General features: G+C 40.8%; 1 protein-coding gene across 1 annotated transcript; it reads right to left on the bottom strand.

Annotated features, from left to right (window-relative positions):
• Positions 1-21,332: 21,332 nt before the first annotated feature.
• Positions 21,333-63,843, bottom strand: LOC147054516 (ephrin type-A receptor 4-like). The gene is made up of 18 exons (XM_085915886.1): positions 63,567-63,843; positions 62,274-62,341; positions 59,585-60,248; positions 44,330-44,485; positions 38,971-39,306; positions 34,263-34,387; positions 34,021-34,180; positions 33,046-33,157; positions 31,766-31,824; positions 31,511-31,624; positions 30,882-31,067; positions 27,544-27,605; positions 26,946-27,155; positions 26,674-26,823; positions 26,327-26,523; positions 25,273-25,431; positions 23,963-25,078; positions 21,333-22,660 (listed from the first exon to the last, which is right to left on the bottom strand). The coding sequence occupies exons 1-17, from the start codon at positions 63,661-63,663 to the stop codon at positions 24,964-24,966; spliced, it is 2,970 nt and encodes a 989-aa protein (XP_085772012.1). The 5' UTR covers positions 63,664-63,843; the 3' UTR covers positions 21,333-22,660; positions 23,963-24,963.
• Between the last annotated feature and the right edge of the window lie 8,246 nt (positions 63,844-72,089).

Here is a 72,089-nt window from a genome sequence, read left to right as displayed (position 1 = left end):
ACATGTACACACCAAACAAGGAGAGTGGGACCACTTGAACAGGAGGTCTCTGTCCACTTGGAAGAAAACTCAATCAGCTTACTTGAACTCATTTACAGCATGAGCATTACGGATGAACTGCCAGTGCTTTATAAATTATATTTTAGAAGCTTTTCATGGCATTGTTGACATCATGTTTTTTTATCGCCACATTTTAGCACAGGAATATCAGATTACTGCCAAGCCTGCTCACATACATGCTTCAAGTCACTTCAGCCCACCTTAATTATCTGACAGTCTTTAGCATGCACAGCTGCACCCGCACAGCATGGGGGATGAAGCAAGAGATCAGTAGATTTTTCAATCAGCAGCAGCGAGATTCTTTGACTGCATTATTTTGTCAAATGTTTCCCTCCCAGCAGTGCGCCATCTGTCCGCCTCCAAAAGGTAAAAGTGCCACGCCGACCACTTGCCGTCACTCCATATCGTTCACCTACGCCACTCTCCCTGCATGCCAGCATGAGGTCCTACTGAAGTGACATAGTGATTAATTAATCCATTTTTGTCTTGTTACCGAAGTTACTGCTTTAGAGTCTTTATTACCCTTTACCTTCCCACTCTTGGTACCTTTTCACACCCTGGGATGCCCTTGGCCACAAGTCTTATGATTTGGAGAGATTTAAGAAGCAGCGGGTCTTAAACGATCAGCTCATGGCTGGTGTAGTCTCGTCAGACTTCTGATTAAAGCGACTCAATCAGACATCTGCTAGTTGGATTGTTTTTCTTGGAGTGTGTAATCCACGCAAATACAAACTCGGAAGATTGTTTTAGTATATTCATGTTAGCATGTTTTTTCTTTTGCAGATGAAGTGCATACAGCATCATGCATAAACAAAATGTTTTAACCCTTTTGACAGAAATGAACGTGACTGCGTGGACTTTGAGCCTTGATTTCAGTCTCTAATGCACCATTGTTGTGTGAAAAGAAAAATAACAGCCCAAAGTCAACTGGTGTGGCTTCCCCTGGACTCCCCTGTTTTTTTTTCTATCCAGTATTGTCTTTTAGTACAAATGTTTTGATATTCTTAAGATTAACTCCTCCTCCTCCATATACTATCAATTAGGTACTGTATGGTTCTCTGTAGCTTAATTGGATTTAATCCTATACGACCCCAGATATAGAATTATGGTCAGTTTCCTCTCATGAATGTTTATATTTATCTGCTTCAATTCCTGCATACGGAAAAGACACAGGGATTTTATTTATATGGTTGGCAGGGATCTATTTAATTTACCATTGTTTATTTTTTCATTTATTCAAACACTTAATCAATAAATGCCACAGTTAAATATATGCAGATATTATTATTGTATTATTAGTAATAAATTTAGCACAAAGTTTCAGCTAAACATGTCAAGTTAACAGTTTATGCACGGATGCATAGACACAACACACACACAAACACATACACGCACAGGGATAGACACACAACCACACTCCCCCCCTCCCCACACACACACACACACACACATGCACACTCGGAAGATGGGCAATTGTTGCCATGGCAACCAGCTGCCAAATCCCAAGTGAGTTGTATTTAAATGTAAATCTCCAACCCCCTCCCATCAACCCCTAACAGAAATCCAGATTCATTTTAGGCACTAGTGAGGCTACTCCTCACTCCCCCTCATCTCAGCCCATGGTTGGTCACACCGCAAAGACAGACCAGAGATTTTAAGAGATTACTGATGGTTGATGGTGAGACATTTTAGGAGAAAAGGAGATTTACTGACTTCGTAATGAACAAAATCACATTTTTTATGAGAGTCCCCTATCTTAATGCTAACACACTATGTAAAATGACATTGGACAGGGCATAAAACATTACTTATTGGGATATATTCTTTATCCTCTGTAAAAAGAATAACGACTATAATTTGCGACTGATTTCTGTTTCATCATCAAATCTATATGTATGTCTGTATTCATGATGCTGCTTCTGGTGGCCAAGGTGCACACACCTGAATGAGCAGCACAATGCCCATTGAATCAGCATGCCAAACTCTTTAAATCATATTCAATTTGTTATTGTTTTGACTTTATGCTTTGCAATAAAATGCAATACTATATAGGGCTACTTTTCTTATTGAACACACATTACAAAAAAAAATGCTTATATTTTTGGAGCACTGGAATAGATGAACGGCATTGTCATTCATTTCAACTGGGAATGATGATTTGAAATATGAATGATTTGAGTTAAAATTACGGAATGTGTGCGTGCGTGTGTATACACTGCATGTGAACAGATCACCACCATCTGCCTGCTTTATAATTCCCTCAATAGTAGCAGTGAAAGCAGCAGTAGACACTGATAACTTGTCCCATTAACGTGAGGGAGCACTCAGTATTGACGATGAGTCCTCTTGTTTTAAAAGCTCCACCACCCACATTCTCGCTTTTTAGTGTTTATCTATATGTTCCACTCTGACAGGAAGGAGAAATTAATCAGCAGGCGCTCTGTTGCATTGCACAAAGTGTGCTGCTTGTAAATAATGGTCGTTTCAGCTGAAGTTGTACATGTACAATGTTTCTCCGAAGGAAAAAAAGTGTGTGCGTGCGTTTGTGTGTGCGTGTGTGCGTGTTTGTGTGTGCATGTGTGTGTATGTGTGTGCGTGTGCGTGTGCGCACTGATGCAGACATTCATACACATTTATATTGAATTTACTGCACTCCCATGAGCTAAGGAAACTGCTGTTCCTATGACACTATTAATAGATCACTCTACTAGCGGTTACAGCTACTTTAGCCCATATTAATAGTCCGGCATGTTTTGAAATTTTAATATGCATCATTTAGATTGCCTATACTCCTGCACACACTGCGGTTTGAGAAAAGTAGTGGACTGTAGATTGTAGCCATGTTTTTATATAAGAAATGTAAAACTAAGCTAATACATTCGATCTAGCTGCCCTCTTGGTTCTGTCAAAGCATGAGATCGCAACTTCTCCTTGAAACATATTGGTAGAGCAATTTGCATTTTGTACTGGATTTATGGCAACAGATACTGTCACCTAGTGTGACACATTGCAGAGCTCATTATACAGGAAACCTGCTTTCAAATAAGAATAAATCTGCATATATTCAAAGACCATGTTGTATGACCGCATCATTGCACCTTTCTTAAATTACATTAAGTCAGATTAATGGCGTGATTGCAAAAGTGATTACGTTATGTGTCAGCAAAAGTTTATACGTTCAACGGACAAGGCTTGACTGACTGATTTTTCTGAGTTAACATAGTTAGGGTATGACTTATATCCGGGATGGGAAAAGTTTTCAAGGAATGGGAAAAGTTTTCAAAAGTTTGACCTTGACATTCGTTGAACAAGAAAAATCTGTCTTTGATGGTTGTGATTTTCGCACTGGTTTTGACGGAGGAATTTCTGCACTATCACTGTCGTCGCTTGACGGCTGTGTGGTGCTTGTGTTTTTTGTGCCTGCATTTTTGATAGCCCCATTTTGTTCAGATGAGATGTCGGCGCTGTTGGACAGTCTGCGTTGATGCAACTGGATGGATGGCTGGACGAACTGATGATGAGGAGACAGGAACGCTGGAGTGACGCGCAGCTGTGTATTTGGAAATGAGAGTTTGGGATTGAATTTAAACGGGACAGGAAAATTGTCTCTACACAATATTCATCAAGGGAAACTGCAGCTGCTTCTTTACTTTCAAGCTTAGCTTGTAGCAGATGTGTGTGACATCATGCAGGCTGTGATTGTATTATTGTCAATATTGTCAAGATTCTCTTTTCTTTGCCAATGTCATTGTTGCATCAAACGAACAAGCTTTGAATGAAAATGCTGTCAACTTCCTGTCATGCTGGTCACATATGTTACAAAGATTTAGGGTGACCTACTTATAAGATATCATTTTGTGTAAGGGAGACTGAAAGGTTGTGCAGACACAAACCATGGAATAAACATGAATTATCAAAATAAAATGCACACTGCAGTATGCATGAATAAATTATATATTAGATATAAAATATACCCCTTTGCTTGAATGCAGGACTTCGTCTGCACGTCCTGAAAGACTGTCAGCTGTCAGTCCCATAGCACCTGACAATAGATGTGTACACTGTGAGAAAATTCAGCCACAAAAAAAAATAAAATAAAACTTGTATTTGTCCTCCAGGCTTACTTTGCACTCTAATCCCTGAGCCAGTATGCAGTTGGATGGATTTCAGGATAGAGACCAGCCTACAATGTGTTTTTCTTCCATGCCAGAAAATTTTAAGAAAGTTGTCTTGTTTGACTTTTTTTCACTTACTCCAGAGCCGCATGAGGCTTTTAGCACGCCCCTAGCGGCTCCCTGGAATTTTTGCAAAAATGCATGAACATGGAAAAATACGTTTTGTTGTTGTTGTTGTTGTTGTTGGTGGTGGAGGTGGTTTTTAAATATGGTTTTTAGATGGTTATCATGACACAAAAATTCTTATGCTTAAAAAATGTATGTAGTTGTAAATATATTAAAAATACCGAATTTAAGAATGACGCCAAATAGGTAAATTGCGTCATCGCCTGCGACACAGCACAGGTGAGTGGGAGACAGGTGTGTGAGTGACGGGCCATGGATTCAAAAGGCAAAAAGAGAAAGATTGCCGATGAGAACAGAGGCATGGATTGAACTATTTGCTTTCATTGGCAATGCTGAAGCATTGCCTGCATGTTTGATTTGCAATGAGAAGTTGTCAAATAACAAGAAGAGCAATTTGGAGCGACATTTTCAGCTAAAGCATGCAAACGTTGCTGCCGATCACCCAGTTGCAACTGACAGGAAAGGTGCAATTGCATTGCTGGTGCACCGACAAAACAGTTTCAAAAAGTGGATTGCATCTCCAAACTCTACTGCTCCTGCAAGTTACGTTGCAGCCCGGGAGATAATAAAGCGCGGAAAACCATTCACCGATGGCGAGTTCATGAAGGATTCATTCATGAAAATATCAGCGTGCCTATTTTCGGACTTCAAAAACAAAACCGAGATCATTCTGAAAATTAAAGACATGCCTCTCTGCACAAACAATATCACCGATCAGAAGATCAAGGACATCAATTCAATTGCTTGTGATGGATGAGTCGTGTGACGTGGCCGATATCGAACTGACAGCTCTGCTATGCAGGTACGTGAACTCTAATGGGCCGCAAGAAGAACTGATCAAATTGATACCACTATTTTTTTTTATATTTTAATAGTAGGCATGCAATTTATGTATTGACATTCTATGTTGCATTATAAAAGGCTTTTAGATTAGTATGTGTTTTTTTTGGTGGGGGGGGGGGGGCAATATGGCTTTTTGAACATTTTGGGTTGCCCAATAGTTAATTTTTCTACATCTACACAGCGCATTCACAGGCCTACGTCATTGGATGACTCACTGTGTTAGTTTGATTCGTGATTGGATGGTGAAGAAAACCTGTTTGACATCTTCTGCATAATAAATAACAGCATAGTGTCCAATTAATTTAAGTAACACCAAAGTGCTGCAGTATTGCAGAGGTCAGTACTGACACCTCAAAGCAACACGCTGCAGGGCTAAAACTGAATCTTTCAACAGACTGTTAGATTGTCTCTCCATCGTTTGACCCATCCTCCAAATGCGTGTCTATTAGGTTCAATCAAGCAGTGATTGTTTGTCTATTTGCGCGTGTGACTTGTTAATGACAGCCGACAGCCCAAAATAGCTGAGATAAGTACCAACTTACCTGTGACCCTCCATAAGACATACAAATTGGATGGATGTCATGTCAGGTAACCTGTGCAGAGTTTGAGAGCAGATCACAATTTGCAACTTGTACAAAAATATTACATGTAGATAATTAGTCTCCAATTTGCTATACCCAAAGGTTGGATGTCATCAGCTGCAAGGCAAAATTCATTTGAGTGTAAATACCTGTTTTAAACTCACATATTTTAATAATACTAAATAGTTTGTAAATGATTGACTTTTCTCTTGGGATATGCTGATACAATGAGCTCAGTTCGATTGTTGTAGTACCATTATTCGTGTAACTAGCCAAATCATGTAATATAGATTTTATGAATGCAAATGACTATATTTCTGCTTTGCGTCTAAATTCTTTAGAGAGGCGCGCAAGCTCAGCACAATAGGGAGCAATAATAATGAATCAAGGGACATGTAGGCTCTGAGGTGTATGTCGGGCTGATGGTGGCATTTTTAGGATGTCATATGAATTGTAGCAGCACGAGGTGACAGCAAAGCTTTCAGAACAGGACCTTGAATGCCAGGATGAGCTATTGTCAAGGCATCCGACTTTTGTATTAAGATTAAGAAAAAATATTGTCCATCTGGGATTTTGCTTGACCCTGGCGAGCATTCTGCGATGTGTTCTTGTAGGTGTCTTTACAGGAAGGCCACTTGGTAGGGAGTGCAGGACAGTGCTGAAATTTCTCAATCTACACAGATCTGTCTTAACATGGTGTGGTGAACATCAAGGCTCTTATACTCCTTTTCAGATCCATGCGAGTTAAGAATCACTAATTAAAGGTCTTTTGAGGGCTCATTGAGGAATGGTTCAAATATAGCAGTAAGTCTTAAGAATCAAATGAACTGATTATTTAATATGGCAATGCAGCTTTGACCAACATCTCCAGTCTCATCACATTGATTGGACTCTTAAGTTGCCTTAGGGTTCTTATACATTTTCCATCCTGTACTGTGAATGTTTACATGGTGTGTCCCGTATAAACATTCCCATATGCAATCGCTCATGTGGAATTAGTTAAAGCAGAGTCCGTGTGTCCGTTGTTGTGACTTAGATGAAGATTAGATCACATTTTATGACCAATGTATGCAAACAAAATACATCATAGCATGGGAAGGAAGCAAACTCTCCCCGGTAACCAATCTCATGTTACATGATACTGGTTAATAATGTTTCTTTAACTTTTTGCTATGTCAACATAAAAATGCATAGTTAGTTCTGAATAGTAACATTCACCAAGTTAAATTTTAAAGGAAACATAAAACAAAATAAAATATCACATAGCAACTAGCATCAAAACGACTTTTTGACAAATTATCTTTCTCAGAACAGTAAACAATAATCCTCCAAAAAGAAATGAAATCTCCAGAGGTGTTTACTTGCTGTTCACTTAAACTACTGTCTGCAATCTGTGTTGAAAACATCAAGTGCTCTAGTTTCATTTGGTTTGAGTGCCCGAAGCCTCAACAGACCTCAGAGGTATTCCAGAAAGCAGATTATGTAAAAACTCAAAAGTTATGGAATATAAAATGATGGGTAACCATGGTAACAGACTGTGAACCTAACCTGCCTACACATTGGTTTTGTAAAAGACATACTAACTTTCCAGACTCCAGTCTGAACCAAACAAGGATTGTTCATTTTGCGACAATCTAGAGACACAGACATCTAAAATGATATGCTGACATGTTCGGATGAATTTCTGGTATTGATCATTAATGGTATTAATCATTAATCTGCCATAGCACCAATCACAGTCTTGTTTTGAAATTACTTGTCACAGCTGAGATTGTCTGTTAAAGTCCATCCATCCATCCATCCATCCATCCATCCATCCATCCATCCATCCATCCATCCATCCATCCATCCATCCATCCATCCATCCATCCATCCATCCATCCATCCATCCATCTAATATTCAAATCATTTACAACTATTCCAGTCGTATAGTGTGTTGCACTTAAGTACATGTCCTCACATCCCTAATGTCCGCTTTTCTGTTTTTTTTTTCTCGTTTGCTTCTTTTGTTTGACCTTATTGATTTGCAGTTGTGTTTCAATTTTGTAATGTTTTTGTTTTTTTATTTGCAATTTGTTTTTCTTATTTGTGTTTGTGATCTGCTCTTTAAGGCCACCTTAAATAGCTCCCTTTCATCTGTTAACATCTACCCAAACAACAGAGTACGGCTATGTGCTCTCCACATTCCCTAACAGTTGTTTACGCTTTTCAGCGTACTTAAAATGATGAAAAAGGCTGATATTTTGGAGGCAAAGAAACTTCATACTTGACTGGAGTGTAAGGGGTTAGGTGAGCTTTTTTGCACAACGTATGGCATTAGTTGTAAGATCATTATATTGTAGAGAGGAAGGGAAGAGGTGGTTGAGTGATTACAGCAGGGAATGCTGCTTCACTGTCTTTATGGAAAATGGAAAAGTGTCAGGACATTCTTGGAAGAAAATGTACACCTTGTCTTTTCAATCAGGCCGACGGCAAGCCCGTAAACGAACTGGCAGCCTTCCACGGTTTCATTGTAAAGCGGAAAAGAGCACAACATAAGCATAAAACGTTTCAGTTAGCAGCATGAAACACAGCCTTGTGCATTCAGTCATGTAATAAGTGTCCAGGCTCAAAAGTCTCCCTGCTCCCTTATAACCTAGTCACCTTGCGTGCCGACACAACTGGTTGTCATTGGCTCTGATCAGGACGTTAATGTGTGCCTCTTTGCCACACTGAACCAATCAGGATCAAAAGTTGTAAAACGATGAAGGACATGGCTTGTGAAAGTCTATCAAACATGAAAGCTGGCCTGGGATTGATGCTGACACTTGGGGAGAAAAGTGCTGGTCAAAGTCTTGCTTGGATTTCTGTAGAAAATATAGAGTTGAAGAACAGCAAATGAATTAAAAACATGTTAATTGCATGCGGAATGGAGGAACACTGGTTAGCACGTCCACCTCGCAGTTCAGAGGTGCAGGGTTCGATTCCAGCTCTGAGCTTCCTGTGTGGAGTTTGCATGTTCACCTGTGCCAACGTGGTTTACTTCAGGTGCTCCGGTTTCCTCCCACATTCCAAAAGAAAATGCACGGTAGGCCGATTGACCGCTTGATATTGTCCCTAGGTCTGATTTTGAGCGTGAATGGTTTGTCTTTGTGTGCCCTGCGATTGGCTGGCAACCAATTCAGGATGACCCCCACCTATGAAGTCAGCTGGGAGAGGCTCCAGCTCACCCACGACCCCTCGTGAATATCAATCAATTCAGAAAATGGATTGATAGATGTTAACTGCATTGCATATAATAATACTTTCCAGATTACTGTATTTACATTTTAGTGCATTTCAAAATGTGCTGGTCTCTTTCTGTTCTTTTTTTCTGTGGACAGAAAATTTTGGAGAGTTTATGAAATCTAAACACACAGGAATGCATCATTATCATATTTTAGTGGACCCACACATCTACATAAACATAATTATACACCAATGCATAGTTACAGTAGAGGACAATGCAGGAGAAACCATCCGATGTCACAGAGTTCTGGTTCTTTTCTTCCTCCTCCTTCTCCTCCCTGTTGTCAATCCTCCCACTTATGACAGGTTCATGGTGAGGGCAGATGAGACATGTAGAGGATCGGGAGGTAGCGAAGGAAATATAGCAATAGTGGCAGTTGTCTGCAAATGATCGTCCCAACTCCCTACAGACAGACCACCAACGTGTTTGCACCAAGGACCTTGCACTGTTGGCTGCAATATGTTAGAGAAAGTTGTCATATTCTCATGTAATGTCATCATGAAAGCTCAAGTGACCTTCATGCACTGTCCATAAAAAACTAAAGAGCCACTCAATGAATGTTTGCCTACCACCGCAACTTCCTATCACTAGGAGAGTTTCCATTTACCTAAAACATTTAAGAGACCACATTGTTTGTTTCAATTTGTTGTTTATTTGAATGTCTGGCATCACAAGAAGTATATCAAATGACTATCTGACTCAACGTTTGGTGAAACAATAACAGACAATGGCTTTTTGTCCTGATCTATGTCTAAAATCTGAAAAAATAGCCTATAAATCTCATATTTTCATTTTTAAAACCTGCTAAAACATGTTTGCAATGATTTACGAACCTGTTGGAGGGAATAAAAACCAATCTGCTGTAAGAGTATCAGGAAGACAACAGATAAAGGAAATGATCTAACTGAAGTTTTTCTATTCTAGTTAAAGTTAGAGGTTCATGTAAATATTTGGACATTTGATTTTTCTTAGAGGATCTCTGCATGCCCTCCACAGTGGACTTGTGATTTAAGAGATAGGACAAATAAAACTTTTTTCAGGTGTGCCCAAATTAAGTCGATTAATTTTCCCAGGCCTGTTTCGGATTAAAAAAATGGAAGAAAACTCTCATCTGAGACAGAAAATATAAAAATACCTAATTTAATTTGAAGTTTCTACTCAAGTTATGTTTTCAAAACAGTTCCAAGGAAAGAGGTCAGATTCCCCTCACTGTGTAAACCTGAAAGAATTCTAGTCTTCTCCAAAGAGCTGAAAAGAAAATAAATATTAAAAAGATCATCTGCTCCACTATAAATTAAAAGCAACACAGGAGCTGATTCTGTACATTTTGTTGTCAAAAAGTGAAGAAAGTGTTGGACGCAAAGGGAAAGTAATGGAAGGTGTTGATGGGACTGGGGAGTATGAAACTCACATCGCCAAAAGCCACGTTTCTTTTATTGTGCAAGCTTTTCAGGGTTAAGGAATTTTAGAATCATTAAAGCTGTTTGTGAGCAAAAGCGTGTATCAACAAGAGACAAAGATAGTGTTTTCCAACTCTTGTAATTAGTCATTTCAATGAGGACTCTCTGTCTGACTGCCATCGTCTTATCAACAAAACAAACCTTTATGTACTTTATATTGAGAACATAATGCCCATATAAATCACGCCTCCAGAGCAAAAGTACAGTTTGTTCTGAAGGTCGAAACCCCTGGAGGTGATTTAGACAATAGAAAACCGAAAGACAGATAACGATAAGAGTTGAAAGAGTAAGTAGCACCATTATCTATATGGGCCTTGACTCTTCTGTAAATGAAAATAATCCTGTGAAGACAAAGGAAAAAAAACATAACCATATGGATACTGTAAATGTGCAATGTGAAGAATATTTACTGAGCATGTTTTGTTGTGAAAAAACGGCCACCCGATAATAGGCATGCAGCACAACTGTGAGGAAAAAAAGGCATTTCCTGTATCTGGAATTTTATTGCACGGTAAACATTGAGTCACCGCAGTGTTTTATGTCACAAATTCATTACATCTTATCACATACTCAAGTTTCGGGTCAGTAATAGAGCCATCGCATGCTCACTCTGTGTTTATTATTTTGCTCCTACACATCATTGCATTCTATTGTTTTCATAGCTCACATATTGAGAAAAAGGCTCACACAGGAATTCAGTGTTCCCAATATTATCATTACATTATGTATAGGTATGAAAGACTATGAAAATATGCATTGGATTGGGTGCCGATCACATCGTGGTGAGTTTTACCCAGACACACTGCAGCTGCCAGATTGGCCAAAAGGGCAGCCACAGAAATGCAAGAACATCAAATGCCTTGAACTGTCAATGTATGCATTCCACTTTTTGTGCACCATTATGGAAACTGCACTGAATAAAAATGTAGTGGAGACAAAGCTTAATCAAATAGGATTAAAATCATAACTAAGCCAAAGAAGCTGTTGGAACTTTTTAAAACACAGCAGATACAGTACGACAGTTACATGACTCCACAAATGTGCCACAGATGCTTGTAAATGTTTGTAATCCGGTGCTTGGTGTGAAGGTCTGGTGACTGATGCCCCGTCCTTCCACTCTCCTGATGTGGATAGATGAGCACGACTGCGCCACACTCAAGGCCAATGCTATCATCAATCTATCCTCCCTTAGCTCTCTTTTACCCAGCCCCACACTCCCCATAACTTCCTCTACCAACCCCCATCGCAAACCCTGGCTGCCCTGCGTCTACTTGGCTTGGCTTTTGTAAACTCATCTACTCATTGTTTCCTGTCTTACTACAACAGAGAGGGATGTTAGATGTTCAGTCAAAATAGGAGCCACAGCCTTGAAGCCAAAAACCTATTCAAGCCCCACTTTAACTGTCAGAAAGTCCATTGCTCCTACTTCATGCTAAATTCTAAACATTATCTAGTGCTCATTGGTGTTTTATTGGAGAGACAAAACTATAATATACTTTGATAAATATTTGCACCTTTTCTCAACTTGATGGGGACCAATGAAAATGATTTAGTTGAGTGTGCAGAGGCCAACTTTCTCTTGATAAACGGAGTGACGTGTATGTGAAATTCATGAGAGAGCACCAGTCTCACCACCCTAAAGGTGAACAGATTGTGTATTGTGTTAAAAGGGGAGTCATCGTTTCACATTTCAGTCTGATATAATAAAGACACATGGACCGCCTTAGTGCAGTTTCACTTACCTCCTCTTGTCACACTCCAATGGAATTGATTTAAGCTCTAATATTTGATGCATTAGCACATGTTGCTTTGACTCAATTTATTCCCATATTTAATTGGACATAATGACTTCAAAACCACACATACATTCATCACATAAACTCACAAGTTATCCCTGCAGATTCTTTCATGAACACCAACACAAGCGAGCAAAGAAACCCTCTTTGCTGTATCTGACATGGCTGTATAGCATTTTTATTTTTCTTCTGTCCACCCCAAAAAAATAAACATAATTCAAGCAGCCTTTCCACTCCAGGTCGTAAAGTCGGAGGTGGAAAGAAAGAAAGGCGAGTGGCTGTTTTATGACTGGATGTGGGAAGTAAATTTTCATAGGCAGTCAAGCTGGAACGCTTGGCTATCGAAGGCCTCCGAGGTGTGGGGGTGGAGATACCTTCAAACAAAAGAAAGGCTGCACACATATGCTCATAAACACATAAATATACATCAATGCCATTGCACAAATGTAGTTTTCAACTATATACATGCTTTTCTTGGGAATGGATTCATGTCTAACTCACTTTGCTGGAGGACAGAGATGAGAGATTATGCCGCTTGCTGACGAGTGAAACGTTGGTATTTATGGATCTGTCATAGGTTCCGATGAATAATACATGAGCCTTCATTGTTGTACAGGAGTCGTGAATGTAAATCGATAGGTGTTCACAAGAATATCTCTTCTAAGCACTCCCTCGTCTTCTCCTCACACTTTTTATGTTGTACCACCATCCCCGATAATAATGTTTAATGATAGGGATGCAAAGGAAACTGTCACGGTTGGAATGGAGCAGGGCGACCAAGTGCAGCTTGGACCAGGGTTTATTGGGTCGGGGGTCGCTGACAGGAGCCGATGGTGGAGTGAGGTCCAAGCGCTGGTCGCTATGATGGTCGGATCATTGTCTTTTTGTTGCGGTTGCTGTTGTTTTGTTGTCGTGTCGTCTTCATGTCTTTTTTGGTCCCTGTCGTTTTCAAGTCTGTTTTCGGTTAGTCAGTCATGTTATCGTTTTGTTAAGTCATGTCAGTTTGCAGAGTCTGTCTTTGGTTCCTCCAATAAACCCTGGTCCAAGCTGCACTTGGTCGCCCTGCTCCATTCCAACCGTGACAGAAACCACGTGAATGCATTCATGTATCTCACTAAACTTGATAAGTATGAATAAACAACTCTCTTTTCTAACTTGAATGAATAGAAGACGACGCCCCGCAACTTGAAATATTGTTTCTCTCTTATTTATCGAACAATAAAAACAGAAAATAACTGTACAAATGTGTAGTTACGCATTTGGCGGTGCGCTGCAGTTGCGCGATCTGACAAATGCGCAAAATAATTTTTGCTTGGAACGGATTACATTTTTATTTCCATTATTTGTAATGGGAAAACATGATTCTGAATTGGAATGATTCACTTCTCGAACAGCCTTCTGGAACGGATTGTGTTCAAAAACCGAGGCTCCACTGTCTTAGTATTTTATTGCTAGTTAATTTTAATGGCCCCTTCTCCTGCAGATTGACACTCAAAGCAAGTCACATCCCTGGATTACATAACTCTTGTGTTCCTATCTCCTATCCCACACCTGTTTCCAGAGAACACTCCTTTCGACCTATCAGTAAATGGAATGCCACCTTATTGCACTTTACCTGCTTGTCAGTGTTTCTCGTAAGAGTAGTAGGCATCATTTCTTCCCAACACAAAGGGTTTTTATAAAAGGACTACCTGACAAACCTCTTTTTAGAGGTCACAAAGGTCATGACCTCTGAAAATGCCTCGAAACTATACCTTTAGCATTTGTTCACATGTTTTTTGGCGGAGTTCCATTTGCTCACAATGAATGGGTTTACTTTCTACACGTTTCTGGAGGTTTATTTATTCCTCCTTTGTTTAAGCCTTTTTTCATGACTTTCTTTTGGCAAGGATTTCTCCATTGCACAAACGCACACATTTTCTTATTCTGGTGGGGATATTCTTTTATCCCCTCTGACCCTCTCAATTACATGTCAAAATGCTGGATCTAATTTAAAAGCTGTACAATTGCGTCTTTCAGAGACCCACGGAATACACAAATAAAAACACATGCACTCTGCCTTACACCTACTTTCAACATTTTGAAGTTTTAATTTATCGTAATCCACCTGGCTTTGGGCAAACATTTACACGAGAGTTTGTCATAACCGGGCACGCATACATACACATCAGACAGCAAGGTTACTTCAGGAGCTCTGTTAGAGGAGAAATTGGATAAAGAATCTAAGTACTGAATTGAATTCGATTTAAGGTTCACCTTGGTCCAATAGTGGAATGTGAGCCAAAGACAGCAAAGCCTCACAGTAACCACCTCTTACTACTAATATAACAATTTATTGCATGACATATAGGGATGAAAAACGTAGGGATGAAATATAGACAAATGTCTATGGAAGCATAATCAAGTGATAATTAATTTATCACAATTTACCTTCTTATTGGTATGGAATAACTCAAATGTATTAGGTTTTGGAGCACAGTATTTACAATACACATAATGGAGAGGCATCTCTATATAAATCATATCAATGCAACAAATGACAACTACGGTAATGCATATATTGCCAAAAGTTCTCTGACAAAAGTTGACATTATAAAAGAAAAAACTAGTTGTATTGTGAAATGAATACCTCTCCAACGTTAGCTCAAAGCGATTATTATAACTCAATTTGACTTTAACCACATTTGCCAAAAATGGGCTTCTGCCTGGCTCTGACATTGCAATTGGATTTGCATTGCCAAGTGGAGGATGGCGCGTCGGTAGCTTTTCTTTGACTCAGTTCTAACTGTACACGGATGCTTGATTAATATTTTAAACATCTGCCTGAGCTTCTTCAGTTGGATTAAAGTCTGGTAGCTGTTGAGCATGAAACATCCTCTGAAGTGGAGCTCCTCCAGACATAAGTGGTGCTTTTTTTTGGCTCCCAGTAATCATGACCATCCTGTAGTTGATCTTTCAGTAATGAGTGAGCTCATGCAGCTGTCTTTATGCACGTTATGCTTCCAAAGGTATCTCGAAGACCAGATCAGTCCTACCTTTCCAACTCTGTAGAAAGAGTTGTGGGAAGACTTTTTCTGAAATCCAGGATAATTGCACCCAAATGACCTCCAATCTTGGATACACCTACAACACTTGAATGATTTGGATGTGGAAGAATTGAGTGGACAGACTCATAGGCCATTTGTGCATTCAAAGGCAGTTTAGTGAAGCTGTTGTTATAGCTCAATTCTGACAGTTCATTGGATGATCTGCATACCTCCTTGCACCGTGGCCCAGTTTTGCACTATAGGCTGTTTGTTACCACATGCAATAAATTCACATGATGGGCTACCACACCTGCATGGTCCCCCTTTACAAGTACTCTGCCCTGCACCATATGTTAGCCAGCATTGCTACCTCCTCTCATTGATCCTGCATTGACTCTAAGACCGATCCCTGTTCTGTCTCCTGTGCTTTAACTATTTCCCAGAGTACTGCGTTCCTTCTTCACTTAATTTAATTATAAGGTAAAGGTAAATTGCTTATTCTTCAAACAGAGTAACAGGACCCCCTGGTAGGCGAGTTGAACCAGACTTCTTGGCTTCTGCAAACTCCTGGTGTCGATAGATGTACTCCTGAATTCATGCCGTGCGAGATATATTAGGCTGACTTTTAAAATTTGAGTATAATGCATTAATGCATCTTACTCCAATGGTTTATATCGTGTATAGGCATTGTCGTCCACCTGTAAGTTTTAAAAACAGTAAAATAAACATGGGGGGGGTGGAGGATCCCTAATATACAGAACTAGTACTTGCCTCACATGCAAATGCTGTACTTTTTACAAGCACACAGACATACTTTGTTCCTGCGTTTTATCGTGTCTCCTGGGCTGATTGTATATGCACACACAAACATGATGCAACCCACCGGCCAGTCAGCCTCGCTTCTGTTTGTGCTCCAGAGGCTAGTTAGCAAAGGCTAGCATCAATCATTTACCCGTGGAGAGAGGCTCAGTCAATGAGGTCGTGCATAGGTGAAGAGTACGGATCAGCACCACAATCCTTCACTCCAAGGGGAGGAGAAGGAGCCAGGAAGACTGTGCAGGCCAGATCCCAGAGCGTGAATGATGTCTTGTACAGGATGGAAGGAAGCAAGCTCAGCAAGCTTGACTCGTGAGACTACAAATAAATAAGAATGTAAATAGAAATTCTTCTAACAGGCTTATTACAGAGCTTTACTGAGAACTCAAAGTTTACCACCTCGAAATCTGGGCTGAACTTTTGTTTCAGAGGCGCACACCCCTGCTTTATGTTTGAGCACACAAATTCATATGCTCTTTCTAGTTCATTATACTCCCATTGTAATAAACTGAGTAGAATAAGATAAACCATGATGAGCTTTGCTATACTTTCTTTGGAGTAATTTTTATGTCACTGTTTTTAATAATATTATTGCGACATTTACTAACAATTGTCGAGCAAACTATTTATTGACTGGCAAGTGCACAGCTGATGTTCCTGCAGTCTCTTTACATACCAAAGGCTTCATTTAAATGTCATATTAGTACATATTACAGCATCATCTGGACAGATTTGCAGTCTTTAGTCTTGCAAAAGACTCATTAACAATTACCGGTACGCATATTAGTGGATTATGAATGGTTTCCATATGCAAATGGGGATCATTTAACTGTATGCAAAACAATACAAACACAAATAGCAACTTCGGTTGTTGTCAGAAACATTGGATATTCCTATCCATAACAATTTCTATATACAATAGCCAACATACTAAAAAATCTGGATTAAAATGGTTGGGAATGTGAGCCCGTGTACACATCTAATTGTAACTGCATGTGAATGTGTGTGTTTGCGTGTGTGTGTTTGTGTGTGTTCAAGTGGGTGTGTCATAGCCCACGCAAGCACGGCGATTGGAATCTTATTGCTGTCATCGGTCTGAAAGCTGCACTGAACAGAAAATCCCTTAACGTGACCCGCACAGCGACAATAACCAGCTCTATGTCTTCTTTAATCTTCCCCCTTTTTTTCTCGCCATCTCAAGCCAACAAATGATGAATGACCCTTGTGATGCCTACCTCTTTCATTTCTTTTGGAACAAAACATAAAGCTGGTCTTTTTTTTTTTCCTTATCCAATTGTGTTCCTTGACTTTCTATATTTAGGCTACTGTACATATCTGTTGGTCTGTCAGGATTTTCATCTTATCTTTCTTTGGGATAACCAGGGTTCTGCTTGCGCTGATAGCCTACTGGACCTTCATCAAGCAGCTGTCAAGAAATAGTGGGGGAGGAGGAGTCAGCAATGGTGGTTGAAGGATTGACTTGATTAACAATCTTACCACCATGGAAGCCAATCCACATCACCCAATTACTTTCCCTTGAGACATTTTGGAGCTTAGGATTCATAACAAGGGCCTTGGAGACTTGCATGCATGTTTTCTCTTGAGATTAACATGTTTATGCAGGTATTTATCTATATGTTCATACTTCAGCAAGGTCACAGGTCAGCCTCTCCAGTAGGGCTGACAGTGTGACCAGGGGATTTTGATGAGAAGCAATTGAGTGGTCAAGTAGGTGACCTCCCGTGGCCTTCATTTGGGGAAAGGCCACCCGCTGGCGCTCTTCAGCCCCGAGGTGAGATTAGTCTGGTGAAGCTGATAAAGCTCCGCGTTCTTCCAACAGGGAAACACTCAAGGAAGGATTATGCTCCTGGAGAGAGGCGCTTCTTACACAAAGCAGGTGGGGAGACGGGAAAACATCTTTACTTTGAGGCTCCTTGTAGTGTTACTTAGGTGTCTGTCGCCTGGAGCTTAAACATACCAATTTAGATGTGCTACAAACAATAGATGGGATTTTGACAGGCAAAAAGCTGGGAAAGTCATTGAGTGTTTGGCTGCTCAGCAATAATCACATAGTTTGGCTACTAATTCCTGTTTTTCTCTCAGTATTGTGTTTTTGAACTTTAGACAGATGTTCAAGGTCATCAACTATTTGGAAACAGAAATGTTTTATAAGGTGCGGAGTAGACAGTTCATAAACTGAGCGGAAGAAATGTCCGCTCTGCTCCCAGATCCCCCATCACATTCTTTTATTTTTCCTTGGTGTCCTATCATGACCAGAATCACAACATTCACCGTTCATCCATACAATACAATCATTGAATACTTCATTAAAAACTGCCCCCAAAACATAATAGGACCCAGTACAAGACTGTTGTTGATCCCTGTTGACAAAAGGTGGTGAACACCAGTACAACCAGTCACAGTAACACTTAAGAGCAATTTAGCCTTTAATTAACCTAACATGCTTGCTTTTGGAATGTAGGAGGAACCCAGAGTTTGCCAAAAAAAAAAAAAACACTAGCACACAGAGAATATGCAATTCCCACAAAGGAAGAGTGGAGCTGAGATTTAAAACTGAATCTCACAACTGTGAGGATGATAACCAGCAGGACAGTGTAAATCTCTTATCTGCCAATTTCTGAAAATGTGTCTCTGAGCTTGCCGCTCTCCAGTTCTCTGCTGTCCCGCTGTTATGTATTGCACTGGTTTACATAATAACGGCCCCCATAGTGCTTCTCTGTCTATGACTTCAGATCCATATCCAAAAGTATAAAAAGTCGTGAAATAAGTCAAATAGTTTTTTATGAACAAAAAAAAAAATAGATATACAATCTGTGTAAAAGAACAATAACAAACTGAAAGGTTTGTCAAATGCGGGAATTAAACTCACGGTGTCAACACACAAGACAGGCAAGTGTACCCCAACACCATCAGCGACTCCCAACAATCTGAAAGTAAACATTTAGTTTCTGGAAATATCTATAATTATTGCAAAAATCTCCTTTGTTTTCATCTTTTGGTCAGTTAATACCATACATTATCTTTTGGTGTTATGTAAATATACTTTTTTCGGTATTATAAGCCCGTACAGAATAAAGAAGGTGAGTATTAGTATTAATGAAAAAAAAAGACTAAAAAAAACTAACAAACTTGCTCTCTAAATGTAATAAACAGAATCTGAAAACCAAAAGTAAAAAATAAATAAACATGAACTATAATGAAAACTGCTAAATTCTTTTCCCCTTAACCAGAACAAATTTTAAGTGTCAAACTCCAGTCCTCAGGGGCCGCATTCCTGCATGTTTTCGAAGTTTCCCTCGTTCAACACACTTGACTCAAATGATCAGTTCACCCTCACGTTCTGCAGGAGCCTGATAATGATCCCGATTAATTGAATCAGGCGTGTTTAACTACAAAAACATGTAGGAATGCGGCCCCCGAGGACTGGAGTTTGACATATTGACAACATTAGCTCAATCAGCTTCATCGTTGTCACTCATGCTCGACTTAACGCTTCATTTTTTTCTTGCTCCATTTCAGAACTCAGTTTTCCCGTGTTTGTTTGGTTCACTGAGAGCCATGCGCCTCCTGTTCTCCTCTTCCATTACTCAGTTGAGAAAAGACATACCTTCACGCTGTGTAGCCACTATGGAGCAAAACCTCTATGTCCGCTTTCATCACTGGGTGTTTTCAACCATACTTTCTGCCTTTAATGTTTGACAACAAGCTCTGAGCTGAGAGATTTTAAATGCATTCCATACATTCCTTTTTCTTTTGACAATAAGCAGGTCTTTTTAATACCTAAAGTTAGAACAAATACACATGGTTCAGCAGTCTTTTTATATTTATGTTACATGACTGTGGAAGACCCTTCTCGAGCAGCTGCTCGTGTGGACATCTTCAAATCCAAATTTAAGACTCAATATTTTAGCCTGACTTTTTGACTGAATTAAAATTATGGGTTTTATCAATTTCTCCTCTTACGTACATATTCCTTTTTTGTGTTTAGGGTTAGCCTTTTGTTAGATTATTTTTAAATTGTATTTTGTTCATAAAATGCATTTCTATCAACGATATTAAATTAATGTTGATTTTGGCTCACATTCAGAAAACTGGTGAGCCCTGATTGGTTGTGTCCAGAGACAACTGTGATGTCATTTTCAATTTCCAGCAAGTGGCCAAATGATTGCCCCCTGCGATTGATTAAAAAAAGGTGGATTTTGCCTGTATAATTCATATTCCTCAAACGAAACATTAATGAGAACACTTTGTTCCGACTATTTGAACTGCAGAGAACATATTACAAAATGTTTTTTATGTTTTATTTCCTCTTCAAATATGCTAGTGTTGTACTATACCCATCACAGTCACATAAACTTCATTGCCATCTAAGATTACCTGATGACTGCGAAAGACAGACGTTTCCTGTTAACTATCTATCACTGCAAACTTTTAATTATTAATTGATGCGTGCTTATGCTGGTGTTTTTGCAATACATTTGCAAAACACAATTTGGCACTTGCATTCACCTCATTTTGTTCTCAGTCATTTCCCCATCGACCCCGTTCTCCGTGTTTCGCGTCTGTTCTTATCAAATCAAAGACTGCACAATCAGTGGTTTACCCCTGCTGGAAATGAGCACGGGAAGCAGATGTTATTTTGATTAAAACACACACATGTGTACAAAGTGGAGCTTAGCGACAAATCACCACCACTGGAGTCATGAAAACATACTAAACTTCCAAAAACAAATCCTTATGGTCCCTTATTTTATTCCAATGGCTAAGAAACTGCCTGCAGTGATACTTTGACGTACGTACTTTTTTATTACATGGACCCTCCCTAATTTTTTGTTTGATGCAATAAGGCACAGGTTTCAAACTCAAGGTGCGGGGACCAAATTCTGCCCACCGCATCATTTTGTGTGGTCTGCTGAAGCAAATTGTGTAGATCTACTTCATTTTTTAATCACAACCAAATAGCAAACTCTCCTCTGTGTATACGCTATGATGATACATTTTATATTATTATTTAGATTATTTTCACTGGTATAAATGGCTCTAACTAACAAAACCTGAAAAAGTAGCCCACCAAAAACTGTCACCCCTGCAGTGAAGCAGTCATATATATGTGGATTTGTGTGCATGATTAAGACTCAGAGGGGACATCATCTGGTTTCTACTGTATTAAGTGCCCTTTGGCACCGCTTTATTTTCTTCACTTGAGGCTATTATTTTACAAACTAGATATAAAAGGACATAAATAAATGTCATAACTTACATGTACCTATATCTCCTTGACAAACATAAACAAAACATATGATCATGTTGAAAAAAAGAGGAAAAAAAAAAAAAGAACATCAATGTTAGATCTACATGACTAGATCTTATGGCATTGGTAGATATACAATTTCCAACATAAACGTCTGTGGTTCGTTATTTTTGTTCATTTTGTTTTTTTTCTTCAAATCATCAGACATTGAAGTAAAGGAAAAACATATTTTACAGTACATTCTAGTTTCCTTCCCAACATGTCTTGCATATTTCCAAACAGGTCCCTTTTTTTGATCACTAAACCTCAAAAGTTACACATTACCAAGAGGAAAGAGCCGTAACACTGTATTAAGGACGGTGGTGTTTTTGTGAAGTGTCACTTATATAAGTTGAAAACATTCACATAAGTATAGTTTCAAGAGATCAAGGAACAGAGCAAATCAAGTCCTCTGGGTTATATCAATATATGTATGACATGTTTTGGAATAAAAATGAAAACTATCAGTCTTTCCTTCTTTGACACCTTGTCCTATAACTCATTGTTGTGCACTGCATGGGGCACCCCTTTCCCATATCCAGGGACTGTTTTATCATCACAAGCTTGACAAGTCCAACTTTTACTCAGAGGCTTTTAGTCACACTTGTCAGTGATCCTGTATCCAAATGTAACCCGTGAATCACGGCCAAAGCACAAACAGGTTGCTTTCCAGGAAACTTATAGAGTCCAGCTCACGAAGACAAGAGCAACATATTGTACAACATGTTTTCTTTAGCAAACAAGTGTATGTTGGCTTTTCACAGGTTTCACAGTGGCCTGTGAATGGACATGGTTAGTGTTTTTCAGGTATGCAAACAATACAACACAACATTCACACTTTAGCATTCGTTCACACACCCAAATCAGACTCCTCTTATTTTACATGCAAGCAAAGAAGAAACCAATAAGAAATCCTGAAACAACAACAAAAACAAAACAAAAAAAAACAGCCCTGCATCCATTGGAGCAGGGCTTTCTAGATTATATTACATTCTTCATATAGTCTTTTCCGATGCTCTTGCTCATTCAAATAACTCCAGTGGAGTGCTGGATGGTGGGAAGGAAGAACATCGTCTCAGTGTCAGGAGAGGCTGCAGTAAGAAGAAGAGGGTGTTGGAAGAGGAGGAAGACGATGAGGAAGGAAAGGAATTCTGGGGGTGGTGAGTGGAGGCAGGATCCTAAGGATGGACGACAGTAGCTGGGGAGCAAAAGAGATATGACGCATCAGTCATTGTGTTTGTCAATATCAGTGATTTCTGCTGGCCAGCCAGTCCCAGGCGGATTTATAAAACATTCAACTCGTATGAAACCAAAACTGGAGCATACAGGGACAGAGAGCGACACACAGCACTAGATAGCTAAGATAACTAAGTAAATAAATAATAATTAGATAAGTGTGCTTCCTGAAGTCTTTGAATGTATTGACACATCCGATGAACTCTTAACATCTAAAATAAATGTGACTACTGTACACCCATATTTTTTTTCCCTTGTACAGGGTTTCTAATCACATCGTTAGATGAATCAAGCCACTGCTTGAAAATATTTTCTGATTAGGGTAAAAACTTCAAACATTACAGACTAAACTATTCATATGTACATTCAAACCCTCATCATTTGAGTTATGGACAGTTCTTTGTTATGACATGAATACAGTGTCCTCCATGATTATTGGCACCACTGGTTAAGATATACTCAAAGCTTTGAAATAAATTACATTTTTATCGCCGAAGCATACTTTTATACTGAAACTTGTAGACATGGTTCACCACCAGACACCAGCTCCTCCTATGGCCATATCAGTCCTTAGACCTCAACCCTGCATGTAGGGGCTCATTTGATCACTTTGCCAAAGTAGAGAAGCAGGAGGAGGGAGACATATTTTGGGGAAATGAGGCGACACTTTTCAATCTCGTCATTGCTGCGTGTAATGAATGGACCGTCTGCGTGGCTGAATTACGACTGTTACCACAAATGGCCACTTTATGCGCCATGTTTTGGATTGAATTAAAGTCAAAAGTCAAAGTCAAAGTCCGCTTTATTGTCACTTTCTTCACAAGTCAAATGTAAAGACAACTGTTACTGAAAACAACTTTGCAGATCCATGGATAATGTCAGTCATCTCTTGAGCACTCAACCCCCACCCATGCTGAATGCATGTGACATATAAAATCGGATGTGTGTGGATGAGCGTTCACAACTTTCTTAATGTAAGATTTTATTCCATTAAATAAATGCACTAGAATTAAATATTGCATTTTCTTTTTCTCCCTTTCTTTTGGTCCTGTGTTATTTAGAGTAACACATTAATTTATTAGAAGCTATAGCGCATCTTAAGCAGGGTTACCAATACTTAAGAAAGGCGGTGTATATAATCAAAAGTGGTGCAAACTCTGTTATCGTCTATTTTCTCTTGTGTAAGGTGTCATAATACATTTTTCCACATGTGATAGCACAATATCACAATGCAAAGGGAAGAAAAACAAATACCAGTTCTCACCTTGATAACAGCTTGAGTAATCCTCAGTGGAGTTTGATGATTGTGATTCACTCCGTATCCATATTGCGGTTGTTGCATACATCCTTTTGATTAAATCCTGCCATGTGGTCCTTTGTCTTGCTGCAGGAATAAACCCTATTAAATCCAGTAAAACAATTGTCCACTGAGGAAGTCCTGTAGCAAGATGTGGAGGCCACCAGGGCTCTGATTGTGCGGGATGCATAGGGACGATCCGCGCAGTTTGTTTGTCAGAGGGGAGATAGGACATTTTTGGGAAGACAGGCCATTTGCTCCGGAAGATCAAAAACATTCTCGGCAATGTCCTGAGGGCAACAACAACAGAGAACTGCTACCAAAAAAAAAAAAGCCATGAGGGAGCAAACATGCATGGCCGCAAAATGAACACCCCCGCATCACCATCTTCCTGACAAAGCTAACATTGGATTTGTCTGAGAGCCGAGCTCCTAAATTTTGCGTGTGAGCTATCAAACAGATCCAGGTGAGTCAGAACAATGGCAGCTGGGGCAGCCCGCGAGTCCCACTGAGACAATGCATGTACGATAAACACGGTCACAAGAAGAAAGAAGATCTGCTCTGTGTATCAATCCACTAAGAAAGTTCCAAAAATAACACTTTGCCAATCAGAAGGACAAGCGGTTTCCCATTTGTCTTCCTTTTCCTTTCCATCCAATAAAGGCACTCCAGATTGGCCTATCAGAAGCACTTCCAGCTTCCATCTATCCGCAAATGTCTTTTCTCAGAAACAAACAAAAAAAGGGCAGAGTAAAGGTCTGAATTTTTGAAAAAGTGCTATTGTCCCCACTTTTTGCTTCATTTTTTCTTTCAGACCAAATTTAAAGTGCACAGATGAGGTAAACTATTTCTTCATAGTTTGTCTCTTTTCCAAGGTAGTGTTTTTTTTCTTTTTTTTCTTTTTTGTTTGTTTGTTTTTATAGGAAATGAAGTCCTTTGCGCCCTTTTCTTTCTCAGTTTTGAATCTCTCAGACAGGAACCATTCTGTCTTGCATCTGTTGCATCTGGGAGAGCATCCCTTGGACACTTGTCAGGATCTTGCTCTGATGTGCTGCTGAGGAGATTCCAATACTGGTCAGGTCCCTGCAAAGAGAGGAAGCACAGTTCAGACCAAAAACTAAAACCGAAAACGCTACAAAATGCATTAGAGCTGAATGTAAAATGGGAAAAACTACACATTTCTAAAGTGATGATCTTCTTAAAGTAACAGTCGTGCAAAAATAACCACTTAAAAATCCCATTGAAAGAGAACTGCACTGTAATAATGTCCTACTTACTCTTGTGTCATGTGGATCACCGCTTCTGGAGTTGTGTAACTGGCGGCTGTAAAATTGTCGATGTATCTCTCCATGCCAATGGCCTGAAGCCAGTCTTCTACTGTGCCCACAGCTGAGGACCCCTCGGGGCTACCGGGCTCCAGCAGAGTGGTGGTGGGCCTGATAAGTGATGAGAGGAGAGGAAAGATAGATGGATGGAGGAAGGGAGGGATAAATAAATAAAGAAATTAATTAATACATTTATTTATATTTCTTTCTTTTCTTTTTATTCATTCTTTCTTTCTCCTCTAGGCCGTTACAATTTTAATTGTGGCTGTATTATTTTCCTTCTGTATTGTAATAATTCCATCAAATGCATCAGCTACAAAACATTTTTACAGCCCTGGTCACATATGAATACACGCACACACCTCTCTCCCTCATTTATTCTTACAAGCTGTATTTATAGAATTCAGTTATGATAATTACTCCACAAGGAACCCCTTTTACATTTACTGTCCAACATTAGGTGAGCATGGGAAAGTGTGCTCAAACACTCATTAAATTCAAACAGACTTCCACTGGGCGGCATTGAGTCTGTAAACACATGTAGGTCATTCCTGACACATTCAGCCACTCAAGAGTAATAGCGTAGGAGCTGCAGGGTCATATTTGTTTTTGACTTGGCGTTACATCAGATCTCTCCACACAGTTAAAAAAAAAAAAGCAACATTCCAGAGTGTATAGCACCATTGAAGATAATAAAATGTCACAGAAACAAAAATATTGCTGTTTCTACTTTATCTTTCCTTTAACACATCATAAACATTAAGTAAAAAAGTACAGATACGCTACCAAATACACTAATCATTCACGTCACCAAACCTAGCAAAGTCCATAAAGACATTCTTAGATCCCTTTTGAGAGTCCTGACCTCAACGCTGTCAAACACCTTTGGGATATGTGAGCTCAGTTGCCCCATTCAACACCCGTAACCTTTGACCTCACAAATGTTTTTCTGGATGAAAGGAAAAAACTAGTTGGGTGCAGTTATATATCATTGTCCCCTCCTCACCTGACAACACCGTCTCCACCAGTCCTTTTCAGAGTGTTGGGGTTGCGAATCAGCTTATCCAACATGTTGACAATCTGGCCAAACTTTGGTCGTTCTGCCCTCTCTCTCTGCCAGCAATCCAGCATGAGCTGGTGGAGCGCTACGGGACAGTCCATTGGTGGGGGCAGCCGATAACCCTCATCAATGGCTTTGATCACCTATAAAAAAAAAAAAAAAAAGGGATGCTTCTGATGACTTTCAAACTCAATCGTTAATTTTTGTTCACTTTTAAGTTGATCAGTCAATGTAGACTGCTCAAAAATACCGCCGTGATTGTCTTCTAATAGGAATGAGCGTGTGTGACTTACATCTTGGTTGCTCATGTCCCAATATGGCCTCTCGCCATATGACATCACCTCCCACATGACGATGCCGTAGCTCCACACATCACTGGATGAAGTAAACTTCCTGTAAGCAATGGCCTCAGGGGCTGTCCAGCGGATTGGGATCTTCCCTCCCTATATTAATCAAAAATAACCTAATAAATAAAGACTGACAAAGCACACAATAGCAATGACATGTAGGCACTGTCAGCAACACACACACACACACACACACACACACACACACACACACTCACCCTGGTGGTGTATGCAGCCTCAGGGTCGTCCTCCAGCACACGAGACATGCCAAAGTCAGACACCTTGCAAACCAAGTTGCAGTTGACCAGGATGTTTCGAGCCGCTAGATCACGATGGACGTAGCTCATGTCCGAAAGGTACTTCATGCCTGATGCGATACCACGTAGGATGCCTACTAGCTGGATCACGGTGAAGTGGCCGTCATTCTTCTATAAAAAAGAGGGACAAGTTTTGGATGAAGTCAGATGCACGCTTCTTCTAAAAATAGATCACTGCTGATGGGACATTGTGATTGTTGGCGTTGAAAATGTAAACACTGGCAGGTATTTCTTTGAATTAAATTTTTCATGCTATTTGTCCAGGATGCTTGATGTTATTTATCCATTGTTAAGCAAACACAGAAGTGAAATCTCAGTAAATTCAACAAAATGCTAAGTCGATAAAGGAGTAGAATAAAGATTAGGGTGAATGTTTGTGAACAAAACGCTTGTAAGTTGGGTGGATGACATTAAAGCGATAAGATCGGATCAGTATACATCAGGTGTATCTCTCACAAGCACACGAGCACATGCACACACATAGAAACGCATGACTGACCCTAAGGAATGCATCCAGCGATCTGTTTTCCATGTACTCGGTGATTATCATCACTGGCTTACCTAGAGTGAGAGAGAGAGAGAGAGACAGAAAGAAAGAGAGAGATGATGAAATGATGCATATGACAGCCCAGCAGATTCCCAGTGGAATTTTGGTTTGTGTGTGTGCGTGTGTGCGTTCGTGCATGTGTGTGTGTGATTCAGTCTCTCTGTCACGCAGTGATTTAATTAGCTCAATGTAACGGTTGCCCAGACGTCCTCTTTCTCTCGCAGTACATGCAAAAGGATCTTCTATGAAACAAAACATGACTACACACTCTTCTGGCCTTAATGCAAGTATGAGCGACATTATGCGACAACTCAACGGAATCAGCCAGCCAGCGTCTGTTCGATGCACTGTTTATGCCCCTTACTGTCCCTTTGACCTTTCTCCTCACCAACGTTTGACACATCTGTCATTCTCGTCTGTGTTGCATATGTCCTTCTCCTTTCCATACATACGCAGTATCATCCCCTTTTCCCCATAACCTCGCCCATTCCTCTTTGGCCTTTTTCACCTATCTGACCCACGCTTCTCTTTGGGGAGCATCTGTGCCTTTATCTGAGCGGAACATGCGACTGGTAGCGTGGCTGTTCTCTTGTGAGTCTCTGTCTGTCTTTGTTCCCCAGTGGATGAGGGGGCTTGCAGGCAGGCGGAGGCAAGGTATGAAGAGAAGAAAGAATTAATTATGGCTTTTTCCCCACAATCCCCAGCAAGCAGATACCTAACCAGCCATGGCATCAACTCATAACAAGTGTTATAGTAAATTCCCCAGAGAACCGTTCCAAGTGGCACCGCTAAGGTGAAGTTAAAGGCTGACTGCAATGACAAATGCTGAGTTAAGGCTTGAGCTTGAAATACAACATCTCCAATGCGTTCTTGAAGAATATTCAGAGTAGCAAAGAGCTGATCTGTTGGCAGCTGAGGTCCGGAAGGTGACGTTCCCCTGCATAGCAAGCTGCTCGCCTTGCCAAGAGGCTGTCATTCACCCCCCCACCCGCTGCGTGACTGGCACACCATTAATCACGGGGTGCTCGGACGATGCCCCCAAAAGAGGAAGTGGATTTAAATTTGGGGGATCGCGGGGGCCCTCTCTGTCAGCCATCTTTGTTCCCTTTGTTGAGCGCCTCTGCCCTCGAGGCGCCAGTGATTGACAGCTCCCCAATCCAGTCTGAAGAGTGTCTGACCTGCGACCTTAAACTCTCGCCTTTTCAGCCCCGCCCTATTCCTCAAGGCTTATTTGCATGCTAATTCCATGTTTACTGAATACGCCCTGCCGCCTTTGGCAATGAACCCTGGGCAAGGACTCTCGAAAGAGGGCTGATTATCACCTGCCAATGAAACCGTATCAGGCAACAAAGAGACAATATTGGGAAATCAACAGGCAAACGCTCCTCTGAGGCACGCTCAAACTCAAAGACTAGCTTTTAATAACTCATCTGTTTTTAATTTACAGGCTTGCTTTATGTAGATTAGACATTTTAATCGTGACTCGATTTAAGGCTGAAGGCATGCAAATGTACTCTGGCAGTCCTTAGTAAAAGGATTCTCAAAAATTATGTATTTGAGAAGCCCATCGAGGTGTATTCATAATTAATATGTCTTAACTGGCTCTGTTGGACATGCCAACAAGTTCATGCCACATTAAAAATTCCTTCTAACTTTATTGAAATGGAGAGGGGAGTACAATTCAAATAATGGGTTTTTAATAGATTCCACCGACACACTCTAGTGTGAAGGGCTCATTTGCCCAAACCTTGAGTTGAGCTCTCAAAAGGGAGAGTAGAAGGAGGCGGAGAGTTAGTTATCAGATGCCCTTCTTGCTAAGGCTCAGTAGCCTTTCATGTTGGCGGCTATCACCACAGCACGGCTCATTGGTCTCCTCATCTAACCCTCAAACGCTTTGTCATTTTCAGCCGCTGGATCCTTCGCTTTCTTGGCCTCTCTGTTTTCTTTTGTTGCCATTCCTGTTGTTTTCTTCTGTCGCTCCTCTAATCCATCACCTTCTAACTGCCCGGCTGTCTTTTTCTCTGCATCTCTATTTGTACCTTCCGTGGCTTGTCTCCAATTTCTTTTCCCTGTGCCTGCCTATCTGTGGGCGTTTCCTATGCCTTTCTCAAGGCTTCTCGTTGAGGTCTGAGGGGTCATATAAGAGGTGATACATGTTGGAAGAGATAAGTAATTCCGCCTGAGCTGCTGTTCACGTTCAGGTCTTTCTAGGCCGTGCATGCATCTGTCTTGTGCGCGTAAAAGGGTCAGAGACAGTGTTATCGAGCAGCGATAGGACCAAGCTGCTGCTATGTCATGACACATTAAGGTCCTTCATCCATCTAACCTAAGCTAAGGCTGGCCCTCAGTTATCAGCCATCCCAAACACATACATAGAACACAAAGTGCACAGACATGTTGACAAGAGTTTTACCCAAACACGCAAGCGCCTCAGTCCTAACAAACAGAATTAGGACAAGGAGTAAATGGTGGAGCAAAGCTGGGGGTGGGGAGGGGGGCATGAAGAAGATAACACCAAGGGCAGAGGGAGGGAGATGTGACCAGTGTTTTGTGACCACGCAGCAGCAGATAGAGGAGGGATAGGGTATCACTCCCTAACCCCAAACACATTTAGAGCTGACACCATGATTAATGAGCCCAGTGCCGCACTACAGGGACTGTTCCTGGGCCATTAGCACCCCCTCAACCCCCTCACCATTTGCCCACCTTGCTCTATTTCCCCTTACCCTTCCCACAGACAATGCAGCCCGTCCATCTGGAAAAAGGCCACCCGGTGACAGCCTGACTGTGAAATACTCAAAACATACCCGTAGCGTTGGGATGCTAAAGCATTTGTAGTTTTGGTTCAAACAAAATCAGAACACCCTGCTATCAACTCACATATTAGTCTAGTTAGGTTAGATGATTAAATTAATAGAATTGTCTACAGCTCTTACAACCATGTGAATTTGGGCAAAGCAAAGTCTTTCCAGATAGGACTACTACTACTACTACCTAAAAAAGACATTTGTCTGAATCAACCTTCCACCAATGTCACCCACAATGTAGGCTAGAATGATTTATTGTTGCATTTTTTTAAGTGGTGGGTGTGGGTCTCGGGGAGGGTTGGGTAGCGCGATGGAAATGTATATGGATGTCCTTTTTGGAGTAATAAATATATTGTGTTCTGGACATTTTAATCAATGTGTTTGCGTGTTTGGGGCGTAGGCAATAATTGGAAATCTGTATATAAGTCAAGCTTACTAATGACTCATGTCTGACAGCAGTAGTAAAGAAAAATAAGCACATACATTTTGTAACGACACCCTCGAGGTGGATGATGTTGGGATGGTCAAATTGACCCATAATGCTGGCCTCAGCCAAGAAGTCCCTCCTCTGCTGGTCGGTGTATCCAGCCTTCAGCGTCTTTATGGCCACACAGATCTCTCTCTTGCCGGGCATTTTCAAACGGCCACTGCAGACCTCACCAAACTCCCCTGAAATAAACATGGTACTATTTACAGTGCATCCCCCTGGCGCCGGTGTTTGTTTTTTTATGTGTATGTTGGAAGGAGTCCTCTTTAAACATTGATCGGGGTCTCTAATCCCTTATTGCTGCTTCCATGCAGCCAGTTGTGCGGGAAGAGGCAAGAAATCGATATTGATTCTTCTCTTTATTGTTTTGTCATTGGATGTTTTGTCTTAACCTACAGAATTAGTACAACATATTTAGCTTCTAATCTCATCCTCAAAGACAGACATAATGTTATTGTCAAGGGAAAAAACTTTCAACATGAAGAAAGGCATTACTAGCATGAAAACAAATATGACATCATTCCATCCAAAAACACGTTCTCAGGAACATCTTGGCAAGAAAAATAAATACGTGACGAAACTGGCAAAATAAGAATTGTTTAAAATTATTTATTTTTTTACTTACCTACACCAATGACTTTCTCAATCTTGATACAGGAGGCATCAATCTCTTTGGCAAACTCACGTACAGCTTGGTTTGGGTCCTCATAGGTAAATGGATCAACATATGTTCTCACTCCTTAAATCGATAGAAAATGAACATTTTAGTCTCCTAATCTCTCTTCATTTTATCTTTATTTTAATTATGCAGTAGGCTACACCGCCATTTCTAGTGCATGGTTTTTGAATGACAGAATTTAGAGCTACATATTGTAAGTACCTTGATGTAAATGCTTTTCTTCATCAGATTCCTGCTTGGCTTTGCTGTACTTACTCCTTCTAGGGAGAGATAAAACCACAAGGACAGTTGTGTGTCATGAAAAAAAAAGTAAAGCAATTCAAATGGCAAAATTAAATCCTTAAAATGGGGTTTCCTTTAACAGTTTTCCGAAAATTATTATTTATTGTCATTTACAATCTTTTTTTTGCTTCATGGGACTGAACAGAAACTTAAAATTAAAGACTGAGAAGGGCATACAAGATGTAAATTTATGGAACAATATGTTAAAATCCCTGGGGATGACATTGATGCGCTGATGTCTGTGATCACATGTGCGAGACATTGTCCTCCTCCGCAATTGTGTAATGAGGGTTAACAGCTACGTGATTACAGTCCCTTCCCACAATCATCGCATGGCCGCAGCAACACAATGACACTGGTCATCACATGCATACAGTATAAAGGAGGCAAAGACAACCACCTGCTTGGTTGTAAAAGATGCAATCACATGGGAAGCCAGCACACACAATAAATCTAATTTATGACCCAAAACAAATGCACAGATGGAAATGACCATTTGGTTTGGTGGGCTCGCACACCAATCAACAAGTGAAAGTAATGTGCACACAGATTTCTAATGAATTCAAAACCTATTAATAGTTATATGGCAACAAAATTGTACTCACTCAGACACACACACACACACACACACACACACGCACACAGAGCATGGTCAGGGCTCTGAGGTGAGGCAGCCCCATCTGCATGTAATCCCATGTGTGTGAAGGAGCTTTGTCCTGCTTGCTGGGTAACACCCTGAGATTGGGTCACCGCAAATCCACCTGATGCCTCTCTGCCTGACTCTGTCTCAATTTTGCCTGCTATTTTTGATTTCTTGCTTGTCTCATTGTCCGCAGCTATCATTCTTCTGCAGTTTCTTAAAGCGTTTCCCTTGTTCTCATTTTCTTCACACCAGTAAGCAAGCCACAGCAGGAGACAATAACCAGTGGCCTAGATTATAGTGGGAAAGGGGATGAGAAGTGAGGATGGATGCAAAGGACAGGGATCGAGGGGTCGCTGATTGCCTCTCTTCAGCTGTCGTGGCTGTCAATCATGTCTCCGGTGTGGGGAGTCATCAGTCATCACGCTTGAGCATGGGGCAATAGCTTTCCTACTCGCCTTTTTGACAGCTACTTTTCCCGGTGCTAAGCGAGACATCGCTCATCAGCGAGGAGAAACGGACTGACAGAGAACAAAAGAGCAAGAGGGATAAGGCCCACCTTCGACTGATGACAAAAGCGCTGATGAGGAGAAGGAGGAGCACCACGCTGCCGACCACAGACACCAGCAACACTGTAGAGTTTGTCCCATCACCGATTATAGGAGCTGGCACTGAGAGGGAGGAATGAAAAAAAATGAATCAAAAAGAGCAATACATTCTGTGTCAGTCATTGACCCCTCATGCACCCTCTTGATATCTCACAAACTCTCTATATACAAATGCATGCCCGCCCGCCCGCGTACACACAACACACACACATCGCTTTGTTTTACGATTCCACCATAAAGTATACTGCTGTTGGCCCGCATTGAAAGACAAGGACACCCCATTAGGTTGTGTGCTTGACCATGTCATTATCATGTGCCGCTGTTTGGATTTGCATCACAAAGAAGACACCTGGTCCCTCCATCAATTCTAACCATGCACGCCATAATATGGCTTTCAGTTCTTCCAAATTTTCTTGCATCATTAGCTCTCGATTCGCTATAACTGACATATAGTCTGACAACTGAAATGTTGTCTAGACACATTTCACCTTGCAAACACAGAAGTATTTGCTATCACTCAAAATTTTGGGACCTGGAATTGTCTTTCATCTGAGCGTGGTGCATCTAAGCACTATCACTCATCTTAGTCTATCACATTTAAGCCTGCAGAAGAAAATCCAAGCACAACAATCAACAGCATTTGAGTCAAAATGATATCAATCTTCAAATATTCCTAAAGGTTGAACCTTTACTGGTATACCCACTGAGACTCATTGGACCGTGAATAATGGTGACCCCTCAAGTTGTGAGTCAGGTGCTGCAGCACTGATATCATTTATCTTTTACACATAACAGCTATTTTGATAAATGGCACACGGAAAAAGTCACTCGTAAAAAATGCTATCATTGCTGGATTTTGCAAAGGTGGGCTCAGCCGTGAAAAAAATGTCATGGTCTTGAAAAGAGCACATAGTGGCTTAACTCACCCGAGTTTGTCATAAACTCAAAGGGGCCGCTGCATTCACCATAGCCGGCCGCTGTGCGTGCACGCACATGGAATACATAAGAAGTGAGGGGAGTGAGACCCTTGATGTCTGCGTTCCTCGATGAAGTTTTTATGATCCTGTAGCTTTTTTCATTTTGGTCCTGCACAAAGAAAAGTGGAATAAGACAGTCAAAGCAACTCAAAAACAATAGCAGGCAATTTTCCAATGTTTCAACCACTTACCTTTTCGTAGTACTTGACCTCGTACTCGAGGATCACCCCATTGGCTCGTTGCGGAGGTTGCCACACCAGCGAGATGGTGTGTCTTGTGATGTTCTTGGCTTGGACAGATGTTACCGGGGAGGGAGCTGTGCAAGAGAAAAAGCAATTTGAAGCTGCTGTTTTCAACTTGTCTTTCATGCTGCAGCCTTGGAGACAATAAGTCTGTTTCTCTTGCCCTCTTAAATCTTCGGCGCTTTTATCCTTGACACCACAAGACGTTCACTTGAGTTTGGTTTTTGGCTTTTATTGAAAAAGAGATGCTATAAAACCACATGGCGAGATTAATAATATAATATATTGCTGATGGTAGGAATGCATACAACAGATCCAATATTCCCTTAGCTGACAGCCACCCAGACAAGGTGGCAAAGTAATAAAAAGCTTGATATTCCGCATATCTGCAGGTCACCTTGGGAAAACCCTGTGATGCTACAAAGTGCGCCCCGGAAAAGCACAAAAAATTGGCTCAGTTCTTTGCCTTTTTTTTGTCTTCAAGGGACCAAATCAATTGGTTTTCATTAAAGCGCCACAGAGCGATCTTATCCTGAGCCATTTCTGCAGCAGCTGATAATAAGGCCATAATTCAAGTAACAGAGCTATCTGCATTTGGGCGCCTTTAACACATGAAGGTTAAAGCACAGATAATGGCTCACTCTTGAACCCACCCTTCGGTATGTCTTTGACGCACAAATCAAACTTGTATCTTCAGGGAGCGCGCCAATATTAAAACTGGGTCATGCAGTGGAAAATAAAGTTGACACAAGCATGTTCAAATGCAAAGTGTTTTTTTGTTGTGGTATAGAAAATAGAGGAAGCTAAATCATTTCAAATTGTTTGGCGTTTTGATTTATTTTTAATTCTTGGTTGATTTGAGCTATAAATAATCTTTACAGCACAATTAAAAACAAAAATAGTTCTTTCTGAAAGGGGAGGCGAAAATAAACAGTTTGAAAATACATCGTTTTGCTGAGCTAAACAAGTTAGAGGTAAAAGTAAGGGTGATTTTTTTATTTTATTTCTTATTTTCTCATTCTTACAAAAACATGGCAGTTGGCTTGTATACAAACCCAGCACGAGAAAGGAAAATACAGATTCTTCCCATTGGTATTCAAAAATATTTTGAAAACTAGACTAGAAAATAGAAGTGAACTAAAAACAATTCTCCAGCAACGTAAAGCACATTTGGATATTTCTGCCAACCAAGCAGCATCTTATTAGACCTTAAAGGTTTATATAGAATACTTTTTTGGACCTGTGCCTCTCAGCGACATTGTAACCGTCCTAATTTCAGACAGTCTGTCTTTTTAAACATTACAGTGGAGTGATTAATGAGGGGTTTATCATCCAGCGATCACGATTGGATTATCTATGACATGATATACATTCTCATCACATTGACCGGGGGCTCCAGGGAACTGAGTATTTAAGCTTACGCGAATAAAACCCTGCTTTTAGCAGCGGATTGAGTTCAAACAGGCTTGGAATTCAAGCACCAGCCACAGATTGAATTTCAGGGGGCGACGCAAAAGCAGGAGGGGGCATTTTCAGAGGGACTGGTGGGAGCTGAGATGGAGATGAAGAGGTTTGGGATTGCAGACGTCTCTTGGTAAACGGATTAACCCAAGGTTGTGTCGGCCTAATGTGTTGCATCTCTGTTAAACAATTAGATGGCGGCCATTTGTATCCCTCGATCAATCTTACCCAGCCGGGGAGAGCCAATTTGAAGCCTCCCGCGGGACTGGTCGAGGACACTCCACCTACAAAACTGACCTTCATTCCACTCAAGTAATCCACACATCCATCTTTTCTCCAAAGATGACAGATATTGCAATTTAATTGTGTTCTGCATCTCTTGTTGCATTTTTATTTCTCCTTCAACTAATGTGAGGATGAAGATGAGTAGACTTTTGAGTGGTCCCTCCTGAGAATTCCCCACGTGAGACTGCAAGGTTCCAAACAGCCCTGACAAGAAATAAGTGACTTGTCTTTTATGACATATTGAAGTCATATAGTCAATATATGAATACATTTGAACTAGTTCTCAACCATATAACCAAAACACACCTCTCGTAAATCAAGAAACTTCTCTTGAGGCAATAATTTGGGACGTGACACCTATGATACATTACAGGGAATATTTGCATTGGGTTTGCATTTGTCATGATTTTTCCTCCACATAAAATACAGTTTGTTGAGGGTTTGACTTTGCAATCATGTTAATCATTTTGTACAGCGTAGAGGATTCTATATGTGGTTGGCGCATGCTGTTGCGCAAATATGCAGTTGATTACAGTTAAAAAAAAAAAAAAAGAGAGAGAGAGAGAGAGAGAGAAAGAGATGCTGGGGAGCACATGTGGTTGCCAGATTGAATCCCCGCTGCCAGATTGGAGTCCCTCAGTTTTGCTGTCACCAAGGGAAAAAAAAAAAAGCTGGGGAGGGAGCTGTATTTCACAGTGTCAAGAAAATGGCTTCTGCTTACATGATCCTTTCCCACCCAATGTAACGGGTGCTTCCATCTCCCCAAACACATTTGCACATGTCCGTTTTGCCAGTGAGATGGAAACTCACTCACACACATGTTCACTGACAGACAAGCCAAGCCCCCCACGCAGATACTTTCTCATGCTCTGATTCACGTTTTGTCACCTAAAACTGCCAAGAGTTTATTATCAAGACATAAACACCTCCATTTTGAATGTTTTTTTTTTCTGTTTTTGTTACAATGCACTCACACACACGCAAAATGTTTGATCCCATGAAGGGGGGGGGGACACCTCCTTTTACAGCCAGGGGTCAGTTCAAAGCTTATTCCCCCAACAAGCAAAGCCTCCATCACCCTTTCACTCCTCTTGCAGTCCGGGTGATGGGGTTACACCCCCACTGATTTATGCCTCTGGGTTTGTTCACATCCAGGCAAAGACTCACACATCCAGTTACAGATTCATGCACACGCAATCAACAGTGCTAATGTGTTAATTTTCCTTTGGCGTGGCTCTCTGTAAACCTCCATTCATTTTCTTTGTAGACAGAAAACCATGAGTGTTCCTTCAATCTAATCTGCCCCCCTCACCTTTTCCTTCGTGACTGAAATTCGAACTTTAATGGGGAGGCAGCGGAGGCTGGGCCGTCTTTTCCCCGGCAGTTATAAATCCTAATAAATCTATCATAATAAATGAGTAATCCACCGTGTCTGGATGAAGGGAGGCAGCACGGGGAAAGGGACAGCCGCAGATGACGAGCTGTATTACCAGAGGCTGAAACCAGAGATTCCAAAGCCTCTAGTGAGCATTAGCGGAAAGAAATCCAATCATTCTGGAGATATCCTCTTTAACACACACACAGGCACAGGCAAAGGCACACATACTAAAGGAGACATGGGCACATAGGCAACATTGTTTGAGGGGCAAATGCTGATGGTCTCCTAACTGTATCTCGTTTTTCACATCCGCACACACACTACACAGCTACAAGTGCCTTCTGACTAATCCTATGGAACAGTTGGGAAACATGCACTAGTGACAAGCCAAAGGCAACATCTGTATCATAAAACTTGGAGGCTACTTAAATCAGACAGACCTCACTTTGTATGCTTCAGTCCCATTCCAAGTGTGAGAGAGTGCACGTTTTTTTAGATTGTTTTGCGTAGTTGCGCACCAGTGCGGCCACCCTGTCCCACCAGTGTAAACCCTCGGCCTTGACTCAGAGGTGCACTCCATTACAGATCCTACACAAGGCTGTCTGGCAGTGCTCTCAGCTCTCCCACAGGCAGCACAACCATTCATCTCTATTTTCCTGACCCCAGCTGATAAATCAAGCCACTGTGTCCTCAAATTGCTAGTCCAAACTGCATCCAAGACATTCACTTTTCCCTGGGATGGAAATTAGTGATAAAAAGTGACACAAAAGGGGCACTTAGCTTGCCACCCAAGAGCGGAACAGTAAACGAGACCAAAGTAATGATCAGCTTTAAGTGATGGAGAGCAAGGAGGGATGACGAGAAAGCACCAGGGCTATAAAATCCATTTGCACAACAACCAAGTCACAAAATGGCTTAATGACAAAACCAGCAGTGGCTCTGAATGCATCCCTGAGCTTAAAGGGCCGCTCTTGAGCTCAAGAGATGGTGCATTGTTGGACGTATTGTGCTTTAATTACACAAACAATTTCTCAAAAGCATTTGTAAGGACGCCTTAAGTGGATCAACACAACTCATCTAATCCATTAGCTGCAGCTCTAAATATAGCACCTTGCCGCTTGCACTATCCGGGGCTTCATATGCATAATTATGCAAAATTCAAGAAGGAATATTGCAGAAAATAATTTCACGCTGAAAGGAATCCATCATCCGACACATCCTCCAGCTCTCACCCAAATCATTCCCATCTTTAATCATGTTGTTTTGTATTGCAGATGATTATAGCCACCAAAAAGCAGAATCATCACATATGGGCATAGTATAAAATGTTCAGATTTGATCCCTCCTGTAATGTGTCAAATGTGTTCAAACAAATGTATTTTCTCAGTTATTTGCTGATATTGTCCAAAAACAGCAGGCTGAGGCATCGTCTTACTTCCATTAATAGTAATGTTGGACTTGAACACTTCCCTCAGGCTTTTCAAAGACATTCTCCTCCCACAAACTCAATCAACCCATGTCTGATTAGCTTACCGGCCTGGTTGGTGGTGACGGTCACAGACACTGCCTGTTCTGGCCCGGGGCTTTGTGGCGAGACGCCATTTACCGCCCACACCTCGAAGGTGTAGTTAGTGTGGGCCTGCAGTTCGTTGATGGACACCCTGGTTCCCTTCAGACTCAGCTGCTGGGGGCTAAAGTGGATGGCGTTGCCGCAGGGTTGACAGCGTCGCCCATCAGGCCCGCAGCGTTTACACACTATGTTGTAGGTCAGATCCTGTCGTCCTCCTGAGTTCCTTGGCGCACTCCACTCCAGGTTGACAGAAGTCTCGTTCACATTGGAAATGAGGTGGAGCGGTGCTGTCGGAGGCCCTAGAGAGAAAGTTGGTGGTTAGAAAAAATATGTTGGGGTAAATGCTAAGCAGGTACCGAGTTACAGCAAAATGTTCCTGCGGTCGCTGTTGAAGTAGAGAAGAAGGCATTATGGTATATCTTTACAACAAATTGGTTGTTGCTAACAGCTGGGGAAACACTCTTTCATAATAAATCAGCTTGCTTATTTATGATGCGGGTACAGCAGCACAATCTGAATAGACCGATATTACAAATTCCGCTTCAAAAAATGAATGCGCTATTATTTGATTCATTCCAAAAAAAAAATCGATGTTCTATGATATCACAGGTCTTTCGGGTTTTGCATAACTAATAATATCGATACACCTTTAATGAATTCCAATGGCACATTTTAATCACAGTATAAATCACAGAGCTGTCACACTTAATATCATGAGTGACTGTATATTAGACATTAAATTGGCTTGTCCTTTAAATCAAGATCTGAAGCTTCTTGAATATCTTTGTAATGCCCTGTCTATCAAAGCATGGGAGGTTCCAATTTCGCCCGTACATCTTAACTGAAATTCAATCAACCGAAATATTTTTTTTTTTCAAGTGTCGAATCAGCGGCAGACAGTAAAATACCAGTTGGTATCTAACAGATTGCCTTTATGGCTGCCAACAATAACTGCAGATGATGTTTGTGTTGGACCTCATTCTCAAGCACCCCTCCTTATCCTACCACCACCACAACTGCTTTGATCTTGAGTCTACAAACTGTGCTTTTATGTTTATGCAAGCGGCAATGCAGATGTGACACAGCCTCCCCTCATCATCAATTTCAATTTACATGTCAGCTCCACTTTAATGAATGTGTTTTTCTGTGTGTTGCTTTCAAACATAAGATTCAGTAATTGACTTAACTCTCCCTGCCCTCTCTCCATCTCCCTCTGACTAATGAAGCGCTGGCGTGCGCGCTGGGGGGGATCGATGCACGCTGAAATATGAAATCTAGTCAGTTGGCTGACTAATCATTTGCAAAGGAAATTAATTACCAGTGTTATTTTTAGAGTAGCACAATGACACTGAAATATGTCACTGAGACATAGTGCGACGGAGGCTATAAATGCCTGGGGGGGGGGGGGGTACTATGTGTGGACAAATATTGCCGAATTAAGAAGAGCAAGTTCACCAATAGTGCATTTGGCAAAATCTGTGGACAGTATATGTATTTGCACTCAAAACTTTGGAAAGTTGACCAGATGTAGAAGGAAGGGATATGTTGAGTAGGCTTTGGAAATTGATTACTAAGCAATGATTATTCAATTAATTAATTAACCATAAGTTTTTGATAATAATTTAATCACTTAGATATAATTTTCAATTAAATGGTGCCCAAATGCTTAGAACTTCAACCTTTAAGCAATAAATATTCTGGATCAAACCAGTAACTGAATTATAATTACTAATGTTGTCTGAACTATTAATTTGAAATCATGTCCTATTTCTTAATAAAAGGGATGGGAATTAAAATGATCCGATTAATCGACAAAATAATTGACAGCTCATTCAAAAAGTATTCATTTCAGACTTGTATGATCCGACCATGACTCGAGGAAAGCGGCAGAAATGAATGGCATGAGTGAAAATCCTACTGAGTAGATGGTCTTACTTTCAGCCTTCCAGCAACAACATCAACATATATTACAAATCTCATTTAAAAATGATAATAAGCACTGCCCCCACACAACTCCCTCATATTTTCTCTTCCACACCCACTTTTCATTAGTAAGAGTTATAGATGGAGTTTCTAAATTAAGGTGCCTACATCCAACTGTGATTATAATAGAGCCTGTGTCAACTTGTTAGGCTCAACTAAACTCCCTGTCCAATTCTATATTTAACAATGTGCTGTAATTTCACTATCCATCTGTTTTTAAGTGCTCTGCCAAAGAATATTAATTCTGCTTTAATACTGCTGTGGTCTAAATTGAGCATTATAAGTGTCTAACTTTACAAGGGGACAGATGTGTAGGGTTTCTTACTTCACACGTCACTGCTTCTCAATGCTATTTCAAGCAACTTTAGCTACACCTGTCGCTCTCCGAGAATGCACCAATGGGAGCAAGGGAGAGTCGGAGAGCTGTTGACTGTGAGTGACACTTTTTAATTAATCCCAAGAGCGTGTGTAGTGAAGGAATGGAGTTTGGGGACCAACATCCAGTCAATAAGGCCTTCATACATAGTCACACGATCAAAAGTTTGGCCAAAATAAAGTTGAAGTGAAAGCTTCCCCCTCCCCACCGTTTCATCCGTTTATGGGCATGCAATTTGCTTCAAGCATTAGTTCTTTCTTTCCTGTCAGCCCATGCTTCATCTGTCTTTCTCATTTTTACTCTTAAACGTCTCCCTTCACATGCCCCCACCTCTTTTCGTTGTCTACCTTTTTTCCCTCCTGTCTCTTCCTATCAGCATTTCTTAGCTGAGTGTTGTGCAGGTCCAAAGTGGAGAGAGGGCAAAATTGGCCTGAGCATCAAACTCCACAACTGCAATCCATCTGGGATATATTCAATGCTCCCCTTGGGGCTTCCCCATTCCATCTTCTTTCCTCAAAGCCAAACCACCACTAAGAAAACTGGGAAAATCTGAGAAACACATCAAGGGCCAGAAGAAACCCCAAATTTGAACACCCCCTCATTGTAACCAGCAGGCAGCGAAGTAACCAAGTCCCAGGAGTGTCCGTCTATGGCCTTCATTACTGCTATGCATTGAGTGTATGTGTAGTTTTATGGAAGTGTGTACTGTATATATAAGCATTGCTGCAACTGCATACTCTACTCGGAACATTATGTGGTCTGTCCTGGCTAAGCTGCACAGTTCATTTGACTCTACCTACTTGAGGAATTTGCAAAAGTAACCTGATCTTGTTTTTGGAAAGATGAAAGATACAAAAATGAAACATTATTGAGGTTTCATTTCTCATGGATGTCAAGAAACAATCTTTTCATTGACAAAAAAAAAAAAAGCAGCAATAACAGAGAAACTATGAATTTGTGTCCTTGCACAATTGTACATGCCTTGAAAAATTTGTTTAAAACCATCAGGAATGCAGTGATGGATGTTTGAACGCACAAAGCCTGAAAAAAAGCATCAATTTATTGAGAGTAGTGGTTCTTAACCTGAGTGTGAGTCGGTCTCAGGGCCTCCGCTGTGGAGGTCTGGACACACATGACTTATCTTATAAATTTGTGATGACGCATATCAGAACTCATCTCTCAAAAGCAACAGCAGAAGTCACACTGATTTGCAAGTACATATGTAATTTGTTGTGAGTTCATGCATTGTGTTGGTTTTGTTCTTTGAACAAGGTGATGTTCATGCACGCCTCATTTTGTGCACCAGTGGAAAAAAAAACATATCTATGGCTTGAAAAAAACTTTTTTTATTTTTTACTAAAGAGGGGTTCAGTGAATGCGCACATGAGACTGGTGGGCTTCGGTACCTCCAACAAGGTTAAGAACCACTGATTTAGAGTTACCATTTTGTGATGACAGACCATTAGCCCAATGATTTTTCCATCCCCATTTAAACACCAGAAAGAAAGAAAAATACCTCAAATGTTTTTGAGTGAGTGTTGAGAGGAAGACACCAAATTGTGGGATGTTGAGGGTAATGTGAGTGACAGCCATAATTACACATCGGACTGAGAAGCAAAAACAAAATGCTGAAGGAATAAAGCAGACGACAAACGGTGGATGGATGGTTCAAAGATCAAATGTTGAGCGGCTGACGAAGTGGGGGCCAAAGGTCGGCTGCAGTTTGGAACGCAGAAGATTGCGATGCACGGTCCAATAAAAGCAGCCAAGTAATGAGCTATGGCAGCTGTTGCTTGCAGCAGCCACAGTTGAATGCCACACTGACTAACAGGACAATGGGGACCAAGTCAGCCAGCAACTTCATCTAAGTGATGCCACAAAATGGGCTTTGGAGGACTGACCATTTTATTTAACTACATTGGGATACAATTAAATACATTTTTAAATGAGAAAAAATACAAGAAATAAGAGTATGAATAATTTGGGGCTATTATGTTCTCTGTTATGCAAATAATTAATTTGGTTATTAAAAACTTCAAATCAGGCTATTACAAACACACTGCTTCATTGCAAAAAAATCTTATATTTTAAGCAGCGCTTGATTGCATATTTATCAAACGCTAAGGCAATCATTTAACCATTTGGGATTGTTTCAGCTCAGAGAGTCTAGGAATCTGCCTCTTGTCTGATCCAATAAACTGTTGAGCTGACTGATGAATCCACAGGAACTTGACAGGTCATTCGGGCCTAATGGTGAGCCAGCCATGAGCAAAGCAACTTAACAGATGTTTTGGTTGGTAGGAATTGCTTTATGACACATACTCAGTCAGACATAAACATCTGTCATATGGAAGCAAAATTGCTGTGATTTCCTGTCCAGCAAGGGAAAGGGCCTTTTTCTTTTGTGGGTTGATACTTTTTCTTAGTGTACATTTCTACCAATACGAACTCCAAGTACCATGACTCAGAGGGGGAGAAGTCTCGAAAGAAAGGAGTATCAGGAGAATGCATGATTCTCAGTGGAATTTGTTACACCAATCATTGTGAGTTTGGCATGGAATAATAGAATAACTGACTCATGCTGCTGGATCAAGAAAAATGAAGACCGAAAGAGGAACAAAAAGGAATCTATATTACTTTGCTCTCTATTTTGTCTTACGCTCTCACGCTCATCTCCTGTTTTGCAGTGCCTGTGGAAAAATGAATCTGGAATGTATCAGTTTGTACCCGGTTTGGATGTCAAGTACTGTGACCGATCACTAAGTACAACTTGAAGTCAAAATACATCTTCGAAAACAGCCCGCGCCAGCCTTTAGAAATATGGCGAGCTCGGGTTAACATTGCATAGAATCATTTATTACTGTAGCAGAAGCAGTATGTGTGCGTAGCTTTATAGCCACTGCACTTGCTTTGTGGCTTATATTGACATATAAAACTTTGAACTGCATGCAGTATGTACTTACGGGTGCAGGGCATTGAGGCCGGGTCGGTTTCAGAGCGGAAGTATCCCTTGTCGCAGACGCAGGATGTGGAGCCCTCTCTGACAGAGTAGCTATGGAGCGGACATTTGGAACAGACGCCATCAGTCGCCAGGGCACGGTAGTAACCAATCTTACAGGCTAAAAAGGAAAGAACAGAATGTTTACGGTAAGGTGTGATTGATGCTATGCTGTGGTTTTACCTCGAAGAGGAGGAAGGATTCTCAAAAAGGGTTGATACAGTTCACTAGCAAGATGAGCTATGCAAGCATGACTTTTGATGAAAGACGGCAAAGTGAGGATTCCATTTTTAAAAAGAAAATTGCTGTGATCTGTGAAGCAACAGTTGCTATAACTTGACATCATATGGTGTATGGTAACACATGCTCACACACATTCACGCACACACACACACACACACACACACACACACACACACACACACACACACACACACACACACACACACACACACACAACTCCATGTGAAATGGTTCGCCACCCTAACACTCCTTTTGGCAACAGTGCTCCCCTTTCTCTTCAGTGACATTTTGATTGGGGGGGCTCTTCTTTCAAGGAGTTTCTCCACCGTCTTTTAGTTTCTATAGAGGTCGGGGGAGGCCATCGAGGTTATATTTCACCCCGAGTACTGCACCAGAGTAAGTGGACAAAGGACCAATTCTCTGAAAGGTGCAACACAGACGGTAACAACAACGATTGGACCAAATAACCTGTCGATCCAGAAGGCTGCCATGTGCAACGGAAGGTATTGAGAGAAGATTACTGGTTTGGATTTTGGTCAACTGCTCAATGAGTGTACTTTGGATGGTTTGTTGACTAGGATCCCTCCAGCTCTTAATCGCAATTTCTTTTCACCCGCAGTGAAATTCGACTTGTGGTCTTGTAGTCATAAAGCCGAGTATTTACAGACTGAGCCACCGCTGCCCCAAATCTGCATCAGGGTCTACACCAAATTGAAATAAGTTCTTCTTTAGCACTTGTCCCAACCCTCGATAATGTTTATATACATACATGTGCCTTACCAGACACAAGAAACCAAATTGCTCCACACGTAGTGGCTCCCCAAAAAGCACTACATATGTACAAACAAATCGTCACTTTTCGACTTTATACTCCCTCGGAAATTGAGTCTCTCCTCATCCAATATACTTTTAACACACATTCCATCAACCCACTGACATCCTAGTGAACACAAATAGCAGAGGAGATCCACCAACCCAGTAAAATTGTGGGAAATCCCTCTTTTAAAGCCATAATAAAGTCTCTATTGGGCGGCGTCTCCTCTTCAGCTGCTGGATTAGCGCAGCATGGTGAGCTGGGCTAGCTGCTACCTGCTGAGCCATTCTTTGCCCACTCCCACTCAGTTCATCTGGAGTAAATCTTAACGCTAAACTAAGGGCCTCTTTGATTGTGGCCTGCAGGGGTGCATGAAGCCTATATTTCTTTTTTCACAGTTGCAACAAAGAGGAGAGATTAGGCAGGGGTTGCTTTATGTTATCTATCTATCTTTACGCCCGGGCTCCAACACTAGAACGACACTTTGGATTGGTGGGTTGTTTCAGGGGTTGTGACCGCTTCAGGTGACAAAGGCCATAGCTGCTTTAAGAGTTTGTACATGTGCGCTGACCAGAAAAATGTTTTGAGTTGAGAGTCCGTTCACCCAGCTGTTTGAAATGGTCCCCCTCAGCTAAAAGCTGTAGAAAGAGTTAATTGAGCTGCATGCTTCACAGCCTTCAGGTCTGAGCCTCTTAAAGAGACACAGTTTTAGGGGAGTATACCCCAAACTGTGCATGGTTGATGAGTTTTGCAGATTTTTCTCTTCAGTTATTCAGAGGATCGTTAAGTCCCCGCCTGTTTTTATTTATTTTTTTTATGAATACTTTGTTTTGTATTTATTTTGAACATGTATAAAATGAAAGGAAAAGCATACTGTTAGGATAAGTGGTTTCACTTGTAGGGATAAAAAAAAAAAAATACACCCCTAACATACAGTACCATAGAAGCAAAGCATCAGTGATGTCGACACGAGAAAGTTACACAGTAATTAACTCGTAATTACTAGAAAGGAAAAACCACATATACACGTTTAAAAAGGAGTAGGAAGAAGTATAAACTTACCCCTACCCCTTTATTTTCCCTTACATAATCATTATATCAAATATTTATCAAAGTAATATGCTACTTCTACATCATGTGAAATTTTCCAAGTGCACAATTTATCAAATGCTATACATCTTCAGCGTCACAGTTTTCTTATTAGACTACGTACTAAGAGTACTATTTGATTTAATTCCAAAACCTAAATGTACCAGTATCGCTCTAGTATAATATATTCAACTTTATGAACCATCCAAATCTGTTTGCCATCAGTCATGGTTTGGCATCACTTTTCTGTGGTTTCTAAATCCTGGATATTTAAAAATATGTTTAAAAATGTGACGTCAACATATGCGGGTTTGTTTACAGCAGTGGCTGCCCTACAGAAAGGAATCGTGTAGAGGAGAAAGGTTGATGTCTAAGTAAAGCTGGGGAATTTGCTTCCTATTAGGAAAGGGAGCGTATCTGAGGAAAGAAAACCGCAGCAGTGGGTGGTCTAAAAACCTTGGCCCTAGAGGAGAATCTCCCTTAAGAGCCGATGGATTTATTACTGTCCAGGCCAACGTGGCAAACCCATACACAACAACAATCTTGCGATGTGTGTGTGTGTTTGTGAGAGTGTGAATGATTGTTTTTTTCATGTTTTATTTTTTTTTATTTTTATTTTTTTTTTTTTTATGTAACCTTACCAAATAGACTATTCTCTCTAATAGACGTCTTCCAAAATCAAAAACACATTTTATTGCTCCACTCATTGTCTAACTTTCTCAATATATTTTTCCCTCTTTTGGGCTTCCGCTCTGCAGGATTCCTTTTAGATAGAGATGGTTTGTCAGGTGCCAAATCCCTAAGCTAAGAGATCAAAGAGGGACAAAAGACTGGTGACTTACGCGATTCTCTTAAGGCAGAAGATGGAATCCCCACATAGTGTGGGACATCACATTCTTCCCCCTTTCTTTCCTAGAATCCTTTTCACTCCTCATCTTTTCTCTTTTGTCAGGCTTCCTCCCACCACATCCACATCCCAGTTGTTTGTAAAATAAAGCACATTCGGAAGAAAGGAGCCCATGCTTTGTGGTATGTAATGAGTAGTTTTGTTCATGCGATTGGGGGTGCGTTTGCTGGTAATTAGTTGCGCTGCATGACGAGAAGAAAAATTTTATGACAATGGTGTATGGACAAGAAAAACAAAGAAAGAGATATGGATAGCAAGACAATAACCCAGCTAAGTTTCCCTGTGTGGCACCATCCTACACAGCAGGCTCTGAACGGTGATGCGTGCCAAATAAAACATCAACCTACACACTCACCCATGGAAGCCCACGATGAGTGACCTGCATGCAAAGTATAGGTAAACCTTTCTCCAGCCTACACAACAAAGTACTCAACACACCAGGTATTGAGAGTTTGAGAGAAAACCTTGGCAACAATTGGACTCAGGAATATAACAGCCAGCACACAGCACTATATAACCTGGATAGGCAAAACACAGCAATTGCCTCTCTAATGATAAAAAAAAAAAAATCAAGATAAAACTGCAGAGTTGTCTTTCTTTTTTCGGAACTGTGATTCATCTTCTTTTGGGTGATGAAAACCTGCTCGCTGTTTTAGTCATAACAGACTGCAAGGACTCTTCAGAAGGGTAGTCAGAAGCCTCTTCACACAAAGCTGCTCTTTCAAAAAGAAAAAAAAAATCGGGGCGATTGGTTTTCAGGGCCCGAGGGCAAGAAGAGCCTCTGCTTTTGAGAAGCCACCACTCTCTATTCAAGATGACTATATGCCATATTCCTCTTTGTGTTTGTGACTCTTCGTTTTTCTACAGGTGGATGGCAAGTGAGAGTCCTGTTGTGTTTTGTTTATCCTCTGGCGGCAATTCTTTGTCTGGGTTTACCAAACCATACTAAATCTTAGAGCGATGTGCTGTCTCTTTTGACATAGATGGATGACATACAATGATCACACCCACCAACCTGAGCCACTGGTTGGTAGTGGGGATTAGTGAGTTGACTAGCTGCTGAGTGTTAGCATCTGTCACAGGAACAGCAGGAGAGTGGAGCAGGTTAACTCATTAATTCTGTCACAAGGGGTTATTAATCGCCTCCGGTCCTGACGGAGACTTGCAGCCACACGGCCGGCGAAACCTATCAGTGTGATGAATGAGGGACACACGGTCACCGAATCTGATCATTGTGATTGATGATACTTTCTACGCACGTCTTAACCTTGACCTGCCGGCTAAAAATGTCTCATATCTTATAAGATTTAAAATTAATGACTCATTAACGTGGATGATATTAATACCCGCGCTAATGAAGGCCAACAACAACAGACAGAAAGGTTAACAATAATGTTCTGTTGGTAATTGCCAAAGTTGTGCTGATGTTAGCTAGCGCCAGGAGGTGCAATAGGTTGCCAGGATTTTTTTTTTTTTCTAATCAAATGATTTATAAGTGTTTGCACCAGGACCCATTTATCACCCAAGTGCCACCAACGACCCTGATTAAAATGTCTGCTTAAATGCAAATTTCCGAACCCTATGTATGAATAAAATTTGCAAACAAATGTAAACCCTCATTTTAGAAAAATCTTAATAACAGCAGCATATTCTGTATTGTATTCAAATTCACTATGATGCAATGCACTTTATGATACGACATTCTGACTTTTAGAATGTTTTTTTATCCCTTTCCAAAACATTTCATCACAAATGCAATACGGAGCCAACTCAGTTTTTATTCTTTGGATTGCATAAAGCTGGAATAGAATTGATATTGTTCCCAATACTTCCTGTGTACCAAGCGCTCCACCTTCATATGGACACGTAGACCTTAACTTCCTCCTCGAGTTCCCCATAACTACTATACGCTACGAAATAAAATAAGGACAATAGTCTTATCAGAAAAATCCCAAGTATTCCACCCTTCCGCTTTTGATTATGTGAGTGACCACACCTTCAAATCTGAGGCATGGGGCACAGGAGGTAAATGTGAGAAATGCGGAGAGCCATAGTTAAAGAAGAGAGTATCCATGTTAGGGGAGATACAGAACTAGGAAACAAAAGCATCATTTGTTGATTTCACATTCACACCCATCCCAGACTTTCTGTAGTGTTACTTAAGCCACCACACCAACAAAAGGACATTTTATGAACTGCAATGTTAACTGCGGGTGTGTTATAGCCTATAATTCAAGGCAAAGATAGGGCCATTGAAACAAACTGTCTACACACCTTCACATTATGATGCGATGGAGCATATCTGATGTATCTTTTCAGCTTCATCTGATAATTCTAATTATCAGAGTGTGCGCAAGTCATCTACAGCAAACTCAACAAGGCCAGTGAAGGATACAGAAATGTATACAAAAACGTAATTTATCTATAGCAGGAACTCAGGGGAATGGAAGTCTTGTGCACATGTTCATGTGTGTTTGATTAGGCGGTAGAGCTAAATACTGTCCTGCCATTGTTTACAATGAAAAGAGCTGCATCTTAATTTATCATAAACAAACAAAACAGAGAGGTGGGAGGTAGATGAGTATGCAAATGTGGTTGTGCTTAGACACACACAAACACACACACACGCAGAGGGACAGAACACTAAACAATGGAGACAGCCAAACTGCTCAACTCACAGCATGTCAAGGAGAATGGGGCAGGAAAAGGGAGGATGTGTGAGAACACACACAAACACACACTAAGAATAGGTAACAGCAAGAGGAAGTGATAGGAAGCCACTCTCAAAGGGGGCCTCGTAACCAGTTCTATAAACAAATGTGAGCCACATGTTGAGCTGCAGCACAAAAAAACATAACAAATCACTGCAACCCACAAATACAATTCTCATATATGGATAGGGTTAAATTAGTTTTGCAATTTCCATTGTTGATTTTTTCTACTTTTGTTTTTGAAATTCAGTCACTTTTAGTTAATTTTGAGAGTGGGTTTGTTCCTTTTTATTTTTTCCAAAATTACTACTTCAATTTAGTCTAGTTGAGAATTTTAGTTTTTAGATGTGAAGTACTTGGAAAGGCCAAGATGAAACAACAAAAAATATCACTAAGAGTAATAAAGTAGACTACATCTCCCAAAAAACTGTTTGACTTTTCTTCTTTAGAGCATACAGGACGAAACCCCCCCAAAAATGTATTTAAAACACCAAAAGCTAATCTATGATAAGGTCATTAAAACAACAGTAATTAAAGCATTTTTACTATAATTTTGTATAAAATGTATTTTTATTCAGTATAATAAGAGATGAGATGATTAAATAGGCACCCCCAAATAAATGACACAACTTGTCAACTTGTTCACATCAAAAGATACCATTGACATTAACTGAGGAAATAAAATTGAAGCCTAATCAATCTGTTAATTAGTTAAACCTTCCTTTTTTTTAATTGCCTTTGCAAAATAAGAAAGGGTTAAAAACGTCATTGCTGTTATATTTACTGTCATAGGCATTTGCTTAGGTTCAATATGTGTCCACATACAGTACCAGTTCAAAGTTTGGATATAATGTACCTTTTGTGTCCAAACCTTTGACATGTTCCATTAGCATTTTAACACATTATAAATCATATGACAGCATTATTGACCTGTACATAAGAACAAACTGCACATGATTATTAAATGCCTTTCCAGTGTGTATGTCATACATAACATGATCTGAATGTCAAATGTGGATGCCCGTCCATCCTTTGCCCTATATCCTACATCCAGTCCTCGCTAAGCAGAAAACATCATTATATTTTTTCTTATTCTTTTGGGTGGGAGTTTTGTGGGAAGTTACAGTTAAAAATGTGTATTTTTAAGCTATTTGTTTAAATAATCTATGTGGAGCTCACAGACGACAGCCTGTCTGGGCACTCAAAACAACTTCCATTGTGCACATGCGTCTGGTTTAGGGTGTGTATCCATGAGCCACTGTGGCTCTGTGACGTATGCGTCTCCACGTAGTCACATCCTTACGGTATATACAGTATGTGCCCATTTTATATTAAATCCATCCTGGAGCATTAGTTCCTCAAAGGTTTACCACCCAAACGACTGTTCACTGTCATGGCTTTAAACTTTGACTTATCCTGATGACCCCCACCCCGCCAACTATACAAAGGTTGGTGTTCAATGTGTGCAATCCAATGTTTGCTGATCATGCATATCATGTTTAACTATTCTTTCCCACACAAACTTCTGATTAATTGAACCTGTCCTTGAAACGTAGAAAGGTTAACAGCTAGTGCTTATACTGAGTTACTTATTGCGTATTACTCATGGGCTAAAATATGTTAGCCTTTAGTTTTAATGTGAGAAACACAAAGGGTAAGTATACCAATCAGTGATGTACCACATAAGTCATCTGTGTTCATCTTCTAAAATATGCGGTCTACATTATCAGATTGCACTCCACAGTTCAAAGACTTTCCGCAGCTTCTAAAAGCATCTTTGTACTATTATGTGTTTCTTTCTAAGCAACCCGCAAGGAAAATATCAAGTCACTTGTCAGAACCAAAACAACAAACACGCCCATCCTTTGCTATTTCCCTTTTGTTTTAATTGAAACATCTTGATTTACAGTACATAGCTTTTTCTGTTATGGACTAAAATAAGACGATTCAATTACCCTGCTAATATTAATATCAGAATACTTGGGATAATCTGGAGGATGTGCTACGAGGTAGAGGTAGCGGCAATGACAGTAATACCGTCCACGGTCACCACAGGTCATGACCCAACTACAGCAGGCTTGTTCAGAGAGCAATCACCATCAATACCCATAACCCCCCACTTCACCTTTCACATCTCCAGCCATTTATCAGGCCAACTAGACAGAAGTCCATTCATCATTGTCTCGTCTTCCTTACACGCACTTCCTCCATCTAACACATTTATGCTGCTTCTTGAGTACATCTATATATAACTGTTATATTTTCAACTGCTTTTTATTTTCTTGACTCTCATCCACGAGCGTTTTTTTTTTCTGCTCTTCGCCCCTCTGCTCTACATAGTGTGTGCCTGTGAAGGATTGTGGCTTTCCTCTTCCGCTTCCAGCAATATTTGACAGCTCACTGTGGATCAGGAAGGATCATGGTTTCTAATCCGAGAGGCGTGCCCCTGCATGGACACACCTCTGCCTTTGGTCATTGATCTGCAGCTTTGGATCCCCAGTCCCGAAAGCCCGACACATTCCTAAATTACATTTTCAGCTTTCCTGTGGAGAGGGTACTAAGAACGGGGAACATTGAGGTGTGTTAATGCGCACAGCCACAGTGTCCTATGTATGTATGTGCTGGTATGTACTACACGTAAACATATACTTATATCAAACGTCTCTTGGTCAACTTTTGCATAATTCTTGGCTTTAAGTGTTTTATGTAATTGAGGGATCAAGAGGTTATCAAATTCACTTTCAACAAGAGTTCTTTCGGTATATTTGTTCAGGAAAAAGGAAAAAAATTCTCGCCGCTATATGAGTAGATCTCTATTATGTTATATATATATATTATGTGTGCAAGATATGCATTATGGTCTTACGACTGATAATAATGACATCTCTCTTTGACACATATTCGAGTTATGTACTTGTATTAATAATACAGTCATGTTTTAAAATTATAATCATAATAATAGCTATAATTATAAAATTAAATTTCTTTTGTATGATACTACCAATGTATTTCCTCAATGACAATGACTGGTTGAGGGTAATCAGTTACTGCCCCATACAATTAGTAAGGCATTGTGGTCTATTTGGCATGCCAACAAATATTCCAAAATTAATGTGCCTTGACTGATAAAGGGTTAAAGCCGTATCTCACCAAATGCACTTTGCACTCTGATTTAACAAGGTGATTAGATTTGATTATGGAATGTATCCTAAAACAGCATTCAAATCCCGGGATAATTACCCACTGTACCATTTCCAGCCATTGCCGTAATTATAAATGGGATCTGAGTTTATTAAAATGGATCCTGCGTCCTGTACCAGGGCCCATCAGATTACAGAGAAGTCTTTTATTGCAAGTTTTTTTTGTTGTCATAAGACCAAACTGATTGCTACAGAGCAGCCTTTGATTTGGCCACTGAATCTGTGCCCTGGAGGGTAACGGATGACAACGGAAGAGTTGCTAAGACCACCTTCTATCAGCAGGGCAGGATGGGGAGAGCTTAAGATAGAAATCGGCAGAAGAAAGAGATGGTGAGAGATGTAACATTTTCAAGGTGTTTGCAATCACCCTCCCGTTGTCGGATTCTGAGTGAAATGTGGCCATGCGTCTGATGAACTGTTGGGCTGCTGCTTCCGATCTCACTGCGACTGGGACATTAATACATATTGATGATACAGCTTGAGATATGCCTATTACGAATGCAGCGACGAAACAAATATAAACCGGATAATGGCTTGGATGCAAAGTGGCCATACATTTTGAAAGTGGATAAACACATTTTCTCAAGCTAGGGCATCAATGTGTTTATCTATGCATGAGGAACAAATGATCAATTAAGCATTGTTAGCATTCAAAATACACAGACAGTGGAACTTTTCTCTTTGCTTTTGTTTACATATGACAACAGTTTGAACTACTCTGTGAAACAGTAAATATCCAGCGTAAGCAGTCACGTTCTGGCTCTTATTCTTTCAATCACAGGTGATTTACTCTGACAGTATGAACTGGAATTTCAAACTGCCACTTCTAAATTTGTACAGTGTTTGGCAAGTTTTTGGTAACAGCTTTACACAGACCACGGAGAATGTAGGTGGAATAGTGAACCAATGTCTGCAGTAGAGAAAAAAGTGCTATTGTCAGACTGGAACTAAATCTCTATCCACTTCACTTCCTCTTGGGATTTTTGTTTTGTTGGAGCTCTATCTCTATCATCCATCGTCTCAGCTCTCCCTGGCGAGAAAGGACTCGTCTTTCTCTTTTGCCAACAAAGACGATGGCGGGGAGCCTCTCTCTAAAATAGCCCATGCCTTTTTTGATGGCCATCCACTCCTTCCTCTTTCTGTCCGTCTTTCTCTGCCTATACATCAGTCCATCCCACTTTATAAACACCTCCTCTGCTTGGCATCTCGCAACTGAGAGAGAAAAGGGTTTAGCAGACGAGAGGGAGGTAGGGAAATTTAATGTGAGCTAAAGAGAAAGAGAAGGGCAAGGGTGTAAGGAGGAGAGTGTGCACAAGTGCGGGTTAAAATGGAGGGAGAAGGAGGAAAACAGCCGGAGGAATGGGGGAACGGCATTGAAGGGGGATTGAAAGAGGTTGTGATGGTGCAGCCAGGGTATTGATTCGAGGCCTTTTGACATGCTAATTTGCTTGCTGACTGCTTTAATAGCCCCCCCCCCCCCTCTTCCCATCCTGTGCTTCAAAAGCGATGCTTTTCAAAAAGATGGGCGAGAGGAGACGAGATTGAAATTGTGACGTATTTCTGCCCCATTTTGATGTTTCCACAGCAAATGTGGAGCTAGAGCACGAGTAAAAACAGCCATCATGTTATTTGTCAAATTTGTGATGTGCTAATAAGTCTTTGTAGGCTAAACTGTTTTGCATAAAAATACAATTTTGCCAATTAGTCTAGTTGACTGGCAGGAAATTATGCAAGTACAAGCGCAAATGAATGACAGTGAGACAGTGACTTGTTATTAGGGGATGATTAGATCTTCATTCTGTACATTATTTTTTGGCTGATTTATTGTATAGGATGACCTTGAAGTCTCATTACTCTCCTTAATGTGATGTGTGTATATGTAATTTCACTTGGATAGTTTACTTTTAGAAAGCGCTGTCCAACAAAACAAAATAAATTATGTATCATGTTAACGCTACTGAGACGTGTAAGTGTTTTTTCTCAATTAGCAAATGGGGTTTTATAGATGTAAGTGGAATATATATTCATTAAAATAAAATAAAAAAAATCTAGCATCTAATAAGATTTAAGGAACACCAGTTGCTGTCCAGAAAAATAGAGATCTTTGCTTAGCTTCGAGCTTAAAGTGCAAATGAAACTTTTATGAAAGTTTTATGTCCATTTTAGATCATTCATTTAAAAAACCGAACATATGGATTTTATTCCTCTTTTGAGGTTCTGCTTTATTTTAATTAAGCTACATATGTGCTCAAAATGAGAGGCAGAAGATCAAATCTTCACATACAGTAGCAATACAAAGAAAGCCATTTGAGCGGAATTCCCTTTTTGTACGAGTGGCACAAAGCAAACTGAATATCTTCATACTTGGCAGCATATACACATTGTAGGCTACGTAGCAGGCGCTGTGGGAGCTGCAAAGCCATCAGCTCGTGTCACGCTCCATCACCAATGGTTTCCTGCCCTTAACAGGGCACAGCGAGGCGAAAGAGAGGGTGGTGAGTGTCGGGAACTGTGAAGGAAACAAATGCTGCAGGACACCATCCCATGCAGGAAAAACTTTTCAGCACCTCAGCTAATGATAGCTGAATTGCCACCAGCACGCGTACTCCCCCTCCTCCTTTTGACCAGTCAAGGAAATGTATGCACATTAGGGATAATAAGGACTATTTCTTTAAGGCAAGAAATACTTTTTCAAATAGTATTTTTCTGATTTTAGGTGCAGTGGAAAAATATATGTGAAATGTTTTGTCTTCTACTCAACATCTGTTGTTCTTTCATGCTGTCGTTTGGTTGATCCCTTGAGTCTATTCAGCGGCACAAAATGAGCCTCTCTGGTGGCAGGGTGAGTGATGAGTACATTCACCTCCACTCTGCTGGGCTCCGTTCTGCTCTCACTGTCTATGCTGGTGTGCTAATGCATACTAATGTGTGTATCTGCGGTGAATATTTGCAAATAGATATCTACTTGTCTGTATTAAACAATAGGCAAGGTTTAGATTCAAGAGGGTAGATGTACAGAAATGTTTGAGCATGACTCGGCTGGCATTCGGACTCTTGCACAGGTTTTTGTGCACACACTGTGTTTGTGGAAATGATGGTAGGCGATGATGTTCCATGATCTTGTCTTTCTTCCAATGATGAAGGTAATCTCATTAGTCAGCCCACTTCCACTTTACAGACACTAACCACCTGGACAGCCAGAATAGAGTGCATGCAGCCTAAAGGAAAAAAATGACCTTAACATCTATTGAGAACTTAAATTGGAAGGAGGTTGGACAGAGAGAGACACATGAAGAGCAAAAATGCAATAGGAGACCAAACTAATACAAACAACCACACAAACACATTTTTTTTGTGTGAATGAAGAATTTAGGATAGAAACAGATGGATTGAGTTTTTTATAATCCTTTTCGTAAAGGCAAATAAAATCTTGAGACGGATACTGCCAAAACCATTGTCAACAGCGCACTGGGGAGCAACTCCATTTCTAAAACCTCCTAACAGATGTCTTGGTGAAAATAAGTTCTTAATATTTATAAATATTTCATGGTGGATAGATATTGTTTTTTAGCATTCCTCTTAACTAATACATATTCAACAAAATGTTTAACATTAGCTTTCACCTTTGCATTTAAGTGGTCGGAACTAAAGTACCATAACTGTATGTTGTATATATGTGTTGATTGGAGGTGATTAGTGGATTGTATGCATTAGCTGGGGTGAGAGTTCCTCTGTGTCTGTCATCTTCACACCTTAACAGGATGTTTCCCACAACAAACACACAGACCAACAAATGCAGGTTGGAAATAAACAGTTGATATAAACAGAGAAAGTCTGCTCAGTTTTCTAAAAACAAACTGACTAAATCATGATGATAAAGATGGCCCAGAAACCAAATATCTGCCAGAGCATTTCCCCCTTCTCCTCCCCCTTCATGATGAGACAAATTGTGATTACCATAGCCCCAGAGTGACACATGTAGTCCACTAATCTCCCCTCACCCCAGCAGCACATCAACATCCGCCCAAATGTATGAACCCCGTCACCAGATGAGGAGCGAGAGGAGACCCTGACCCCCCACCCTTCCACAACAGAGCAGGGAAAGGGATCCCAAATGCAAACATACAGAGTCCTCTCTTTTTTAATCAGGGGCCCCTTGGACCTCCGTGCCCCGTGTACCCCTCTCGTTTTGGCCTATAGGCGACACCCTCAGCACTCTCGGCCCACCTTGAGAACAGACACACTCTACACAGCTGTCAAAACCCTGATGTCTTAATCAATCCTGGATCCGCAACCCTGTCAGACACAGTGCTAAGATGGATGCACGAGGGGATCACCTCTGACCTCTGCCAGGGGTGGAGAATGCAACTCCATGGCCCCCCTCTCTTTCTTACTCACACACACGCAGACCCCAATGAGTCCCACCAGCCACATTTGGTTTTGACGCTGCCCCCAAACAATGACGAAGGAAAGCCCATTCAAACTGCGCTGGGAACTCGAGGCCAAAGTATCGTAAGTTAACCTGGCACTCACACAAAGCCAAATAAAACCGGTGTTATGAATACATTCAAACATAAAATTGGTATTGAACCTGAATCAAGATTTAAACCACATTCACTTCATAACTTTCAGGTCTCAAAATGCCTCTATCAAATGGAACTGAAATGATTCCCTCGTAAAACGTGTCACATGATTACACAACTATGTACTGGACTGAAACCCACCTTAAAAAAAAAAAGTTCTGTATCTTCAGCTCAAACAAGCACAAAAACAACAATAAGTAATCTAAATAAAATATTAAGATATTCTTAGATAACCATTAGATGTCCATAGAAATGATGGCACTGCTAACTTAAACATACTGAAAGTAATGCAGTGATGTACTGTGGGCCTTAATGGATATGCTGGCTCGAAAGCAATGCTGCCAGTAAAGAGACTGCATACATCATATGATCATGGTTTCCAAATCCTTTATTGCCTTTTGGAGTGTATGGTATTTTTTCCTACTGAAATTAAAAAGATTTACAGTAGTATTTAGAGGTCCGAGCAAAATGGGGCACTCAGAAACGGGGGCCATGGTTCTCATTTTGATTTGAAGTGAACAAATTCCCATGAAAGCTATTTAACATTCATTTGTCTGAAACCAAATACCAGCCCTGGTCTGCTTTTTTTTTTCAACCCTCCATCTATCCATCACTCTGAGGAAAGAAACACAGTCCTTGTGACAACTCAAATCAATCCGTTTTTGTACGGGAGCACAAGCACACGTAGTCATAGAGAACCATCTGTGACCACTTGGACAGCTTTTCCAGGGCTCCCCAAGCAGCTAGCGCTACCCCTAAATCACTAGTCCTGTTTGTCATGCAATTAGTCTAAGATAAAGGCTCCCCATAAACAAGGAGAGGCATCCTTGTCTACCCCCTTGTTAATCACCCGTGCTCAGCCTCTGACCTCTCACTGCTGAGGCCCTGTGCTTATTGAGCACGTTAGTCACTAACAGTTAGTGTGTGTTGTGCAGGCTGCACCAGTAGAATACAGCTGAATACTAATTTTAAGAAAGTATAAGAAACTTTAAGTTATCCAAAATGTGTGCAAACCCACATTTTGGATATTATACCGTGATCTCTATTGAAAGAACTGAAACTGGCTGAAAGGGTTGTCTGTGTATAAGTTAGTCCATGAGTTCATTGTCATGCTGGCAGTTCTGTCCTTCGATTAAAAACCTGAGAGGAGAATTTCTCCTCTGACCTTTGACCACCGTCAAATAGCCCATTATAGGATCACAGCTAGCTGAAGAATAATTGCCCTCGAAGGGCTATTCCCCATGACAACCAAATATCACTATTTCTGTCCCATCCCAGACTTGCATATTTTAACTGCTCTTCTACCTGCTTGAACCAATAAACTCTAAACTACATTTTTTTGGTTCAATCACTGCAATCCCATTAGAGCTCCTCCCCCCACCCTCCTCCTGAATTCTCAAGGGATAAATCCCATTGCACAACACATTGGGCCCACTAATTACTTCATCTGCTCTCATTATTCCATCTATCGCCCAAGCAGACACCGAAAAGAAAACTGCAGTGAGATTGCTAGAGACAAAACCTATCTGCCCGAGTGAGAGGTCAAGGAAATGCTTTGGATCAAGACACAAGAACACCAAGTGTCAAGGTGATGGAGGGAGCTTGAGCAGAATAAATTCATAGCTCAAGTGGAAAGGTTGATCCTTAAACAAAAAAGTGCCTCCGATTCTTACCTTGGCAGTCTGTATTTCGTTCCTCGTAGCCTGGGTTGCACAGGCAGTTTCCAATGGGCACCAACCACTCTCCATCAGCTCCGCAGTACATTTTTGGAATCTCCTTCTCCTCTGAATTATCCACGCAGGATCCACGAACTTCCACAAGCGAGGAGGTATCAGCTCCAGTGATGGTATCAGGAAACTGGGCCAAATTACGCACGGCCAAAGGACATTTCTTATAGAAGACCCTGACTGACACAAGTGCAATGCATGCTCCGACATCCTGGAAGGCCAAATAGAAGCCCTTCCTCGTCAAGGCACCCACATCACGCACTTCTGTATTTAGCTTCATGATGCGGTCGCCGATGTCCACCTGAGTGAAGCTCTCATCAGCGGCTATAGTGTCGATTTTACCAAATTGGTTTTCACGAATGTAGCGCTCTTTGTCATTGTTGGACTCATAGTAGTAAAGATTGAAGGTTTCCTTGCAAGTTCCCATCAGGCCAGGAAGGCTGTTGCAGTCTCGGAGGGTGAACTTGATCTCAATATAGACGCGCTGGGCACCTCCGCGAGGAATCCAGTCTGTGCGGAGCCAGTTGTTCTGGTTTGGCTCCATGACATTGCACACCTGGTACGTCCGAATGGGAATGTTCTTCTCATCCATGATGCTAACCTCCTCCCACTGGTAAAAGCACACAACAACAAAAATAATGTTACAAAAGGGCTTTCAAACACATCTTTAACTAACCCACCAAGGTCATTTTTAATAATGCCCCATAAAATGTCTTCAATTCTATGCTAGTTCAAGTATGTTAATTAATTACTGTTCAGCAAATTGAATTTATTATACACACAAAGTTCATAACTATAAGAATTTGAATTACGGACACTGAAAAAAGAGACATGCAGTAGAGTTTAGTCAATATTTCTGTCTCAGCAGAGCAATTAATTGATGGTCAAACTTAATGCATATTTTATGAATTGCATCAAATAGACTCGTTAGGTTCCAATGGACACTCGCGGAGATATTTATATTAATGGGTTTTGCTTGGATGAGAGACAGGAAATTTGCATCTATAAAAATACTAATGTGATGCTTCATGAAGTCATAACACACATAAAAAAATAAACTGGTCTGGTCTAGTGTGTCTGTTTTAAATCTGAAGACATGGTAAAAAGTTGAAAAGCGAGACACGCATGTCGACTGCTTCTGCGAGTATGAACTCATTGTGGGAGGAAATTGCTAGAGTTGCTTGGATTTCATTATCTTGCATGACTCCTCTAATATCTGAAAAGGGAACGTTTTTTTTAGGTCTGATAAACGTCCCTTCTTCACAGAGCATAAAGAGATTCAAATTGCGTGTTTTGTTGTGAGTATGAGCATGGAGCCCTGCTCCTATTTCTACATCAGTGAAAGATGACAATAATCATGACAAAGGTGCATTATAGCCATTGTGCTGTCAGATTTGTGTGGTACCTTAGCATACAGTAAACAAAATTATTGAGCGCTTCATGTCAGGTCATTGCAAAACATAGTTGTGACTGTGACTGCAGAAAAAATCCATCATACCCCGCAGCTCTGGGCTATTTCCTCGCTTCATTTTGTGCTCTTTTGTTGTGGCAGAACTAAGATAAGGCCGCACCTTTCCCCAAACGTATGGATAAGGCAGAATAAGACCAATTGGCTCTAATGAGAGTGTGAATGCATGCTTGCTGAGGCTGCCAGGACCCTGTCCGTCACTTGTTTGTGATTCGATGGCAGAGGGGGGGGAATATGAGTACGGCACTGGCCAAGTTCATTGAAAACAGCTTTGAAGCAGAGCCTGCGGCAGCTGCACCATAAGGAATTCCGTTTCCCCTGGGATCATATTCATTAAATAACATCATAGATACTAATTGTTTTAATTTTCAGAAAACAATAAACGTTTTATTTGAAGCCTTAATCAAACTTGACTTGTGATTATGACACATGATTCAACTGAGCAGAAGGGTATTCAATAAGAGGTCTATGTCTCATGTCTTAACCATATGTGGGCTATTTTCCATTACCGTCACTGTATATGTCTTATTTTTTTATCATTAAATTTAAAATGGAAACATCTCTTTAGAGCAGGGATCATGGGTTGACCTTGCTGCAGCCATCATTCCCCTCATCTGGCGACATAGCCGAACTCCACTGTAAGTTCTCCCGGTCTCATTCGTTCCAGAAGACCCTTTCTCCACCGGCAAGCCAACCCACCCCCTCTTCCTTCCACTCTCTGGTAGAAAAGGATATAAAGTTTCTCCACAAAGGGCGATTCAATTCACCGTCTATTCAGGAAACCTGACGCCTGCTGCAGCATTGCCCCTCTGACCATTACAGAGAAGGGCAGCAAGGAGAGAGGGGAGCATGTCTGAAGGGGTAACTTCAGGGGGTGTTCCTGTCTTCATGGAGCATAAGGACTGTTTTTAATCATTTTGTTTTCAGGATTATTAAAAAAGACACCCTTTGATCTTAATTCAGCACAAACGTTACCATAAATGATCTGGGATTTAGGTGAAGGACTCATCATAATCCCTGATTGGGTTCACCTGAATAACACATTCCCAAATAATAATATCTATTTATTCAGTGGTCTAATTCAAGATCTCTTGCTAATGGATGATAATTTCACTTCCATTTTCTTTCACCAGAGTAGTAAAAAAGTTCTGACAAGAGGACACTTACCCCTCCTTCTGTTGGGTTGGCGACCCATCCTAGCTCCCCTTGTGCAGCTCTGGAGTCCAATAACGTGACTAGAAAGCAAGAATAGTAGAGATGAGCATTCATTCTCAGTCTGGTCATACATATCATTACTGGCATGTACGTAGAAGCTTCCAACAATGTGAGAAATAAGGAGGAAATATGCCCGCCTGGGGAAAGCAACCTAATTTTGGGAATTAAAACCTGTATGTATATATATATATATATATATATATATATATATATATATATATATATATATATATATATATATATATATATATATAAATAATTTTTCTTAAAATGAATTCACATTTAAAATAAAATTTCAACCACCCATCAACATATACATCTATTGAGTACCTGATCAGGAGTATTTAGATGGCATCATTGACAAAATCGTCAAGTGAAATTTGGACGCACGCGTTTAACTAGACAAATTGATTTGAGTGAGCCATAATCGTTAAATATATACCAAGCAAAAGGCCAATGAAAAATATAATTTTGTACAGAAATACTTTTGAATTAATTAATTATTTATGTTTACCTAAAATGAACAAGACATACACGCGCATATATTTTAGGCTGTACAAATAACAGCACATATTTGTTTAAATGCTACCCCCGGCCATGCATACATTTTTATACTGTGAAGAGCACGCGTGGAAATGAAAATATAAACTTCCAAACTGCTTTTTCTTTGCCTATATCATATTTGCAGCGTGCCGCATGTGCTTTAACATTTTAAAAGCGCATGCAAAGCCCCATGGACAAGCGCAAGCAGGCAGCGATCCAGTCGCGGACCTTTGGAGCTGTGATCGGTTTTAACTTGTTTCATGTGGCGCTTAGAGTGCGTGTTTGTGCAAATTGCAATCTGCTACACTTTATGAAACAACAGCATCATTATTGTCCAGTTTGTCACATGTCCGTTCCCAGAAAATGTAACGCAACTGAAGCCGTGGAATTCAGTCTTCGTCCGATTGGATGCTTATGCGCAAATAACGCATGAAGTCCTCCTTGTCTGATCCAACAATCTATTCAGATTTCGAAATCACCAGGGTAGGTTTTATTTTTTTCGCCTTTGGGTTTTTTGGTGTGCAACGTCTTCAGTTCACGTTAGAGTGTCCGAGCCGAGTTGGACTAGTTTAGTTTCAACAAAACAAGCAGTGTCAAACTAAGCATGCCAATTAAATAATTTGCAGACGCATGCAAAGGTTGACACACGCGCACGCAGAGAGGAGATGAGCAAAATGAAGTTAAAGATTGCCCCACTCTTACCTTCGTTAGGCGGGTATGTCCGAGACGGAGAAACAAGTGTAGAAATCCCAGAAACAATAAAGGCAACCGTGAACAAAATCCCCGCCATGAGTGCCATTTGTGTCACTGCGCCGTTTTCCCTTCTCTGATGTTTTTTCTTCTTTTTTTTTTTAGTTGTTTACTATTCTTCTCTCTGGTCCAGCGTTCTCTCTCTCTTTCTCTCCCTCCCTCGCCCTCTTCCCCAGTGGAATAAGGGATAGAAGCGGACACGAGCGCAAAGACGCACCACCCGGCGCACCACAGGCTGGAGGCGGGTCTTCACTGACTTGAACCCCCCCTCCCGTCAATCTAAATGGGAAATGGATAGAGGTTGGAGGTATGGGGGGGGGGGGGGGGGTCTGAAATACTTCGCCCCCACCCGCGTGAGCACCCCGCACAAGTCACTCTCTTCTCACCAGTTGGCAGAGACGAGACGGGGATGGAGTGAAGTGACATTTCCACGCGACATTTGCCACACAATCATAAAATTCGGCGGGTCACCGAGTGACATTTAAGGACAAACTGCGTCGAGTATTGTTCCGGTGGTCAACGAAGCATTTGATGCACAATTCAGCCATCTCTGGCCATGTCACTTTGAAGCTGACAGTGGGGGAAAAAAGTATGTGCGGCAATTACTGTGTTAACTATCAAACATTTATTGGCCTGTTTTTTTTCTTCTCCAATTGAAGTAAAACGCGTAATATGCAATGCAGTAGTTCACTGTGCTGATCCAGCTTGTTGTCGAGCACCAGTCAAGCGCAGGCGCCGGTCCAAGGTGAGCCGCATCAGATCAAGGTCGCCACCTAGCGGGAATATTGACATTTGTTCTGTCTGCAAAATTGAATTAAAGAACAAGCATCAGCGTGACCTCCTTCATAAGACACGCTTTTGCACTTTGTGGAATTAACAGTGCCTATTTTGGGATAGAAAACGAGCCTACATTGGATTACCATCACTTTAATATTGTGTCAAGCATCTGTGGGTATTTATGACGAAACAATTAAGCCGTTCACATCTCCCCAGTGGCAGACGTTAAGTACAAATACTTCATTACTGTTCTCCAGTAGCTTTTTCAAGTATCTCTTTCTTGATATGCGGCTTTTATACTCCCTATAGTTTAAAACAGATATGTGTAATTCTGTACTATGCACTGACTCAAAATTGGCTGGTTACTATTTTCAATCTCTGTGGATTACTGACAAAAATATTCAGCATATTCAACATTATTTCTTTTTGAAGCTTCCATTGATGTCACCGTTGTTTGACTTCAGTACATGACACACGTATGCAACAGTGGTAATCAGGATCAGCCATGATGGAACAGGAAAAGTTGTGGCTAACTTCATCACGAATAGCCGGCATTTGCAAAAGAACCTGAAGGTTTGAGCATTTCACCCAGAATACTAAAGAGGAATTCGATACAAAACCTCTGAGACACAACTCGGCAGCTGAAGAGTGCATCTACAACACAATCATGGTGTATCTGATTCAATATCTGATGAACGGGGACAGTCCTCTATCTAATTCAGCAATCTGCCTTTGTGGCAGCCACATTCTCATAAAAGAAAATGCATGAAAATAGAAAGCAAGTCACATCTTGTTGATTTCTAAACTGATTTTTTATGAAGTTTACTTTATTTTTCACAAAAGCATGTGCTCATACAGAACTTGTGAAGAAAGATCCCCCAAATATTCTTACCAATGACAGGTTACTCCCAGTTTCTTTGATGTGATAGGTTTTGGTTTCATTACGGTACACAAAACATTAAAAACTATAAATATTAGCCACCACAGTATCCCATTCACTTTAGTTGCCATTATAAACACAAAAAAAATATGTCAAATCCTAGTAATACTGGATACCCTTTTTGTCAAAACACAGGATATACAGTGGAGCCTCGGTTTTCGAACACAATCCGTTCCAGAAGGCTGTTCGAGAAGTGAATTGTGTGAATTTCGAATCATGTTTTCCCATCACAAATAATGGGAAAAAATAATCCGTTACAAGAAAAAAGCCCCACCTTTTATAAGCATTTTTTTCATTTGCGCATTTCTGTCCGATCGCGCAACTGGAGCGCACCGCCGAACGCGCAACTGGAGCGCACCGCCGAACGCGCAACCGTAGCGCGTCACCAACCGCTCAACTGCACCGCGCTGGTCGCATTATTGTGACAGAGCTGTCGCTGAAATTTAGAAAATATTTTAAAAGTCCTGATGTACTTTCTAAAATGTTAAGTGGACCTCAGTACGCAGGGAGCTTAATTTTGTCCGATCCCGCAACTGCTGCGCACCGCCGAACGCGCGACCGTAGTGCGTCACCGACCGCGGAACTGCACCGCGCTGGTCGCATTATTGTGACAGAGAGGCCGCTGAAATTATACCGAATTGTTCGAGAACTGGGACGTTCGAAAACCGAGGCTCCACTGTACTGGATTTGAAATTCCATATTCAACCACCATGTAAAAGATTTATGCTGAAGCTACTCTAAATAGCTTTGTTATCTGCTTCAATCCAGTATTATGTTTCTGTAATGGTTACTAGATCAGTATTTATTTGTAAACGCATGGAGTAGGTCTGACGCTACAAAGTCAATTTGCATAATGTGCAAAAACTGACAAAGAAATTGTTGTCTTTTTAGAGATTTCCTGCATGGAAAGATAGACTTACTAATATACTGTAAAAACCCAGCTGTGTCCAGGTTTTGGCGCTTTGACCTGGAGTGCGCTCACTCATTGAGGTCCTCCTACACAGGTTGTCTGTTTCTCCCTGGAGATGTGCCCATTGCTGCAAGGGGTGGTACTGTCACTGCATGGGCAGGATACAAGGCTCTTCAAGGCTACATTCTTTAAACTTAAAATAATTTCCCACATTGCATTAATGGGAATCTGGATAGTGTCTATATTTGGCACACAATGTGGCCTTTATAGATTACAGAGACAATTATTCAGCTGGAAAAGATTCACCTTGCCTGACTATCCTTGAGCAAGTCATTGGATATCATCTCCAAGGTCATAGAGACTCTCACCAAAGCCAAGACAAAATTGATCGCATGGATCCCATCCTTATATTTCCATTTTGGAAATATTCATATTAAAATGCATCTGTACGAACTGTGGCAGCCTTCATTGGGCTTCCAACTTGTATAACGATACTGTAGTGAGGCTGAACAGGATACTGCGGCTGTAAGACTTGCTGAAACTGAGCAGGTGTCTGAAAGTATTTTCGGAAACATGATATAAGTGAGAATATGTCTTTGTTGTGGAAATACTGTCTGGCATTCTTGGGGCACATCCAAACCCATACAGTCCATGTGCCGTCCTGTACAACAGTTGTTGTAAACGTCTTGCAAGACTTGGCGATGTTGCTTTTACTTCAATTGATTGTTTCATATGAGTGGTGTTATTTCAAATAAACCTGCCTTGACTTTAAAACATCAACAGATTGTGCGCACTAAGAGAGTTTATGTCAACAAGACATCACTGTGATGATACTCTTTGTCTCTGTCGGGGTGTGTGGATGTTTAGGTGCAGGCTCTGTGGGATCCTGGAGTCTTTATTCCAATGTTCCAAGAAATGTTTGGTCACGACATGGTGAAAGAAGCATCTGCAGTCGGGAGTGTGGTTTGGCAGCTGTGTGTTTTATTTTTTCTTAGCCCATAATAGTGGAAGTCACAGAGCAATTGTGTTGAAAGTCAGATGATGCCCGGGTGGGGCGCTTGCGGTGGTCCTAACAGAGCAAGAGTGGGCAGATTTGTGCCTCTTGTCTTCCTTTGTTTGTGTCACAGTACTTTTGATTGATTACACTCCCATCATTTCCTTTATTTTCCTGTCAAACATAGCGTCTTTTTTTCTGGAGGAGGGGGGTAAGAGAAGAACACACTCATTTTTCCCTCCTTCGGCAAGCCCACTCAGCTTTCTCCAGATGGCATCTGCTGCCCACACATCTGCATTGTGTGCCAATCACACACGCTGACTCTCGAGCCTTTGTTGGAACGCTCCCTCAAATGAACTCACAAACTTCAAGCAATACATCAAGCTGACAGTGGAAACATTTTTTTCACTTTGCATGTCATATATGATCACAAAATTTCAAATGATTTAATAATTTAATTTAAAACGATTTTTCACTTTACTACATCATATATTATGGGGACTGAATGCTGTTATGAACAATTAGGATGTTGAAATGAAACATTTTTGTGTTCAGCTGCTGATATTGATCAGAATCTACGTGCTAAAGGCAAAAGCCAGTCAATCCAATGTCAATAGGATAATGGCACAAGTCAAAAAGCACCAGGAATCTTATCCAATCAATCACATGGCGTCACACATTGATTGCCAACTATGCAAGATTCACTTCATGCCCGCCCCCTCGTCTTCATACAGTTTTAGTCATTGTTTTAGCTAAGCCCCTGACTCCCCCCTACTGGTCTATGACCCCCCCAGGCTACTGGCTCTGCCCACCACCTTCGCATCCCCAATGTCACGCAGAGTTTCTGAAGCCACAGTGAGGAAGGCGGTCCCAAGATGTCAAAGCAAGTGGGAGTCAGTGGAGAAAAGGGAGGGGAGATCAAAGCAGCAGCAGGAAGGACAGCCACGATTAACCAGAATGTTTAAGATGAGATCAGATCTACTGGACTGGAAATACACGCAAATAGGTCGACGGGCAAACAAAGCCTTTTCCTTGTTTCGGGTATAACAGTACGTCATCATCCAAATCTCCTTACTTTAGCAATCCTATAAAGTTTTGTTCACTGGTCCGACAAATTTAAAGACTGCAAAAAATGTCTGTGTCATGATCCCTTTCACATTTTTATTCTTAGAACCTTCACATTTTTATTCAGTGCCAGGAAAGCAGGTGCACGCAAACATAATCCGTCGAGTTATAGTAAATAAGTCCATGCCTGTAAACAAATATGACAAAGCAGTGCGACTGATAAGAAAACATAGACACAACGTACATATTTTAACAATTGTCAACCGAGACCTTTTGTTCAATACCTACAATTTCAGACCTCAGGGTATCTCAATAGAGCTCTTCAGTTCAATCCAGGAAGTGCTATGTCGTGTTTTCCTTTCTGTTTGGATTTTTGTGTGTTTTTTTAACACAAAAAGTGGTCTGCATTTCATTAGGCTGAGTGCTCTATTTTGTGAGCAGTACTCAATATAAAATGTAATATCTACAATTCATATCTGGGTTTATTTTGCATTGGTTTTCAAGTGAATTTTCATTCTAGGTGAGACTCGTGTGTACCCAGTTACCCCATTTTAAGTTGGCTTATGTAAGATGAATTGTCACTCAGCGCTTAAGCATTAACTCAAAGTACACATTTGCTATCTCTGTGCAAATTTCCCTTTCAAAGATTGTACACTGAAGTCATTTGGCAGCTTCATCAGGAAGGAAAATGATGTCGGGTGAAATTCTTATGGCATGGCGTCAGGCACTTTAGGAATATCTCTTAACTGCCACATTTATACAAGGAGAGACAAGGAAGTGCAGAGATGATAGTATGAAGAAGATTTCAGTGGTACATAAGTCTGCATTTTTGTCCCTAAAAGAATAAACTCAGAGGATTTAATGCATTCTGATGTCATACTTTATTACAAGGACGTCCACCACACTGTCTGGACATCACTCAAAGTCACTAAAGTCCCGATGGTTAGACGTACGTGGCAGGCGTAAAGTTTATTTGACTTTCAACCATCAAATTGTCACTGGTGTCGGGAATGGATCAAAGGGAACAAGCTTGGTTTTTCGAAATGACCCGGCGGCTGGCAAATTCTTACACTTAACAAGGCAAGCATCAGCACAGAAATTAAGATGTGCCAGTTTGTATACTCATCCACACCTGCACCATCTACAAACATAGAGCCTTATGACTCCAATTTAGTTGTTATTTTGCACAGAAGTTGTCAGGCTTATGGAAACTCATATTTTGACACCAAGTCAGCAACAGGGACAATATACATATCAGGTTTGAAAGAGATACCAAGACTTAATATTCCAGTTCGGCCATCTAATTAATTCCTCTTCTAGTCTCCATCTTCTCCATTCCTCTTTCCGCTGCCTTCCATGCAAAGGCTGCAGCTGCCTCATTTTGTGATAGATGGGCTGGCTGAGGTAAGGGTGAGTATGGTAATCACCTACAGGTGGTAGGGTTGCTATGGCGTCCCATCGCTGCACGGTGACAGCAGTGTAGCCTTATTGAGTTGCACAGAGGGGGAGAGAGCTGTCGAGCTGTCGAGGGCACTGACAATTACACACAGGATGCATAACACACTATGGCTTACTATTCCTAGCAAGGGATTCTTTAAGGTTTATTAGTCCTCGCTTGACATTTTACTCATACCTTAGGCCCCAGTTAAATTGACCACATACATAAACCCTGAATGTTCTTGTGCAGCAAACTGGTCAATAAAAGTTATTTATTGTATAACGTGAAACTATATCACTGTATGTACAAACCCCAATTACAGTGAAGTCGGAATGTGGAAAAACATATCGAATGCATTGATTTTCAATTTTTTTTCGAAAGCAGTCGTGATAGATTTAGCGATCCCTAATTATAGCATAGTCAGAGAAAAAGACAAAAACATGGTAAAAAAAACAACCTAGGACTGAAGAAAAAAACTACAGAAACTATGGAGAGTAAAGGCACCTTGTTGTGAAAGTTGCACTCGGAACAGTTACCCCCGAGGTTTTGGGGGTTCAGCAGATACCAGGAACAACAAACAACATCATCCATTTCGTAGCCACTTTTCCTTTTTAAGGTGACAGTAACTAGATGGCTCATGGGTTGATTTTGAGTGTTCTCAAGCACACCCATTGAGGCACACCATTATCCATAGTCACTGACATCTGCCAACATATTGACTTGCAATAAGCACATCCAAATACACAGATGGTGAGTACAAAGAGAACAATGACAAAAATCCAGTCCCACCAACCATCAAAAACACACAGCAAGTGTTGATACCAAACTGTGGCAGATTCACACCAAACATCAAGCTGTGGGCTGCAGATGTTGTGTGCTACACCCAAAGGACCCAAACTCATCTGAACCTGCATCTACATGTGCAGCCAGTGTGGGTAGTAAGCAGAAACCAAGTGAAAAACTTTCACAAATGTAACTGCTATTCCTATTCTGATTGCCTCACATACACACATTTATACACATTTTTCTCATGAACACACACAAAAGTAGCAACCGTGTGCCAAAATAGCAATTACCATACCACACTGTGAGACAGAAGCAGCTGCCCCCCCCCCGAGCAGTCTCCTGCTATTACTTAGGTGTAATCGCATTGCGGTGTCTCTATCCAATTTAGAAAAGAATGGCATCATGTATTTGTGGGCTGGGGAAGTTCATCTGCATTGGAGATCAAAGTACGAGTAAAGTGTGTGTTTTATTCTCGTGTGTCGATATGTGTGTTGTACACTGAATACATTTTGAGTCAATTTTGTCATGCAAAATTTGCTCATAGGAAAAATTGACAAAATGGGACTGAAAAGGCCATGTTGGGGGTAGAAAGGCGATCAAGTAGTTTTGAAATAGAAATGGGTCACATGGCACAGATGGTGCAGTTAACTCATGTAGAGGTGAATCTTTTCTGATCAAGTTTCTTCTGAATATGTTTCTGAGTAAGTCAAGCATAGTAAATCACTATGCAAAGGAAAGGACAGAACCAGACAAGTCAAGTCAATTTTGTTTAGACAGCCCTTCATCACAAATGTGTCTAAAAAGCTTCTTCCTGCCCCGTCTCATATGCACAACAATGTAATTTTATTAGGATGTTACATTATTCTATTTTTCTTTTTGTCTTTTTAATTATTTATAGTTTTACCTTCATCGGAGACAATTTATTTTAATCGAACTGTACATACACGACTGTAGTGCACTTTGTGGGTATGAGATGAATAATAAACAAACAAACAAATAGTTATAGCCTAATGACGCTCACGGGTTAATACCAATGATAGCAAAGATGACTTCTTTCCAGAAAGCAAGCTTTCATGAAGTTAACAAGTGACCACTAGTTCTCGCGAGGTTTGCGGGCGTGCTAGACCCTATACCAACAGTTTTTGGTCAAAATGCATGCATGTTTTTGGAATGTGGAATGTGGGGGGAAACCGGAGCACCCGGACAAAACCAGTGCACCACCTGCCTTCTATCCTTTGTTTTAAATACTTACATTTTTGCTGCATTTTTAGTCTGCATCCAAAGATCATGACTAGAATAACCTACTCTACGGTGTGTGCCTTTTGGATGTTGACTTTTTATGCAAGATAATAAACACTTTTAAATCCAGTTTGAAACATGTTTAATTAGCTTTTACAATCTGGAGTCAGTCGTAACCATCCATATATTTTCAGAGCACTTATGCTCTTTAAGTCCCTATCCCATGGAGCATCAGAGTTGGTTTGCCAGACGTTCAGCAGGAGTTTTGGTGATTTTTTTTCCCTTGTTTTCTTGTTGCAACAAGAAAAGTACAGGCAAACATCTGC

Source organism: Syngnathus leptorhynchus, chromosome 7 (genome assembly GCF_054491065.1).
Source record: "Syngnathus leptorhynchus isolate UIUO chromosome 7, UIUO_Slep, whole genome shotgun sequence".
Classification (NCBI taxonomy): Eukaryota; Metazoa; Chordata; class Actinopteri; order Syngnathiformes; family Syngnathidae; genus Syngnathus; species Syngnathus leptorhynchus.
The sequence above is the reverse complement of the archived record's forward strand: the minus strand, read 5'-3'. Positions and strand labels throughout refer to the sequence as shown.

Coding starts and splice junctions, on each gene's coding strand:
- LOC147054516 (XM_085915886.1), bottom strand. CDS start 63,663: ATGGCACTCATGGCGGGGATTTTGTTCACGGTTGCCTTTATTGTTTCT. Junction 34,388..38,970: donor CGTCACCACCAACCAGGCCG/GTAAGCTAATCA, acceptor TCTCTTGCACAG/CTCCCTCCCCGGTAACATCT. Junction 31,625..31,765: donor AGAAAAGCATTTACATCAAG/GTACTTACAATA, acceptor TATCGATTTAAG/GAGTGAGAACATATGTTGAT.